Below are 72,089 nucleotides of genomic sequence, written 5' to 3' on the forward strand. Positions count from 1 at the left end.
AATCATATGCAGGATTGTTTAGTTGCAAGGGTGAATCTGATCAACTAAAATGGGCCCAAAGGTAATGTAGAAAATAAGAAAAGCTAAGGCTGATATACTTGCCCTCAATATGGAGCTGACCCTGTAGTTCTTCTTTTTCAGCACAAGATGTCCTTAGTCTTCTGGGTTGACTGATGCCTGAAAGAAGATTCTGCACATCACACGACCAGCCTAAAGACATCTAAAATATCAATGTACTATACAATATAGCATAAAAAACGTTTTGGAGGGCCTGGACGAGTATTGAAAGTTGAGCTCAATTGTAAGTCTATGAGAAAAAGTTTTCCATACTTTACTCCTCTGAACATCAGCAAAACTAATTAGCATGAGCACATCAGATCCCATCCTTCAGTTTTTGTATATTCAAATTTAAACATAGAAAAAGACAACATAGATAATTGTAATTTTTATAAAAGCAACACAGCAGTGCGACCTGAAAACTCTCTTTTGCATTTAATTGCACTGAACAGATTAATTTAAAAGTATTGTAATATAAAAGACATTAGATGATGATTGGTTATTTCTTTTAAACAGTACCTGAACTTTGGAAGTTTTACCCCAGAAGAAGATGAGCAGATGACAAAAGAAGGTGGACAGAAAAGGTGAGCAGGAAACAAACTTGTTATCAGTATTATCTATGGTTTCTCCCCTATGTAAATCTTCCAGTGTACTGTATGGGCACAAATAACACTTCTAGAGGTCTCTTGTAAGGTAGCCAAATTTCACTTTTCCAGTTTAGTCTACTTTAAAGGGGTTGAGTTAGGTTTCTTTAAATCTAACAGAATCCATTATTTCGGACATGTGATTAACTGATGATTCTGATGTAGTAAAGTGTATAGAATTGCCTTGATCCATAGAAAGGCAAAATAAAAAATCCAAAGGATTTAGATCTAGGGAAGGCACTTATTATAAGGATGGATGGATTTTCTCTGCTGGTCACTCCCAGGCAGGGGTGTAGTGGGGCAGGCACAGGTGAGAACGCCCTCAGATTTTTCGGAAATGGGTATGTGTTCCCACTCTTATTTTGCAAAGAATTCTTTGGTGGTCTGCAGCTCTGGCTGGTCCACCCCCCACGAGGTCAGAAGAAGGCACCTGACAGAGCCATGGACCATGTCTCCTGTATGGAATTGCAGGCTCAGGGCAGTATGCGGGTGGTGTCTCTGAACACAACCTGCCCATGATATAGGCTCAGACCTGCGATGGGAGAGTGGGCAAGTTCTAGTATCATGACATCACTCTGGAGGGGGGGGGGGGGGGGGAGTGGGGGAGGTGCCATGGATAGTACCGTGCCCCCTCTTCTTTTTTTATGACTACACTGCTGCTCTCTCTATAGCCAGATATTTGCAGACTCCTGATAAAAGTGAGAATGTTCTACATTATAAACAGTTACCATAAAAATTTCTGCTTAAAGTGTACTTAAACTCAGAATTTTCACTTTACATAAAAGGATAGTAAAAGTTCTGTGTGTTTGTTTTTTATTTGTGCAACACCCTTTTTTTTAAAAAAAAAAAGGGTGCAGCACTGCCCCCTAATTTTCAATTGCCTAGCCTCCCTGGATACCTACGTCACACATCCCGGGAAGCTCTTGGGTGCTCGGGCATGCGCAGAAAGAGCCCTTTCGTCAAAAAAAGGAAAAAAAGACGATCTCACACATGCGCAGTGGGATCAACATGTTTTTTCCCCCAACTACATTACCTGATCTTGCGCCTGGGTCGGGTGACATAGTGAGAAGAACCCTGGAAAAGGAGGCAAAGAGACCTCCGGACAAATCAACTGTGCTGTGGGATTGAAGGTAAGTGTATTTTTTTTGTTTTGGCCATTTTTGAGTTTAGTTCCTTTTTAAGAGCAGACAAGAAAGGTCTTTTATGCCCCCTTAAGATTTAGGTTGACTTTCTTGCTCAGCTCTACCCATAACCTTGTAAAAGCATTCGTATTGGCCACCTAGGCACCTTCAGTGGGCATTTAGAATACCAATGGAGGCTTTTTTTTAGCTAGCAAGGTTCATAAAAGGCATTTTGTGGTGTTTGCTTTTCAATAGAACAACAAAGTTTACAGTAAAGAAGAAGATCACTTTGATAAAATGTTGCTAATGTTTTTGTACTGAATGCCATCACTTCTTACCCCATATTGTCCCATCAAATTACCAACTGGCATCCAGAAAAACTGCTGTGCACATAAAAAATTTGCCCACCTCTGCAGAAAACAGCTGGGATTTCCATGCAAACATTTAACATTTCTATATTTAAAGAGCCTGCAGGAACAAAAAAGAATAAAGCCATTCCATAAAAACTATTTGCTTTAGAATACTTTATTCCCTTTGCCTTTCAGTATAATTTTTTTTTTTCCAAAAGGTAACATTTTCCCATAAGGGTTAAATACTAGAAATTCTTCTCTTCTTATTTCGTGTTTCATTTGTCATTTTCATAAACAGTTGCTTTCCCCCCTCAGGTTACAAAAAGAAAAAAAAAGTTTTATGGGTCATTAAAATGTGATTAGCATCTCTCTGGAGAGAGGCTGAACAGGGCTTATCAGCTCTGTTTTAATAGGGTTGTTAAAAAACTAGGATTGACAGAAGAGCATGCGAGGCCCCTCCTTCTCCCTCAAGTAGCAGCTACAGGAATGAAGGATATATTTGGTGAAATGAACAGCCCTGAAGAACAACTGCCAATTTTCAGTTGGGGAGAGAGACAGTGAAGACAGAGGAGACTGGGACAGAGAATATAAAAATATTTCACGATTTTGCTGAACAATCACTGCAAAAGCCTCATTGATCCTAAAAACAAGAAGAATTTATTATATATATTTCACTGGACTAATTTTGTGCATTTTTGGCTTTTTGATTTTTTTTAACTTTTTTAATTCAACCGACAGCTGTTTTAACAAAGGTGAGATGTATTATCACCGTGCCCATTAATAACCATCAGTGCACAAGGTGTTGTGTTACCTGCACAAGGAGGAACTTAGAAAGTTAGAAAACTTATTCGTTTTGTGATCTGTTTCTGAGACACGTGGAGAAACTTCCAGTCAAGTGTGGATTGTGAAGATTTAGGAAACCTTATCCTGAAAGAAGGCTGAAGAAAGAGGCTCAAGCTACAGGTTGTGGAGGCAACTGCTTATCATCACAGATTAGGATGCCCAGCGGTCAACAAGATGACTTTGTCCTATTGTCCACCTGGGTCTAGACCCTGATCCTTATCATAGCGGAGTGACTACACTGATGGGGATCTATGCTGGTCGATGTGGGCTGAGATGTCATCCTGATCCTTCCAAAAAGCTCCAGACTTCATAGTTCAGTGACTTTTAATTACACACTTTTAAGACTTTCGAAGAAATTGATGGCAGAATTTTGCTTTCAAGCCTCCTCTGTCTTAAGACCTGGTGGCGTTAAGTAGATTTATGTGTTATCTTGACCCTCTTTTGTCTTGGCAAGTGCTTATTTATAGAGGTAGATTCACTTTCAACTTACTTTATCCCATTCAGCATCTTCTTGAAACACTTGGAGCTTCCTACAGTTCAGCTTTGTGAACTTCTGAAGGATCTATATGTTCCAGGACATAATGAGGTGTTGGATATGGCTCTTAGTAGCCACTGTACTGTGCCAGCAGCTTACCATTTTCAAGGTCCTGGCAGCCAAAAAAGAGCGCAAAAAGGGAAAAGACCCACATCAGTTCATTGATCCTTTAAATCTTACGCTGTCCAACAGCGAGGAGTTATATGATCCTGAAAAGGTACGTGAGTGATGCGCAGACACTTCCATCACCCCCTTGATTCCACTGCAAACTTTGCTTATTCTATAACTACTATTTCAGTCCTTTTCCAGCATTTAGATAAACTAGGCATTTGTCCAAGCTAATTCCTCTAAAGAGGACAACATATCATTTCCCAATAATGTTATTTTTATCAATGCATTTTATGCTTCTTGTTCTCTCACTGATATGCCCATGTTCATGATTAATAGGAGGCATCCAGTAGTCCAGTTATCGTACTTCTGTATTTTTATAATATGAAGGTGAATAGTCAGTAACCACCTACATTTTGCCTTTTAAAATATTAGAAAGAATCTATGATTTTTAGAAACCCTCTTATTTTGCACAAATTTGGACCTATTCACACACTGTTGCTCTTCTTTAACCACAAGAATAAATGTGCAATACCATATTGATTGGTCAGACAGTATTGCAATAATGGTAATTATTACCTGGTTGCTGTAAGTTTGTCCACTTTGGTGTACTAAATAAGCCCATCTGTGACTGTTGTGGCATCAATTCAATGTAGGGACCTGTACAGACATGGTTAATAATTAACGCTATATGTATGTCATACTTGTTTTACAACTGTGAATAAATAGGTTGTTGGTACTTGTTTTGTTGGCAGCCGTGCACTGCTTTAAATCAGTCTGCCCTCTTTACCAAACAGGCAATAAGGGGGTTAACGCCTAGGTGATAAAAGACACTCATGGGTGACCCAAGCACTGCCATTGAGATTTTCCAACATGCTGTGAATTGTCTGAGGCCAGTTTAGGATTGCTTCTTTAAGACTCTTGAATTCTATGTTTGTGATTGCTCCCTTGTGCTGCTTTTAGGTGGCACCTAGGTCAAATGAGGGTCACTTCTGCCTTTCTCAAGAAGAGAGAGGTTTATCACCTTTGCTGTGAAAGCGGAAAACCTTCACACTTGCCCTCTCAGTGACTGGCAGGGGTACTTTGCATAGAACCTCTGCTGAACAGCTGTTTTCCTACTGCCACCCAGCAGTCCTGACGTTTCTTGTCTTTGAATTGTCATCTTCTATAGAATCATTACCTTACAATTTCTTAGAAAGGGCTGTGCCAATGCAAAACAAACTGCCATGGAAATAGAAAGGCATGGGTGAACAAAGGTAGCTCTAGTGTGGATTGTGCCCATGTAACATAGACTGCTGGGGAATTAGATGGGCATAGGAGATCAGAAGTCGCTCTAGTGTGGACTGTGCCCATGTGACAAGACTGCCATGGCAATAGATAGGCATGGGTGATCAAAGGTAGCTCTAGTCTGGATTGTGCCCATGTGACACAGACTGCTATGGAATAGGATTGGCATGGGGGACCAGAAGTATCTCTAGTGTGGACTGTGCCCATGTGACACAGACTGCCATGGAATTAGCTGGGCATGGGTGATCAAAGGTAGCTCTAGTGTGGATTGTGCCCATGTGACACAGACTGCCATGAAATAAGATGGGCAAGGGAGATCAGAAGTATCTCTAGTGTGGACTGTGCCCATGTGACACAGACTGCTATGGAATAGGATGGGCATGTGAGATCAGAAGTATTTCTAGTGTGGACTGTGCCAATGTGACACAGACTGCCAAGGAATTTGCTGGGCAGGGGTGATCAAAGTTAGCTCTAGTGTGGATTGTGCCCATATGACACTGACTACCATAGAATAGGCTGGGCATGGGTAAGTAGAAGTAGATTCAGATCTGATTGTGTTTCTGTGACAAAGACTGCCAAGGAACAAGATTGGCAGAGGGAACTTCAGAATATGAGTTTGACAAAGTCTGCTATTAAATAGGAGGAGCTGTGGTTTCTTTAGAGTAGATTGTGCTCATATGACACAGACTGGCATAGCACAAGATGGGCATAAGTGAGCTGTGGTTGCTTTAGAGTGAATTGCGACTTTGCAATACAGATTGCCTTGAAATAGGATGGGCATGGATGGGTGTATTAGCTTCAGAGCTAGTAAATCAACTAATTGATGCAAATTCTAGATGGGATACTCTTCCAGTCATTAGAAGTATGTTACTTTAGGGGTCCTTGATTAAAACGTATTCAGTGTACTCATTCAAGGCAACTAATGATGCAGGTGAATCCAAAGCTGTCTATGGACTTGTGAGGTTGCACGGTCTAGCTGTCCTTGGGTCAAGCCATTGACATTTTTAGAACGAGTCTTTATGTGAATGGAGAGGAGCAGTAAGCTGGGAACAAGAATCTGGTTATCTGTGAGAACATTAGCTATTTCAACAAGACTTCCAAATTGTTGATTACCATTCTCCCCATAGACCAAGGGATTAGGGGCCTCCCACAGACTTTGGCCAAAAAATGATGACTTTCATTTTATGTCTACTTTGTGAATCTGTATTCAATGATCAGATAAGAGCATGATATATGGACAGACAGTCCGACTAGCTACAAATGAATTACCCCAGTATGACATAGCTATCTAACAATAAGATGTTTTACAACTTATACAATTCAGCCAGCTATAACAATTGTTATCTGCCATAATTACTGTTATTTTAAAGCAGCCTTGCACAACCGGAGCTCTTCTCCTGTACTGAAATTGCTTACTCCCATACTCATACTTGGTTTATTGCAATGTCTAGAGATGTCTACTTACAATGTCTGGTGGCTTAAAACCGTGGTGAGATCCAAAGGTGGTTCATGAGTGCCTCTTGGGTGCTAAAAAAGGTACTCAACCGACACTGGGATCTTCTAAGTTGGTTTTGGGTATATTATTATTATTATTATTATTATTAATAAACAGTTATATAATTCCAACATATTAGGCAGCGCTGTACATTAAATAGGGGTTGCACATGGCAGACAGATACAGACAGTAACACAGCAGGAGGAGAGGACTACAATCTAGGAGGTAGGGGAAGCAGCATACACTAAGAAGAGGGAAATAGATTGGTGGGTGAGTAGCAAGGGTTTAAGAGACAGTAGAAGACAGGTACGTGGGTTTGAGTGCTCTTTTAAATGTGCAGAAAGTAGGAGCAAGCCAAATAGGATGAGGAATAGAGTTCCAGGGAGCCGGGGCAGCTCTAGAAAAGTCTTGGAGCCGTGTGTGTGACGAGGTTATAAGTGAGGAAGTCATTAGTAGGTCATTGAAGGAGCAAAAAGAGAAGCTAGGGATGTATTTGGGGAATAAATTATGTCTACTGACAACAATTAAATGTTTTTTTAAAACAAACCTACACAGATAAAATGAAGGAGAAAATTGGAGGAGATCGCTTGTTAACACCAATATATCTATGTTTAGGACTGTTCAAAAAATAAACAACTTACATAATTTAGCAGATAACCTGGTATTGTATGGTCACTTATATATTGCTAATGATATCTCCCATTCCAAAAAACCCCAAGACAGTGATCTGTCCAACCTGGCAGAATGAATGGGAGACACTGTGACAGAGAAGGGCTGTCCAGGAAGAGGTAGTGGGGCTGCGAACAGGGAGAGGTGTGCAATCCAGCGTAAAGAGGATGAGATAATGAGAGTGAACATGTGGAATGAAAGGGATGCATTACAAGAAGCCAGAGCTGTTTACGTTGTGGGGAGAGCAGGAATGCAATGCAGTTATTGGTCTGAGGAACGTCGCTGTGACAGAGATGTTTTAAATAGCTCTGGAACCAGAGAAATGGTCTGCCAGCTTCAAGTGGTGGATTGTGTACATAGGATAGAGGTGCCAGGCCTGAGGAGGGCTGAGAAGCAAATAGAAATTTGTGTAAGGAAGGACTTTTTTCTCTCTCAGGCTACTGTAAAACAGAATTCAATTTTCCTGCTGGCAATCAGGGTTTCGCCAAAATGTGCAAAGCATAATTCTGCACCCAAAAGTGCACCCTTGCAGCTCTGCAATGACATCCTTGCCAATTATCACTACCATCTTCATCCAGTCTTCTAGGTTTAGAATTTTCAGCCGTCTTCCTTGGCCTTGGTGTAACTCCTGCACATTTTCTTCATCTTTCTGGCATAGAATGGTGCCCAGACTGTGCTCTGAGCTGTACATGCTCAAATGTTAATGCATGTATTAAAAAGGTTGTGTTGTTAAACAGACCAAAGCGTCTTGATGCATATAAATGCATAATGGCACAAGCAACATGTACAGTATGATATGCATAATTTCAATAGCTACTAAATTGTAATTCACTTTAAATACATCAAACAACTTACATAAATTCTTGTAGATATGCATTTTGCTGCATTATCATTGATTGCAATGAAAATTGTATTGGGGATGCATAGGTGTCCTTTCATTAACTTTACAAATTTGTTTTAAATAAATTCCTGACATGTTCTGGTGCAGTGGTTGCCAACTGGTGAAAATGTTGGCGGTCCGCGGCTCTGTCCCCTGACAAAACCCACCCATTCTCCTATCGCAGGCTCAGATCTGCTTGCTAAACATCCTGGGGTGACAGTAGCGCAGTGCTGTGAATGCAATAAGCCCTGTGCTACTGTCCCCACACATGCATGGGATTTGAAAATATGAATGTAGTGGTCCGTGACCTCCGAAAAGTTGGCGACCACTGTTCTAGTACACTGCAACAGTAAAATATGTCTTAATAGCTGTACATTTTATCATTTAAAGCCATCGTCGGTGACTTAGTCTAGGCTGGGATAATGTCATCAGTCTGCTGCATGAAGGAAAAACATTTTCTATGTGTTCTTTCTCCTTTCCTTCTCAATGATATGTTGCAATACTGACACAGGATAGGTTTTGATGCTATAAAGTTACCAATATTTATGACCACAGATGTCTATGTCACAATGAGCATCTCAGTCCAGAAAGCCTGAGCAAAAATGGCACCATACTACCAAAACATTTTTTTTCAGGTACTAGGATCTCTGTGATTCCAGTTGCCTGAACACACAAGTTACTTAGCATGTATATCTGCTGGCCCAATATAAGGCAGGTGAGCCCATATGAAAGGTTGGCATGGCCTTTAAGAGTTACCCAGATTAGCAAACTCATTCTTGGAATTTTAGCATCCAGATGTACCAGATTTATGTGGTATTGAGTAGATTTTTTTTTAGATGGGGCAAAAAGCCAATAATCACAATCTTAAATCCCAAAACTGATTGGACTCTCTGGCCCCCACCCAGACTGATTGGGAACAGTCTTTACAATTCTGACTTCCCAAAGAGTTGTGATTTTCTGTTGACTACACAACAGCTTCCAGTAAGATGTGTCAATCATGGAAATCTGTGAACAGGGCGGAGGAGCAGCTGCTGTCATCGCTGATAAGATCCGTGTCTCATTTTGTAGCCAGAAGCCAGTTTTGTCTTTCTGCTCCAAACATGTGTTATCTAACTACAAATCAATACAATGAAAACAGGAAATGAAGAAAACAATGATTACCATAGTAAATTTCAGTTAGGAAAATACGGTATGAAAAATGGAGCCTTGAGTACGGAGTTCCTGTGTTGCTACAGCAAACATTTTTTAGCATTTGTTATAAGGGAGGCGCTTCATTAGCGTAGGAAGCCAAGTCCTATTTTTATGCATGTGGGCCCCAAGGCTTCCAACTATATTTCTGCTTTTCTGTCACTTCAAAAAAATACATTAAACATCTCTAAAGTATTATTCTTTTCTTTTTTATTTTGATAGAGTAGGGGAATAAAACTGCTGTAGTTGGGGTGATTTCCCTTCTCTTCACGGTCTGTAGACCCAACAGAATGTGCTTCTTCTGTCATCTTTTGGGTATGAACACACTGGTACCCACTGATCCTTTTAATTGGGGTAGTCTACCCACTGACCCTAAATAGAAGGGGCAGCTCAACCACTAATCCTAATCCACTTCTCCTAGAGACCACCATTGTAAAAATGTCTCCTGTCCCAGTGACCACCATGTAACGAGGATGATTTCTACCATTTACAGAGGAAAAGGGGAATTTCTGAACTGTCCATCAAAGTTAGGGTGAATTTCTCCATTGACCAATGTAAGGGGGCATTTTTCCACTGTACGTCAGTATAAGAAGGGATTTCTCCGCTGACCACTAATGTGAAGGGGTAATTTCTCCACTGACCATCAATGGAAGGGGTAATTTCTCCACTGACCATCAATGGAAGGGGTAATTTCTCCACTGACCATCAATGTAAGGGGTAATTTCTCCTCTGACCACCAATGTAAGGGGTAATTTCTCCACTAATCACCAATGTAAGGGGGGATCTTTCCACCGACCACCAATGTAAGGGGGATTTCCCCACGGACCACCAATGTTAGCTGAATTTCTCCAATGTCTACAAATACATACCTTCCCCTAACTATCTTAGATTGAAGATGACTTCAACAAGCAAAAGCCTAGATCTGCTGGTTACCAGTATTTTCACAAGGTCCCACTGATTTAGGATGTGAACACCCAGTACAATGGCTTCATCTCTCTCAAGAAGAATGGTGCCATCTATATTTAGCCAACATCCAGGGGCAGTGCCTACTGCTGGCTCAGAGATGATTCAATAATATACATTCTCGTGTATATGGAGTTCCTGGCTATTTTCACAGACTTTTAACATAGATCAGCCCCTGCTGCAACTTCTTACCTAGTGTCTTGATTTGCTATAAAGTTATAATTGCAGTCTGATATCTTGGGGAGAGGAGAAATTGTTTCCTTCTGTCTTCAGGACGTCCTTATTCAGTGGTTCTCAAACTTTTTCAAACAAGCCCCATTTTTAGAAGCAGTTGACTTTTTTCCTTTCCATGCTTTTTGATGCATTGAATGGTCCTATAGAGCCTATTGTTGACAATAGTAGTACAGGTACATGTAAAAACATGGAATTTATCAACCCACCCTAAGGCTCGAACTTTGGTATTGCTTCCACTTAACGTGACACTTGACAACAGAAGCTCTGTAGAAAATGTGTCACCTTATGCACTACTAACCTGATGATCAGAAGGACATTTCCACCAGCAACATATTGCCTACCACAGGTCATCTCTCCTAATGACATATTGCACCCTGTATATATGCCCTTTTTGCAGGGGATACAGCTGATCTCTGAGCTAAGAAATCCTTCAATACCTGGCTCAGTCAGTAGGAAATTGATATTTTATTGGATTTCTAGAGCCTTTGCAGCCAACCAACTGCAACCATGTGCAAGAGGAATTTACACCACACATTTCAGAATGCCTGGCCTAGTCACTCTACTGAAGCCCTAGCATGGATTTTTACTGATGTTTATTTATTAGTATCAGTATATATCGTTATATAATATATACTATCATGTACGGTATATTGGGTTTTATCGGGGTTTATTCATACAGACCTGTAAAAGTAATGAAAGGTCCACTTTAACCAAGGTTTATATTGCAATATATACAAGGGGATGCTGAGAAGTTCCTGGCTTTGCCCCCTTCCAGATGAAATAGAAAAATGAGTGTAGGGGCATAAGACAGCCTATTATCTTAGTATGTAACAGTGCAAATATCAGTGAGAAGCTGTCAGGCAGAGGCACAAGCAAGTTTCACGTCGTTGGAGTTACGGGCCATCATGAAGTTTTTGATTCTCCAGGGAATAAAAACTTCATGACGGCCCGTAACTCCAACGACGAGAAACTTGCTTGTGCCATCACAGCTTCTCACTAAAAGAAAAAACAGTTTTAAGAATTGCAAAGACCTGATATTTGCACAGTTACGTACTAAGATATTAGGCTGTCATATGCTCCCACACCCATTTATTAATTTAATCTGGAAGGGGGCAAAGCCAGGAACTTCTCTGCACCCCCTCGTAATTTTGGACACCAAAATATCTGTCCTTCTTTAGTTCGCTGCACATTTTGGAAGGGAAAGGCATACTTAATGGCTATTATAATTCATCTTGTCATAGTTGAAGTATTGGCTATAAAGATATGTGGAAAGTTTTTTGTTTGAAGTTTGGTAAGTTATGGGTCTTTGAAGTTGGATTGTTGTTTGAATTTAATATCATGCTTAGAGCCTATAAAAACTTGATGTCTATCATGGATGGTTTCATGTCTTGACGTTCATTACATAGTTTATGAACAATGGCCATCCAAGAGAAGTTAAATCTTAATGTTGGTGAGGTCTGTAACTTTGTATGGTCCAGTTTATGCTGGAGAAAAACGACAACATTCATATCCAATGAGGGGATCTTCTGAGGAGGATAAAACTGATACAATAATACAGCAACAAAAAGAAGTAAGACAAACAGATTAAAGCTGAAATAAATATGGAGACCATTTCCAAATTCCTAAAATGCTGTCTGAGAATATTTGTAGCCATTGAACTTGACCAGTCACAGCATGTGTCATAGCAATGGATCTGAAAAGCTTCCTATAAAACCGTACAGAAGCCATGACTATGTGAACTACCGGTAGGTGTTTTTTTTAAATTAATTTTATCCCACCCATGGGCTTATTCAAAGAACTGATTTTATTTATGTGCATTAAAGCTGTATTATTGTATATGAAGCAGAGTGGAGGTAGTAAAAAATGGGTCCTTTGGTTTGGTTTGCACACAACGTTGGTCGCATACAGCCCTAAGGGGAGCCTGAACCAGAAGTTCAGTTCCACCTGATCTAAATATTTATTTCAGATCAATCGTTCAGATGGTGTTGATGTCATTGGTTTAGCATGCAAGCCAGGCAACCTAAATTTTGAGAAGTAGGGATAAGGAATGGTATTTTGTACATTTCCCTGAGGTTTTCTTGAATAGTTTAGTTACCATGTCTACTAAAGAGCTATTTTTTCCAAAATGGATAGACAAAAGAAACATGGTTTAATGGCTGCTTCACATGACAAAGAGCAGTAATGAAAATGTTTTAGGATCTCATATGCTGGTCTCAATCTTTGGCAGAGTCCTAATGCCAGCCAGAGTTCTGTGTAACGTGGCCAGGGGTTTTTATGCATGCTGCTCTCTGCTTCTGGGATTAAATCCCATTTGCTCAGCAGGGTTGTGCCTTTTTCCAAACTTTTGATAACAAACATATGGTCTTGTATGGTTGTGATGAGTTTAAGAGGGTACCTGATTTATATATGTTATTGCATTCAGCTTTAGTTACAGGCAGAGCACTTTTCCTCCTGGCATGAATCATTGCTTTTGAGTAAGTCCAGAAAATTGATCTGAAAAAGTGGACTTGGTTCTTTATGTGAAATAAATTGATTATGAATAGGTTATCACTTGGTATATTTTCTCCAAGGCAACTTGGTTTTAGGACCATAGAAACTTTATATACTTGAATCTGAAAACAGATTTACTACAACTACACACATTCCTTTATGGTAGCAGGATCATTTTATTCTCTCCTCCGATCAGCATACGTCTTTCACTGCAGCACACCTTCTTGTGTCCTTTAAGTCAAAAGTAATTTTACAGCCAAAGTCTCTCTCTCTCTCTAAATATATATATATATATAAGTATATAATATATAAATATAGAAAATATTTGGATATTCAACCTGCACACATACATACATATACGTGTGCATGTTCAATATTCATTTAAAAAGTCATTATTTTTCCTTTAATGCTTTGTGCAACAACTGTCAGGGACAAACGTCTGCACCCCATCCGTAATGGGATGGCAGCTTTGCTCTACTATCCATTAAAACAGGTATACCCCCTCAGTGCAGAAAATTCAACATTAGCTCTGGCAATTGTGAGAAACAAGGCTTAAGATGAATCGGGCTCTGCTGCATGCATGTGTAAGAAACCTAAAATTTCCCATTGCTCAAGACTATGAAGTCATAGAGAGCCTTATATGAGTTCTAAATTTCCTCTATCAATTAAAACTAGAAAAAGAGTCAACTTCCAATTAAGTATTATACGAAACAGAGTGATCATATGTATCAGTATTGCAGTAAGCATTTACTTGGGCCTGAATGAGCTCTCAGATTACTCTTCTAATTGGAACAATTGGTCCTATAATGGTTTAGATTTAGCAGGAATGATGGGACTGGATGTGATTGTTTGGGTGTCTTATCTTTTGTTATTCTCTATCTGATTAGAAATGAGGGATGCATTGGCTATTTTGTGTTAGAAGCATGGGAATAAGGATTAGGGTGAAAAAGCTCCAGTGCCATCTTGAATTGAAAAGTGGGCCTTCAATTACTTTTTTTGGTCATCATCTCTTTGTTAAGGTTAGAAAGGTCAATCCAGTCTATTTGTTAGGTCCTCTTACTATAGGTATTCATTTCACCCGACCTTATGATAAAGAATCAAACAGTCATTATCAAGTTATAAATCATTAACACGTCTTTTGTATATCTCATACATATATAACAAATCACTGTCAATAGTTTAATAAATATAGAAGATAATTGTTAGGGTTTACATTCAATTTAAGTATATATGAGCTGGGATTCACCCAGTCTGTCCTCTTTACTGAATTATCTTGCAAAATTTCTCATATTGGCATGAATTACCACATTTGATTCATACTAAATTTCGACGATTTTAATATGACTTCAGTTCTTTTACTATATTGTGCACGGCATGGATTCGTATCATTAGTTTTTGTTATAAATTTGCTGTAGAACTGCAGAATCTATTGAGTGATAAGTATATATATATATATCAACAAAATCCTTCTGGATTTTATTTGGGAACATTTATTTTTGGTGTGTTTTATTTCTTTTATATAAGAAAGTGTCCTGTATTTGTGCTGAGCTTTGACAATGCATATTTAGTGTTTTTGTAAATTCCTTTTAAGCCACCCAGGTGGGTTCGGTATTGGCTTGGTATTAGTTGTTAAACATTTGGCATGCTTCTCCTCTCCGGGTTTATAGGTACAAATCCTATTGCCAATGTTTACAGAAACTATGGCCAAATATGAGCTATTCATGTCATAAAGAACTCATTGGAGTAAGTTTGGTAAACAGAAACTCTGCATCAGTATGATCCTGAGGACATCAATTCCCATAGGCTGCTGCCATTTTGCCTCTTAAACAGTATAAAGAAGGTTAAACCAGGTGGTCAACCACAGTGTGCAAATTAAAGATGCCTCTGCTCTTCAGATGAAAGTCACTGATTACTTCTTTTTGGCTATATCCATTTTTACAGGACATTTTGTAAAGATGGAAAATAACGATTTGCTAGGGGTTTTGCAAGGAAGTCAAAATTTGCCTCAAAGATTGTTTGGAAGCCGTAGTCTCTCTGCAGTGGTCTGGCAAGTTCTATGAGGTGTAGGAGCTAGGCAGAATTCACATGGAGCAGAAAAGCATTCAGTTGTCCTCTCTTGCTAGGATTAGCAGCTAGTTCTTTCCACCCCAGCTACCTGTAGATTAAAGTTCTTGCCTCCTAATGAATAAACAAGCCAAGGAGAGTTATAGGGGGCAGGACAGTTGCCCAATATCTGTTTGTCCAATTCTGGACATAATCATGGTGTTGGTCTTCAACAGAGAAATCGCTGCTTCCAAACAAAGATCAAGGCTTTTCCTCTGCAGATTTTTTTGTTCAGGATCTCAGGGTATGGGTGGCTGCAACTTAAAGAAAATGTCTTCCACCCCTTTTGTTGTGATGCACCTGGAATATATTTAGCTAACTTAAACTGAAAGTTCGGTGCTTTAAACACCTGTAAAAAGTCTACAATTAGGACACTGATAACCTAGGGTTCTACATGCTAAAAAACCAAATTGACTAGTTTTACAGAGCTCACTCAAAACCTCAGTACTTTGCACTGACGTGTTGTCCTATTCATGGATTAAGATGAGTAGAGCTAGAAAGATGTGACAGAGGAATGTTAGATCATTAGTATGGAATGCTGACGGGAAGGTGTCTTGGTGACCATCAATGTCTCTGATGAAGATGGGAAAGTGATGAATGGTGTGTTCAGAGGTAATCAGAGTTGTATGTTATGGTAGAAGCTTGTGTTGATAGGTATGTTTTGTTGGGGCTGTTGATTGATTTTAACACATTTACACATTACAATGTTCAGTCCCAGATGGATTCCTTGTCTTTTAGCACCTGTGTATGGGTTATCTATACACTAATGTCAACTCCAAGCAACACCTAAAGCCTTGTAGGAAACACTGTCCATTGTTTTGTACAGAACACTAGTTCAATGGTAATGGGCTCTAATCTATGTGCATTTTTGGAATTTTCTTATATTTGAGAATAATATTTTGCCACATCTGTGCAACAGCTTTATTTTTTTTTTATCTTAATGATGTAACACAATGTTGGCCACCACTCATCTCCCACTGATAAGAGTCCAACCTGGCTGGTAAAAATGGGGTAGGTTGCCAATGAAATTATTAGGAAAGAGATCAAAAACCTGTTTTTGTTTTCCTATAAAAAAGCAAATTTACTATAGACTGCTATAGGTCCATACCATATTCCAGTTTGGGTGGGCAAGCTCCTTCACTATCTGGGGATAGATGTCTGGCACTTTGAATGATCTCAATAAACTGGACCTTCCACTGCAATTAAAAGGTTCACAAATAATCTAATTTCCCCTTTCCCAAATCTTAATAAATTACCTGCTCCTAGTACCTGAAAAAATAATAAGTTAGGATTTCACTAGCTTTTCCCCTTCTCCTGCACCACTAGACATCACTGTCCTTTGAGATGATTCCTGTAAAACAGAGAGTGTGTAAAATATTGAAAGAAGAAAATCCAGTCCATTCCAAGAACATCTTTTTATAGGATTTGGGCTGTTCTGTGTTCCATAGGAATTTCTGGGAAGGATAGGCAACCTTGCCTAACTGCTGGGAGTAGGGTTAATTCCAAATATTTTCTTTCCAGGTACAATTCGGAGTAGGTGTTTTAGGGAAAGGGTCCATAGTTTTTAAAGGGACCTTCTATTTTGTAGTAGGTCTTCTTTGAGCAAAAGATTTCATGTGTAACTGCAAAAAAAGATTTTACAAACTGTCAGTATAATATATATTCGACATTTTTGATTTTTCTCCAATTTTCGAGTCCCACCATAACATAGTCTAAAAATCAATATATATAAATAATCATGAGGAGCTGAAAGGTATATACTAGTACCCAAATCTCCCAAGAGGATTAGCCAAAACACAATTGGTGAGGCTGTAACTAATATATCATATTCTGGAGGTCTGACCTTTTAAACCAATTTGCGGTCTGTGTTAAATAGAGTGGCATTAGGAATCATGATAGAATCATTTGGACCAGCACATGTCTAGCACAACCAGCATCAAGTCTTATTTATTTTAATTGGAATCACAGGGTTGTGGGATGTTGAGGTACTGTTAAACCAATATTCTTATTCACCATTCCTAATGCCTCTTACGTCAATTTTCAACTTTGGTCTGCTTAAATAAACTCATATGAATAAATTGGAAGGAAGCAGCCAAAGTCTGTATGTAACAAACCCCATAGAAACAAGACAACATCAGACAAAATATTTAAATCAGCATGATAGTGTTTACGTTTATTAGTAAATGAATTGAACAGTGAGTGGTGAGCCTCAGATAGAGAATAAAAACCATAACAAAAATGAGTGCTAGGTTAATGCATTGTATAAATATTAGTCTTTAGGGACTTGTGGACACGAAAAGTTTGAAAGTTAATCTTTGCTTTTGTTTGGCTAAATGCGCGTTGAGAGGATCGCAACTTGAAACAAAAACTATTTTGTTTTTGGACAGGTGTTACTGATGACCATTCTTATGGAAAGGTTATAAAAAGACAGGGGTTACAATAAAACAGAACTGGTTTATACGTTCTCAGACAGGATTGTGGGAGAGAAGTGTAGAAACAGCACCAAGTGGGATTAAAGATTTAGTCCACAAAGAAACTGACATTTCAGTTTGGTAGGCACTGGAGAGAAATCTCAGTGACTTCAATGGTGAGGTCTCTATGCTCGGGTTACTGCCCACTATAAGGAAGCCCTCTTTCTATGGAATTTGTATTTTATGGTATTCAGAATGTAGCAGAAGTAGTTTGAATGCTCTGGAACTGGAACACCTAAAACTCCCAGGTAGACATGAATAGATGGATTATGGAGTGAATATTTTACTGTTGCAGCATTCAAGACACCAAGAAGCAATATTTTTGGTTGCACTGTCCTTTTAAAGTTTATACATTTTTACGGTTTTATAGATTAGCATTAGAGCAAAAAAAAAAAAACCTTGCATAATATAAGTTTAAAAAAAAACCAAAAACCCTAACTCTTGTTATTATAATAAAATATCTGAATTACTAGTTTTACTATCTGCATTTTCCTTGTAGAGTGTATTCTGGAGTTGCCATAACAAGATAAACTTGGGGATTCACCCACCTCACCCCCACCACAGTCACTTGACTTTCAGATTTTGAGTATTAGTACTTTTCTGTGCACAGGATGTGGAATCCTCTCTGGGCTCCAGAGAGGGCGTCCACATCACTACCTTCTCTGGGCGTCCACATCACTCTCTGGGCGTCCACATCACTACCTTTATGATGTAATGGTATATTTTTTTTCCAGCAGAAACTCCTCTATGGAGTTCTTTATCAAACTCTCCAGGACCTTTCCAACTATGGACGTTAAACTAATCGGTCTGTAGTTACTTGGTAATGACTGCTCTCTTTTTGAAAATAGGGACCACGATGCCAGACCATCGGTACCTTGCCAGTGATTAAAGAGTCTCTAAAAATGAGAAATAATGGCTTTGAAATAACTAAGCTTAGCTCTTTGAGGACACAAGGATGTAATCCATCGGGTCCTGGTGCTTTGTCAACCTTAATTTTGCCCAACTGTTTCTCAATCATATCAATTTTGAGCCATGGTGATTGTGACATTGCTAATATGAAATTGGACTTGAGCTTTGCCTTTTTTCTTTGTGTAGACAGAGCTAAAAAAGTGTTTAGTAAATCCACCTTTACTTTATCCCCAGTTACCAACCCAGAGACATCCTTTAAGGGGCCTACATGCTCAGATCTGATCTTTTTGCTATTAATATATTTAAAAATGTACAATGAAAGTTATCCTTAATTTTTATATGTGCACACTTTCTATTGGCAGTCCAGTGCCGTGGTTCTCCAAGGATCGAGAATAGAATCTGCAGGTTATGATATCAGTGCAAGAAGACCACTGGGAGTGGTTAGTATGGGCACAAATGTAGAACTGGTTTACCACTGCTCTTAAGCTGGAAATGGAGCTGGTGATAGACCTGGGCAATGTGTTGGTAAGGTAAGAGGGTTCCATTATGACCAGATATAGGCATAAAAAGCAAAGAACTCCCTTTCGCACCAATGCAGTGCTGTGCAATGCATGCATTTCGTGTAGAGGCATGTTGCATTGCATTCATTCTGGATGGGCTGGGCAATTGTCAGGAATAGGATGGACAATACACCCCAATGCCTTGAGTCTCAAAGTCTTCTGGTTTCTTTTTACAGGCTGGGAAGGGGGGTGCTAAACCCAAATGCATTCGAAAAACTGCAGCAGTGCTTTGTTGCAAAGCAGTGCAAATCTCAAGGAGAGTTGGATGAGTAATAATAGCGATCCTTTGACAGCTAAACCTTCTCCCCTTTTTGTACCTTTAATCTGTTTGTTTAGCTATTTGCCATGAGTTCAGCTTTTTTCTGCTCCTTAAAACAGCCTAATTGTTACCCTAATGCACTAAGCCTGCTTGGACATTCCCAAAGAGGATTCTGGGAGATGAGTGTGGACAAAGCAACAAGCAGGATTAAGACGTTCCAAGATGAAAGGTTTCAGAGTGAGAAGTCCTTGTATTAAGTAATACAAAATAAGATCTTCATCAAATCTAAATAATCTTTTGAATGGTGTGTGAATCTTAGTAATTACAAGATTGGAGGCAGCATTTTCTTGGTTTGACATGTTAAGTGACCACAAGACTGTGAGGACTTTGATCCTTCACCCTAGAGGAGTAAACCATGATAGACTGGAAGCTTAAAAAGAGTGGAAACTAAGAATTTCCAAGGCCTCCAAAGGAGGACATCTTCTACATGATGCCTGTAGCCTGTTGCACTGTAATTGGTTACAGATGAGAAGACAATGGGCCTGATTATTTAAAGCTCTCCAGGACTGGAGAAGATAAACTATAATGGGAGAACCTGGGTGATCCAACAAACCGGGAATAGATCTAGTCCAGGATAAAAACATTTGCCCCATAATAACCAAATATTTCTAAGAAATCCACTCCAGGTTTGGGGATCACCCAAGTTCTTCCCTGATAGCCTATCTTCTCCAGACCTGGGGAACTTTATTATATCAGGCCCAATATCTGCAGGCAAGTGTCTTGGAATATAATAATTCTAGCAACCTTTTTGTTTCCAGCCAGTCAAGCTATCAAATTTACGATCTGTTTGCCATTGTAAGCCATTGCTGGACTCTTCCTCAAAAAATATAACTTGGTTGGCATGTTGACTTTCAGGTGACAGTAGATTTGTTCCTGTCACTGACTGAAGGTAATGATGCCAGGCCACCAGCTTTTTCCAAAGAACAGCATTGGCAATCTAAATATCACCCAATATTGGTTGGCCTGTCCTGCACATTTCCTCCACTGATTTCTAGTGCAGATGAGATCCATCCTCTCACCACCCATGCCACCAGTCACCATTTGGCATGGTCACAGGGAATGGGGCAGAGGGGTGTTAAAGGACCCCATTCTAGTTTTACATGGCTGGTTGGGATAAATCAGTAGTGTTGCTGGACCATGATGTGTTCCTTCGGAGTTTGGTAAAATGCATCCATGATCTTGTGGGCAGGTAGACCCCCATTTAGAATTATCAGTCAACAGCCAATCTATCGACATTATTGTGCCCAAATCCTCACTATTATAATTAGAACATGCGCTGTTATCAGGCTAATTTCACTCTGACTAAATGTTGCGGTTTTTTAGGAGGGAGCTGAAATTCCAAGGTTTTGATTTCCTCCCACTCCTGAGAAAGTTACAGGCTGCCAGGACTGAGCTTAAAGTGTTGATTTAAAAAAAAAAAATTATAACTGAAACTGTGACATGTCACTACTAGATGATGCTGATATACTCATTTGACGTTTCCTTTCCAGCAGAAATACAAAGTTTTATTTCTTTGAGTGAAGCTAATGTTGGTTGTAGTACAAGCCTAACTCTGGCAATATTTCAGTATTGTTGAACACAGACTAAAATGATTTTAGTTTTTTTTCTGGTTATCAAAAACTTTAAAGAGAATGAATACCTTACCCATAACCTTAAAAATGACAAAGCATGCTGGGATATTTAAAGAAAACATGCATCCATTGGCACTTTTCTAACATGATTGGACTGTGCAGCTCTCTTTCAGCCACTAGATGGTGCTGAACATATAGCATACATATGATCAATACCACCAATAGGGGACCTTGAAACAATGATGCTAGGGATACCAAAGTTTACATAACTTCATTCTGCTGAAGTACTGCAGTGGGTCGTAAAGGAACAACTAATATCATTGTTGGGTTTGCCAGTGGCGTTCAGATGAATATTCTGCAGGTCATGTTAGGGATAAAACACTTTTAGTACATTATTTGCACAAACCCCTGCCGGTTCAGTGACTCATTGTACTATAGTTTAAAACAGTTGTGTTTTTCCTCAAAGGAGGCAATTTGAAGGCTTTGTAGTACAGGTAACACATTAGTACACATTGGTTTCTTTAAGTGCTGGCTAGCATTGCCAAAACTCTGATATATCTACACTGCTAAGACAGCTAAACAAATTCCCCTTCCAAGGTCCGCTTCCTCCACCAGATCCCAGCCACATAGTTTGCTATTGGCACTGTTCTCATTTACTATTGCATCTTAGTGCTACTAATCCTGCACAGTCTCTTTTCATGTCCATGAACTTTAATAGTGGCAACATGGAATTTTTAGGGCTAGTTTCCTAATGGTAATGACAGCCTCTAAGCTTTATGCATGCTGAAACAGTGATTTGTAGTCTCCTATGAAAACTCATGTGATGACACTGATGCATGACAAGGTGACATGGGCAAAGTGTTGTCACCTCATTATAGGAAGTGTTCAAACAAAGACTTTTATGGAAAGGATCACCAGGAATTATTTTGAGAACTGCAGAGAAAAAGACATCTTTCAAATTGACATTACCATGGTAAAAGTTATGAGATTTTACAAGCTGGGTTTACATCAACTTTAAGTTTACAGTGATTTTTTATAGTGTACAGTTCTCCTTTAAATACTTTTCTGTGTCATCGTGCCATAGCAGAAGTCACGGTCACCAGTGCTGCAGAGAAGAATAGAAGCCTCTTAGCTGTGTATTTATAAATCAGCTACAGTGTCACTAGTAATGATGTGACTGTGTGCACACATGGTGCCACCTCGCCTCTTAAGCTGCTGGGTATTATTCAACATGTCCAGTAGGAGAGAGGCCTGGCAGCACCTGAATTGGCAGCTTTGCCTCATTGCCTCAACATGAAGCTGCCAAAACAAAGAAGATCCCAGCCAGCTCGAGCTGGGACGGCTTCTGCATGCCGTAGTAATTAAATAATCACTGCAATGGAGCTCTTTCCAGAAGCCATTCAGACTTTACAGCAGTGTCTGGGTGGAGGGTGAATGACTTCCCTTCTGCCATCAGTACAGGCGCTGCGTTCAGTGGCCTATCTGTGCTGTATATCGTACAACTTGGAAAATTAGGTCTGAGTTGTATCTCTGGTCTATCAAAGGTGCCGGAGAACACAACTAAGCAATTAGGGTAAATTTACATACTTATAAAAAGAAAGTTTGAAACATTTTAAGTTATGTATGATTGCTGTTTCTTTTTTATTCCAAATTTTAACAGTGCTCTCAGCAAAATCAATTGTTGAACAGGGCTGTGTTGGTATTTAGATTGACTTCGTATTACATACATGCCTCCTAATCTGTTGTTTTTTTTTCTTTCTACACTTTCTACATGCCCAAAAGATTTTATGATGGCAAAGGAAAGGGACAGCCCTTGGGGTCAATAAGGTTTCCTGCATTTACATTTGCTCACAACTGATTTATAAAAGGTCTCCAAGACTCGAGATGGTAGACTATAATGGGAGAATTTGGGTGATCCAGCAAACCTGGAATGGGTCTGGTCCAGGAATTGCCAGCTGGCAATCCATTTCAGGTATTGGCTATACATACACAATATATTTCAGCTCCAGTACAAGTACCTTTGCAGCTCATAATTAAAACAATGTGGACATATCCTGATGTGCTGCAAGAATACTTCTCTATTACTATAATTCTCTTTAAATAACAGTACATTTAGCCACTGGACTTATTTTTCAGCAAATATGTACTGACTTGTAGGCACTGTGGCGGACTTAACAGCAAGCATATGTCATACTTTCCACTTTCCTATGCAGACCTCGGTTGCCTACATAAAATATGTATGTATAGGCTAATTATTAGGTTCATATTTGGAGCAGTAGAATCGGTAGCCTTAGGCTGCATTTCTTATGTAATAGGAGCAGATGTTTTTTACACACATGACTTGACCTATGTTTAACATGAAAACATTTTTTTCAAAGCATAATTTAATTTACATCATGACTGATGTCTGCGTCTACTAATACCTAATACATGTACCTTTCCTTATACCACACTGGGCCAGATTTATTAAAGCTCTCCAAGGCTGAAATGTGAAGCTGTGTGATCCAGCAAACCTTAAATGGATCTCATCCAGAAATGAAAACATTTGCTAGCAAATTACTTTTAGGAAATCCATTCCAGGTTTGCTGGATCACCCAGCTTCACTGATGAAAGTGTATCCTCTCCAGCCTTGGAGAGTTTTCATAAATCAGGGCCACTATGTCACTTTTTTGTGCTCATTTGTGCTGCTTTGTAGATATAGCACTGATATAGAAATACTACATATACCACTGTATGATAGATGGCACTCTTAAATCCCAAATAATAATAATTTTAACATATTATTGGGATTTTAAAAGTCATTCTACTATTGAAAATTTGCAGCTGTTGTTGAAGTAATACCTGGTGATCTTGATATGGACACTAGGGATGAGGACGAAAATTTCCTCGAACTTTAAATGGTTTCGCGAAATTTTGGCAAACCATCAGAAGATCTAGAAAATTTTAACTGGGAATCCTCCTGTTTGTGATCCCCGGGGCACTAGAGGTTAATAAACCTCTAGTGCCAGGGATATTTTCTGAATATATATATATATATATATATATATATATATATATATATATATATATATAACTGAATACGGCTGCCTCGGCCGAATTCGCTGCAAGATCAAGTTTTAAAAACTTGCGCGCTCATCCCTAATGGACACTTTTTGGTGACAACCCTGTCCCTGTATCCCAGCTGTGATCCTGTTTGACCATTTGGCTTCCAATAGAGACTTTAAGGGCCTGGAAGTAGTTGCAGCCTCCCCACCCCCAATAATTACAGTCTGGTCTGTCTTGCAACAAATGCCAAGTTCTAAAATTATGGTGGGCTTGTTCCAAGGGCAGAAAGGTAGGTAGGGGAAACTGCAAAACACAGTCTTGTCAGTCTTTTTTTTAATCCTTGCCTGACCATCTATTGAGTGGGCAATATATCAAGTTGGTGGCGGTGGAAGAGTTGAAAAAGGTGCCAAGTTATAAGACTCTCTGTAGCTGAAATAATATTGCTTCCTCCAATACCCTTTGCAGGCTCAACTGTGATTCCAATCTCAAACCATTCTTTGCATGCAGTGCAGCTGTTCATGGTGCACTTTTAGCTGAATGGTTGTTGTTTGAAGGTTTGAACTAAAGCCACAGCCACCTGCAAATCTGGTTACCCACAGTGCGGTTTGCAGCTCCTGGGCACACTGTTTGCTTTGCACCCTGGAGCTGTCAGCCATTTGGTTCCACGTTGTGGGTCTCAATTAGCCCTTAGTGTATATGGTGAACTTTGTAATCCAATGGGGCAGTGGGCAAGGTCCAAAATGACCCAAATGTCACGTAGAGATAAGGAAAATCCACTGGGTGGAATGCCATTTTTGTGTAATTTTTGCAGGAGATATAATTAAAAAGCGTAGAGGTGCAAATTTAAAAGTAATTCCCAAGCATCCAAGGTGTAAGAGAAGCAAGGAACATTTATTACCTTGGTTGCACAAGCTGAATCTTGGCCTAGCTGTCGTCCGTTGTCTCACTAGAAGAAATCACTTTTCACTTCTTTATTATTAGAAATAAAATGGACATTTTTACAAGCGCAGTGGTCTTGCCCGATGGCTATTATTCTCATTGCTGTGTATTATTACATCCTGTTTGAAGTGTGGCTGGCGCATAGCTTACCACACCCTCATTTCGTTAATGGGGAAAGCACACTTTTTGTAATAACGAGCTTGTGCCGAACTCTTTAACCTCTCCCAGGCCAGACTCTGTCGCCAGACCTTGGGACTGATTATCTTGTAGGAGCATAAGAGGGGGTTACTGGAGTGGAAGCAAAACTGGAAGAGGAGGAACAAATACATATTGCAGGATTTAAAGGTGCTTGAGCAGCAGAGATGTAATATATTACTGGTTAAGCTGTACCCATCACCAGCTGATCTAGAGACGTGGCTGAGCGTGATGTCATCGCCAGCGGGTCAGGCATCTCTATTGACTGTTTATACTTAAGCTCCACGCCAGATCGTTAGGGCGTGAATGGCATTCTAGGCATCTTTGGCGCAAAAATGCCATGCCCTTAATGGGTGTTATTTCCAGTAAATGTAATTGTTTAATAACAAAAGCATTAGTAACTGTGTTTCCATTGGCTGCTTGTTTACCCAGTGTGTTAAAACGACGCAGCTTTGCCAGTTTGTCAGAACGGTGCTTTGTTTACCCAATCTGAGAAATAAAATTTAAAAAAAAGAAGTGGTTATAAATTTTAAACTCAATCTTCTAGCATTATATTACCATAATTGGGGCATGTCTTGCTAACTATATAATAGGACCATAAATCTATTGAAGCCTATGCAGACCTTTAAATTTAGTTTTCGATATCTTTGGCACCATGGCCCACTGCATACAATTTTCTAAAATTTTTTGGATATCTTGCCTACAGATCTTCCTGCTGCCTTTAAAATTAGCACCAACAATGTCTGTGTGATGCCAACTAATAAAAGGCAAACAACGAGCTGACAACTCTGGTGGTAAAATGAATCCATGGCTTAGCATTGTCAGCCTGAAACAAGAACTGGTGTTACTGGCAGGAAATACTTTTCATTTTAAATGACTTTTTATTTACCACACACACAAAAATTGAAGAGGTGGACCAGTGTTTTTTTTATCTTTTAAACAATGGTAACCCTTGAAATAGCTTTCAGGTCTTAAGGAGACCCTGCTATAATTACAGGCTCGCAGTTCATTAGTATGGTGGCCAGTATGAAGAATGAAGGAAGAATGAATCTTACACTGATGGTCAGTGGGAAGAATGTCTACTTTACAGATAGCCAAAAAATTCATCGATGCCAGTTAAACTCACCTGAGATGCACAAACTGATTGTTGCTAGCTTGAGGAACATTAGGATTTCATGGAACCCTAGTTGATCTGTGTTCTTGTTGGTGAGATTCAACCTTTCTGTGTACCCTGGTGATCATTACATTTAAAGCCATATGTGATGGGAAATACAAATTTAACAGTTGTCACCAGGTCAAGTGGTAAGAGGAAATCTTCCAATGGGAAAACTGTTCCACAGACAACTGTCCCTTTTACAATGTGTTGTGTCTCTGGGGAAGAAAGTTTAGGAAATCTCCCCAACTGGACATTCCCACAAAAAACAAATAAACAACTTTATGGTTAACCACTTCCTAATTTTTTCAAAATGTTCCAAAAAAAAAAAAGTTGTCACTATAGATACACTTTAAATTGCAGTGTACAACCTTTCTTACGACCCTCTTAGTGTTAGAAATGCTATAACAAGAAACTTCACTGTAGATTGTTTTTTATTATATTGGTAATTTCTTGATATTCTTACCCAACATCATCTTGGTGGACTGTAGAATAGAAAAGTCAATTCTGTCTCTGGTGTCTGGCAAAGTGGAGCACAGTGTGAGTGGGTGGGAAACTGGCCAAAACTTACACTGGGATGATACAAATGCCACCTTTAATTCTGTGTTTCAGTAGCAATACTGGGCTTGTAATTCTTTAAATACAATTACCTTTTTTTTTATTTAAGTAAACCAAAAGTGCCACCGTAAAATGTCAGCCTGGCACATTAGTGCCTAGGGCACTAGGGTTATTGTGCAGAGGATGAAGCGTTTGGAGGTTCTTTGCAATACACAACACCATTCTAAATGTGTAATTTAAGTATTTGTTCAGTTACTTTGTACAGAGAGAATACTGCAAACTTCCTCCAATAGCTCAGTGTTTTTTTTTCCTAAAATATTCAGAATTACTGGTTTATTGAAGTTCTCCAAGACTGGAAACGTTTTACTATAATGGGAGTACCTGGGTGATCTAGCAAACCTGGAACAAATCTGGCCCAGTATTGAAAACATTTGCCAACTAGTAGCAAATGTTTTTTAGGAAGTCCATTTCAGGTTTCCTAGATCACACAGGTTCTCCTATGATAGTCTACCTTCTCCAGTCTTTAATGCTTAAAAAAAACAGGCCCAAAGAGTGGGGATTATACAAAAGTGCATAAAAACCCTATTGTGCCCACACTACTATGATGCCTAGGTATAGCTCTGTGTACCCCTTATTCACTTACCAAATGCACATAAAAAACTGGGCATAAAGTTGAACAAAAATGAACACTGTCAAAGGTGTACCAATAGTAATAGAAAACCAAACATACAGCTGCTATGGGGCCCAGACACAATGGTTTTACTATGGAGCCGTTTAATCCATAACTAAGGGCCTGGATCCTCTACAACTTATTGTAAATATAACTTTGCTGATGAGAGAATGCTAAGTCTAACAAAATCTTTATGTAACTTCTGATTGGATACTGATGCGGGAGATGGTAAGTGGTACTTGGGATACTTCTAAGGTTTTGATGGTGGTACCAAAGAAATTAAAATTTGGCTGGCCGCATTGCATGAGATATACTTACACATGTGCAAACTAGCTACTAAATTTCAATAGCAGTAGAATATAAAGGCCGTCATTGTTTAAATTTTAAGTATAGAATTGAAACCTTTTATTAAACAAGGCCACATATGGAATCCATACAAGCCCATTTTTTAAAGCAACGCTATGTACTTGAATTTAAAAAATGGTTGTCTAGCTGGCATTGCAAGATGTTGATGTATATGAACAAATCACCATAACTCATTGGATTTGTAGATAATATATTCCTTTTTTTTTTCAATGCAGCTGCCTGAATCTCCAGGTCCTGAAAAACCAGATCCGGCAACAACATGGGTCGAGTTCAGAGACCGAGTTGATAATGGAACACCTTTAAAAAAGAAATGTAAATGTAACAAGAATTCTGTAAGTATCCCAATGGTATCATTACATTTCAAATGCAACAAAATGCACATCAGTTTGACCTAAAGCAGATGTCAGAAAGAGATATGCTATTGATGGCCGCAGTAATACGAAGGAGTATGTTATCCAAACAGCAGAAAAGGGGGCCTTACTAAGTAGCACTCCATTTAAAATAGAAAACAAGGTGCATACTCTACCTGAACAGAGCTGTTATGTTTATCATATATTGTACATTTTATCAAAAAACATATTTTATGTATAAAAACAATTGGACAAGCCAATTTTTCAAGTCAATGTTCCAAACCAAACGCATTTCTTGAATCATCAACTTCTGCTTCATCAGGAGTAATCAGGGAATATATCACCATAGTCCAATAAGTAATCTAATATCTCATTGGTCCAATGTTACACCTACATCCAAACAGCAGAACTGACTTAAGCTCACGGATATGTGTGTGTTTGTGGGGGGAAGGTAACAAGACAAGGAATCGATATCCTCAATCACTCATCTCTTTAAATGTTTTCTGACTTTGTGGGAGTATACCATGTCCAAATTTTAAATAGCCGTAAGCAGAAGATCCGACTCTACTTATAAGAATTGCACAGAAGCTCATGAAAAAGCAATGTAAAATAGGGATGAGAGATGCATGGGATGGACTTTCTAATAATTCTCTTTTTCACACTTATTAATTTCGTGATTGATTTTACTTTTGTTAGTCCAATCTATAAGACATAATCCTAAAGCAGACCTAGTATTATTGTGGAAAAAAGGTATAAATGTTGTTCTGTGGAAAAAAAGACTTTCCATTTATTTTAAAAAAGCTTATCCCTTTAACTTACATTTGAATGAAACAACATAGATACAAAAGCTATCAAAGTTATTTTGTATTTTTCTTTCCTGTCTGAACAGTCTTTATAAACACTGTCCAAGATGTTTTTTTAGATTGCCAATTTCTGCATCTGCTGCATTTAATTAACACAGCATTACTTAGCTGACAGTTTGACAGCTGGGAATGACAGCAAATGTATGGGGGTGGACTGATAGCAGGACAAGGTGTACTACAGACACTCCCTTTTTTAGGGGGCTGTATTTTTTGACAATCAATACAGATTTTGTATATTGTGACATATCGGCAATTTAATTATAAATTCTTTTAAAGTTACTGAAAAGTTCAAGTTAAAAATACAGAAAAACTTGACCCAAAAATCTCTGTAATAGATAACATATAGATTTATATATTTCACTGTTGAGGTTTAAATCTGTCTGAGACTGTTCTGTTTTGGCCATGGTGTACCTACATCTGTTTTTTTATTGTGTTTCTTTTCTAGAGACTCTCTGGGCCTCCAGGACCTCCAGGACCACAAGGGCCACCTGGACCACCAGGAATGCCAGGGGCAGAGGTTACCCATGAAGTTTTGTTGCAAGAGTTTAAACAGATGCTCAGAGGTAAATAGGGATATCCTATTGTAGTATGGTTCACAACCCTTGTGCAGATTTTAATTTTTTTTGTTAAGACTCACCTGAACCTTTAGGTCACCTAAATACATTTCAGGTGCATCAAAACAAAAGGTGTAACTAGGAGCTACAGAGAAGACCTGTTTTGTGAAAGAAGTAATCTTTCTACAAAGGTCCAACACATCCCTACAGACTCAGACATATAGCTCTGCAATCAGCAAACCTCATTCTTCTGGCTGATTGGAAAGCTCTAGCTCTGGCAATGAAGGTGGCATATCAAACATCTACAGAGAGACCACTACTTCTGCAAAGCCGACAAGTGCCCCAATTTCCAATATGCTGGCATGAAAAAGGTTTTTTTACTCAGGGTATGGGTGCTTTCTGCAGAAACAAGTGGTTGAGAAAAAAGGCACCCTTCTTTTGTTCCCATTTCTCTTGCATAGGGGTGATGGAAAACGGAAAAAAAAATAGAAAAGAATTCTACCAAGATTAATATTCCCTACTCTGCCCTAAATGTAAAACACATTTGACTTTAGACAGAGATTTGAATTTCCCAGCAGACTTCTTAATGTCCGTTTAACTCTGGGTTAGTGACTGGTCATTAAAAAAAAATAAATTCAGGAAAAACAGGGAAGCAGCAGTTTCAGAAAGAAGTCCTCAGATATCTCTCAGTGTTTCTCCAAGTTCTTCCCACACATGCTATATTACCTAAAACTCACCTATATACCTAAACAACTACAAAAACCCATCCCTGGATTAGCCTGCACCAATCACATTTACCAAACTGCATGAAGAAAGTTATTTCCGAATATAGCGGACAAAGTAGTGGAGTTTGGATGTATCTGTGAGATTGTGTGCTTGTGTGGAAGTTGATAAAACAAATGCAATTATTCGTTTTTGTGTACCTTTAATGAATTGGTATCTTCTTGCTCCCACAAGAGGCCACAGATCGTCGGACAGTATCTGGCGATACCTCCGAACACACCAGTGAGCCCCCACCATTACTGCTCCCAATCAAAGACCTCTACCCATACAGAAGAATAGATGAAGCCTTCCACTGTCGGCTTAAAGGATCTCTCATTGTGGACAAGAGAACACTGGCAGAGCTTCAGAACTTTCAGATGGTGAGTTATAATGTAAAAAACGGAAGTGATATTTGAGGTTCACAATTATTTTACACTACTGAAGACCTTGAGAGTACTTGAAATGTTACTTCAAATGTGATGCAATAACAAACAAAAACAGCACATCCCTTTCATTTGACAACAACACATATAATAGAATATATTATAAAATTTTTGTTCTAAAATATAATATAGTATGTAAAAAAATGGTCCCTAGGGGTTAGGTTATCACACAGGCTGGGCTCCTAGTACTTCAGGAATGAGTGGTGCTCTTACGTCATTACGTTAGTGCTGTTCATTCCTGGAAAAGTGTTCGCTCCCCCTCTGAAGTCACCACGGATAAGAAAGCTGCTGTTAACTCACCGGTCAGGCTTACTAGACGGCAGGTAAAAGGTGAGTATTGCATAGTTTAAAAGAAAAAAAATTTGGGGTGGGGGTCCTTTGGGTGTAGGGTGGCAGGTGGCTGTTTGGGAGTTTTAATAGCTAAAGTTTTGCTTTGTTATCTTAAACGATCTGCTCTCCCAACCAAACATTTTCATGATTGCAGACCCCTTTTATAAAAATATGTACTAATATACCTTTGACCATTTAGCTTTCAGCACCAGGAATTACTGGTATAATTACTCATTTGTTTCTACAGAATGTTCACTTTCATTTCTTGTTATAAAACAGCTCTCACATATGTTATTTTAGCTTGCATTGACTTGGGAACATTGGGCGAATCACTTACTCAATTGACAATCCAAACCTTTGTAATATTTGTATTTTTCTGTTTTATTTGACTTCAGCCAGCAGCTAAAGGCGCCTTTCTTCGGGGTTCAGGAATGAATCTGCCACTGGGTCGTTTTACAGCTACCGTTCCAGGAATTTACCAGTTTTCAGCCCATATTCACATAGGTTGGTGAGCAGATTTTGTTTTTTTGATTCAGGTTTAATAAAACATGTCTTGTTCAAATCTCTGCTATGTGTCATGGCCAGAACAGAGGAATGGGCTACACAAAGTCCCAAAAGCACACCATTTGAGTGGGAAATGGTTGGAACCTCAGACACATTTTAATAAACCTGTGTCCTCTTTGGAGAGATTGTCCTTACATTTTTTGTAGGTGTGCCAAAGAGAAGAAAGGGGTGCAACCAAAATTTTGCTCCAAAAGTTATGGTTTCCATTAGCTTAATATTCCTGATTAACTTATTACGGCCTGCTAATGTATGTGTGATTAGCTTTTAGTCACTTTAAAAGTTCCTCCAAATAGAATACTAGGATACTTGGGTCTATTACAATGGTATGCCTAGCCAGCTTAGATATTAAAGTATAAGGGCCCAAACAAATTGCTCTGCTAAACTGTGTTCTTAAAAAAGTGCACATTATCGCAATATGTTAGCATGTTGCCATTTTTTTCTGTAATAGCAATCAGGTGCACATACATTGCAGAGCACCCCAAAACATAGTAATGCATTGCTGCTGGGCCACCATTCACCACAGTGGGAAGGTGTGAATGGGCCGTTAGGGATAACTTATTTTTAGATTTAAAAAAATTAGGGTAATACATCCAATGAGGCAAATGTTCCCACAACATTGAATTCCTTTAATATTTCTTTGTTATTTGCTATTATTTCTTCTAGGAAGCAAAGGCAAATCCCTCTATTGGCACAGACAGTATAGAATAACTGATAGGGTTTAAAATCTTCTGCTCTCACCTGAAGCTAAAAAAAATAACTAAATACAAAGTTAAAGTTTATACATGCATTTTAAAATTCTGATTACACAAATAAAAAGAAAAAATGCAGTCATTTTGGCTTTCTTGCAGAACAACACATGGTTGGTTTATATGCTAAAAACAGTAATCCTTTCTCAACTGTTTGCTTTGTTTTATAGATCACACTGAAGTGAAGAGTAAGGGACAACTGCGCCCACGTGACAGCGTCCGGGTCCTGATATGCATTGATTCTTTGTGTCATGGATATACGTGAGTATTTTATTGGTATACCATTATGTAAAAGCAATCAGTAAGGATACCTGATGTGTTTTTTACTGCCAAATATGGATAACACATTGGTTTATGTAAAAGAAGAACGGTCAGATAGTTCCAAATAGAATTGATTCTGACTTGGATCAGAGCTATTCTGACTTTGGATCATTGCAGGTCACCAGGCGATGATAGCTGTCTTTGTCTGATGGCCGGGTTGGCTAAGCTATACTATACCTGTCATTGGCTGGATAATCTACTGCATTTGGTCTAAGTCAGAATTTTATTTCTATTCTGACCACCTCTGGGTATAAGTGGTAACTTTGTGTAGTGATCTCACCAGTAGATTCCCTTGAGTGATATAAGATTCTATGAAATGCATGCCTATTTAGGCCTGTAAGAACATATAGTGGTAATATTGTCCTAATATATATGACTTCAAGTTAGCATGGAAAGGACTCAAAACGTTTCTATGTTGTTAAAGATATAATAAACTCTGAGAAAATTCCTTGTAACACTAGAAAGCCGAACATGATCGGCACTAGATGGACGTGGTACTGGTACTGGTACTAAGTAATGACCAAATTCTCCTCCATCAGCAAATTTCATGTCTTAACTAACAGACCAGGAAATTAAAATACTAGGGCATGGAGCAAAGTTTTGCTTTGTAACAGTAATGTCCTAGAGTGACAAAACCACTTTGTAGACTCTCAAGTGGTAAGATGTGATGCATTAAATATTGGAGTACTTGGGTTAATATAAGCTTTACCTTACTAGTATGATTTTGGTGTTTAAACAAAAAGTATGCACAATCCCTACAGGTAAAACCAGAACCTGAAACACCAGCATAGGAGGGCACATAATTCACATAATAAACATCTACAAGTTTCTACAGATATGTTTTACCACAAAAAGTTCTGTGTGGAGATTTCATAAAGATATGTTACTGATATGTGAATAACTAGCAATTATGGTTTATTTATCTTTCATAAGCATAATGTTTTCGCTAATAAATTCCAAGCTGATGATAGAATTATAGGCAATGAAATCATAATATGCTAATTCCAAGGTTTGAGACTCCATGCATAGGTATATAATACAGAAAAGCTTTTGGAGCCTCAGAAAATACCTATATCGTTAGACTGTATTTGGTGAGTCACATGCGCAATGACAGAAGAATTTGACACGTGTTATAATGAGGTGATGGGTGTCTTAAAATACTTTAGAAATTACATTTGCAACATTTTCCAAATGAAATTGTAAGTTCTGCAGTTTAAAAATGATTTCAATATTGTAGTTAGATTTTATTTTGAACTTGTTGGGCTCGGAAGATCAGGACCCTCACATCACTTTTATAGGAGTAAAAGCATTTACTGCATTCTCTAGGATATCAAAAGAACTTGTCACATAGTGGGGTTGATTTATGTATAGAGTAGACACTGTTTATTTTTTAAGGTTACCCTGTAAAGGGGTCAACAAAGTTTTACGGCAAGAATCCGAAAAGAAGAAGCATTATACATTAACCATCCACTGACCCATAAAACTATGCTCTGTATCAGATTTTTTGGCACTGATTCCTCACTTCTGGTTTTGTGGAGGAGCATGTTCCCCAGAGGACACTATGGTTCCACCTGAGACCTCTGATTATTGTGTCCTGGACTAACTAGGGGTCAGAAGGAGGAACCAAACTGGGGATCTTCTTTAAACCAGCTCAAGGAGTCAAATTGGACGGGCTCTGGAAGCTCTGTTATAGGGGGAGATTTTAGGGCCAACTGACAGGTATCTATAATGCTGCTTTCTTCAAAGCGTAATATTTTGTATTTGTTAACCTCCTGACTGCATCACCTTGAAATGTGTGGACCTGCACACAATGAGTGAATATGTACTTTCTTATACCTAAACAGTACCCTGAACATGTAATTTTAGTTCTGAATTACTCATCCTAGAATGTTAAGATGCCTAGAGATTCCTGTATAAGGGGGTGCTGAAGAGTTCCTGGCTTTGCCCCCTTCCAGATGAAATAGAAAAATGAGTGTGGGGGCATAGGACAGCCTAATATCTTAGTATGTAACTGTGCAAATATCAGGCCATCACAGCTTCTCACTAAAAGAAAAAACAATTTTAAGAATGGCAAAGACCTGATATTTGCACAGTTACGTAATAAGATATTGGGCTGTCATATGCCCCCACACTCATGTTTCTATTTCATCTGGAAGGGGGCAAAGCAAGGAACTTCCAAGCACCCCCTCGTACCTACAGAATTATCCCTGTATATCCAACCATCCCTGTGTGATATCAAGTCACCAATCTCTGTCCCGGGAGATTTGCTGATGCCACTACTGTACTACTCACTACATGCTGGAGGTTATAATATGAGGAAGCAAAGCCCTGCTTCTGTCTGCCAAGAAGGCTGCCTCCATACAAACAGTACAGAGAAAGATATGATAAGTCAGTAATAGCGTGAGATGAGCCATAAACTATATATTCAACAATAATGCATAGACCGGGCCGGTGACTAATCTTCTGGCTGCTTTTTTTGGAGAACTTCCACAACTCAGTTCCTATATCAAGTCAATATTCAGTTATCTTAGTGATTAAGATTAAAATATGCTCACATCAAATGTTTTTTGCAAAATCTGGCAAAAATTTAGTTTATCCTCCCCCCCTCCATGACCTTGTGGGAAACTATAAATAAGTGAATAGTCTCTACTCTTTTATTTAGGAAATCCCATTGACCCACCCACCCATTGACCCACCCACAAAATCATCTAGGAAACAATTATTTAAAATGTGTTAATCTGGATATAGGTGATGCCAGGTAAGGCAAGTCAACCACTACTCTAATACCTTTATCTAATATAGGCGTATATGAAATTTGGGCATACATATACATATGTGCTTACATGTACTATATTAGGCTAAATTCTTTTCCAACCTACATTTGTTAAAGATAGCAAAATAGAACAGAAATTAATAAATATGGATTTATTTTTGCCAAATTTGAACATATGTGAATGTAGCATGTCAAGTGTAGTTCGAGGTAGAGGAGTAAGGATTTATTTTAATTTTTTTTTTTTTATAATTCTCAAATTTTGTAAACAAGCTGTGTCCTGAGTCTGACCCTTTCACTTTACTGTGCAAAAACTATTTGATTGCATTTCATCATTATTTAGAAACTGCCATATGGTCTCCAGTGTGCAGGAAATGTCAGCCTACAATAATCCAAAGAGTGTGACTTGGAAATTTCTGAGGTTTTGGAACTTTGCTTTTGTTACTTTTTATTACAAAAGTGCTTTTACAGAAATTTTGGAACATCGATTATTTTGGTTTTCAGCCTTGTACTACATCAGCATTGACATCTGCTCAAGCCCTTTAGGTTCAACTAGCACTGAACGTGTTAATGCGCCTTGCAGCAAGAAAATGCTTCTCTTTGGATTTACGCAATCATAACGTATCATAAAAGTTCAGAACAATTAAAGAAAAATGAAGTTACAGGAAGGAGTAAAAACACACAAAAAAAAGAGTAAATGCCAAATGTCTTTTCAACGTATCACTGTATTTACCTTGCCCAAATCACCCCCTCAGGTCCTGCCCCTCCTCCTGTTCCTTGGCAGGTGATGGCAAGACAGAATCAGGTTTTGCACTTGTAGCTCTTACAGACCTGCTGTCGTCAGTCTGATCTCATACCCAAGCAATGTTCCATTCACGTCTTTCATTCTGCCCACCAAGCCTGGCACTCATTATTTCCCAGCAGAATTCGTTCCCCTGCATCATTCTTCCAGTAAGCTGTCTTTTTATTGTTTTGAAGGGCCTAAGTGATATTGTGCCTCAAGAGGGAACGGAATTGTCAAGGAACTGGAATGGTGCCTTACACCTTTACAAAACATCCCTCGCTAGGTGCCAGCAGCTTCTCAAGCTATGTAACGAACGCACCAAAAAGTGATGATTTGGACGGGTCTACTAAGAAATAGTAAAATCAATATGATGTAGCCTGTTCAGAAGAAAGATGATGAACTTCTTTTCATGGGTGTATAAAAGGAGTTTAATAGAAATGACATTATAGCCAAACCTTAGCCCAAAATTTTTTTAAGTTTTGAATAGTGTGGAGAAATGTTGGAGCCACTTTAAATTCTGTTGGGGATCCTACTTTGCAAAAGTGTCCCTTTAACACCAGGATAAGAAATTAGGGGTGGAGGTGTATTTAGGACAAGAAGGCGAATGTATCCGTAAAAATATTAAAACAGTTCTAACACTTCCCCACTACACAATAAAGCGTGTTTTGGTTGCTGACCCATTGCGGCAAAGCAGAAAATATAAAATAAATATGTAGATTTTTTTAAGTCTTGTCCCCTCATGATCCTTTTAATGTTGTCTTAATGTTTATACTGATCATCTTTCCCCAATCTAATTAAAAATTCAACTCAACAACAAAGAGAATACCGATATTTTATTGGAGACAAGTTTTTAGCCAGTACAGAAAGAGTAGGGCATAAGTAAATACATTCAAGTTACTCAAATAATGAGAATCTTTTGACTGCTTTTGGCCTATAAAGAAAGAAGTTATATGGACACTCTTCGAAATTGCTAGTCATAGCTCACTCTTGATAAATGATATTGCTAGGCATAAGCCTTCCTTGACATTGGACCCTGCTAGGCCTAGGTCATCCTTGGTACCCTAAAAATTTCTTGCATTGACATGAGATGACATTTAGCCATAGTTACCACCGGACACGCCTAGCTGACCAGTCTTGGAGTAAAGCTTGATGGGTCTGATCTGAAAATCTTTAGTGGTTTTGCTGTTCTCTTCTCTAAAATTAGATGGCACCAAAAAGGTCTGGCTAGCTCTCCATTCTTGTAAATGCAAGGCCAAGAAAATTCAAGAAGTTAGACTGGTTAGATCATGATTACATGTTGCTCCTTTAACAGCAATGAACTGTTCTCTTTCTAGTAAAAAAACAAAATTAGGACTGGAAGATTTTTTTTCATTTGTTATTTCTAACTACAAATTGTCTTTAAGTGAAAGATCATATAAATCTTTATGCATAAGGACAGTCTTAGCCTTAGCAAGAAGCAATCATCATGAGTTTATTGCATCTGATACCTCTGAAAAGTTTTTCACATTTCACATCAAATAGGAGAAAATAAGTGGTTCTTCCAAACTCTTTTTTTTAATAGTTATATTCTTGATCTAAAAGACAAATATTAGAAAAATTGAGCAAATAGACATATTGTATATGATTGTTGAGAGTTAATTGGATTGGAAAAAGCAAAATAAGTGTTAAATGGAATGAATAGGAAACAGTATGGGTATGCAACAAGTGATAATGTATTAATTAGGCAAAGCTGGTGTTAGGGTTGAAGTGACAGTGTGGGTTACAGAAAGGGGTAATGCTAGGGTTAAAGGGAGGGTTAGTGTTAGGGTTATGGGGGGGTGGGGTAGTATTTGTATTAGACTTACAGGTAAGTGTTATGGAGTTAGGGTTAAAGTTACAAGGTTAGGATTATAGGGAGTATTGGAGTTATATGTTTGGGGTTACTGATTTTGTTATAGGGATATTTAGCATAATGCATTTTATGTAGACTGTAGGAATGCATGGTGCACAGGTTAGTGTTAGGGTTACAGTATCAGGGGCTTAGGGTACAATGGGATTTCTGCACAAAAAACTTTCAGATCCGACCTCCTGGAGCTAAAAGCTAATGTAGTGTAAATTTCAGTAACAGCTTGGACATCGCAACCAGTAAAAAGGCTAAATTTCATAAAGAAACAAAACAATACCAGACACTCCAGTTTTACTCGTCTATGGCATCCCATGTGTTGGAATAATAAAATGTGGTCATGCAGCTGGAATGTGCCACTGTGACTATAACACATAGCCGATAGTGTAACCACTGAAACTCTGCGACATCTGATACGTGTCTGCCTCATGGGGGGGCAGGATCTTGGTATGAGTTTATACTTATGTAGCATTAAAGATAAAAGCTTAAGTAGGTGATATTGACACCCAGTGAAGAACAAGAGAAGCATCCAGCCAAGACCAGATGCAGCAATGATTTTTCCAGAACTTCACACAAACAACAATACTGATTTCTGAGCTCAGCAGTATTGTATAATAAAATAGTACTAATGTTTCATAACTATGGCAAGGAGCATGATCTGTGAAAAATGGAGGAATATTGGAAATTATGGCTGTCACTGCCACCAGTCTTCTATAATTTATTTTTAGTGTTTAGACCTGATCAGCCCTCTCTCCTATATAGTTTCCTATATTTTGCAAGCCAATCCTAATGTTAATATGTGTAAACTACAGTAAATATATATGTCTCAGTTCTGGCTATTATTACTAACTTATTGACAACACATATCTATGGATATTGCAGAGTACCAGTGGCAGAACAACCACCATAGCAGCCCACCTATGGGCTATGGGCACTATGGAGGAGTAATACGGGCCAATAAATGCCTCCCCTGATGCAAAGCATCTACAAACCTCTCACCTGCAGTAATTGAGTAAAATGTGAACAAAGAGAAGAAGGCCAAGTAACACTTTCACTTGATACTGATAGCAAAGCTGAACAGTAAAAAAGGAAGGGGGAGCAATCTCTAAATCATACCTTTTCCTGCTTTATAGTCCTCTACAGTACTGTGTCACCCTCCATCCCCAGTGCCTGCCCTCTCCCTACCGTGCCGTCTTTCCAACAACAGAGGCCCCATCCTACCAATATCCTACCAGGGAAATTCCAACATTATATGTGCAGTGGGGCATCGTCCATACTACCCATCCTACCAATATTTTCCACGTGCCCCACAATTCTCTGCTAGATTTTGACCAAAAAACCCAATGCCCCCGAGTTTCGTTCCCTATGACCCATTGCAGAGTTTTCAACCCCCAGACTGTCCAAAAGCAACCACCAACACTCTACAGAGGCCATTGACCATGTCAGGACAAATCCCCATTTTCCTGCCCACTGCCACTTGTCCTTCCTTCCACTAACCACCAAATCTGGGTTGTTCTTCCCACCCACTAGCATTTCATGCTAATACTGATTCATGGCTCCACCACTACTGATCCTTTTCTCCGTGACTTTTTTCTCTCTTCCAGCTCTCAAAATACCCATATTTAAATCTGCAGTCATAGGGCATGATGAGACAATGCTTTGTCTAGCATTTGGCAGCTCAATGAGAAGAGTTGGGCTTTGGGGCTTTGGAGAAAGGAATTGTAGGGAAATATCCCAAGGAGATATAAAAAATAATCACAATACAAATCTGAAATGTCAGCTTTGGGCAGAGTTGACCTTGACATGATTTCTTTATGATTCTGGAACAGAATTTTCTAACATTTAGAATTATCACTTTGCAATGCTCCAGCAATTAGATTATCAGTTCTCAGTGACTCTTCATTTTGGCGTGGTTGTAATATTCACAGTTGATATTGAGTGGGGGTGAGTGGACACAGTGTCATCATTCTGGAAGAATCTCAGGCAGAGACATGCATGTTAGGGCCGGCTCCCGCCTGGCATTAAGCACCGTGCACTGTGAATGCGCTGGCTATGTCAGGCTTATTTGTGTACTCCAGTCACTCAATTCTCACCAAGCCTCAGGGAACTAAGAGGCAGTGATTGAAATATGGTTATATTTAACTCTCTCCTTCCTGGAAATACAAATATTTGACTGCTTTAAACTTAGGATCTTGTTTTTTTAATGTATTCTTTCTGTATGCAATGTTCAAAGGTGATCATCATTTTATAATTTAGATAATTTTCATTACGAGCCATAGCATCTGTCCAGAGCTCCGTTTGGAGCAAATGGGGCACTAGGAAAGTGTATATCACACATATATTTTGAATGCTGTATACCTACATCTATATATGTAAATATATACAATCTTCCATGTGATACTTACCATACTTTATAGAATTTCAAATGAACATATGTATATATATTTTCACTTGAATTTAGGTATTGACCTGATTTGACTTACTGATTTTCTTTACATATTTAGACCGTAAAGTACGTACAAAAGATATCCCTGAGTAAGCCTAATGGTGGCGAAACGCGTCAGATTTTTGCACAAACTCTATATGGTTGGGACTTTTGCGGTTCTTCACACATTTATTTGTTTGATGACATGAAAGTACTGTGTCTAGTATATATTACCTAGGTCCTGTGAAGTGTTAACAGGACCAAGGTAAAATACCTGATTGCGTTATGTAAATGTTTTTCTTTGATACCATGTAACAAAAACACGTATATATTATTTCATACAATCCCTGAGCTGTGAACCTCATTCTTTTTCTTCTTTTATACATTATATATGATTGCTTAATGAGTTGGCTCAACATTGAAAGTTATTAGTGAGGAGAGGAGAACACCCCTAATGAACTTGGCTCCATCTAATATAAAATAACTTTTGGTCTGTTAAATATACATCAGAAACATTTTGTCACTGCAAATTTAAAGCTGGGGAAGCAGCAATGAAGGCACTAAATAGCATTGGTGGGCAAGATGAAAAGCTGGAACCTTCAATTATTAATTAGAAGGCGTCACTTACTGCCACATGATTGGTTTTGTACCTGGAAGCCTTGCTGCCTAAGTAATCTGACCATGGGTGTATGGAATAGCACTGCTAACCCTAGGATGGGAATTTGGGAATTGTCTAACCCAATGTTTCTCAACTTGTTGTCTAATGTTGTGGAACCCTTACAATAACTTTAAGGTTTTCTGGGAACCTCTGGTATAATCACTAATATAATTATATAGGACAGTGGGAAGAATATCACCCTTAAAGATAGACAAAAAAAGATCAATGGTGTCACTTAAACTGACCTGGGAGTCACAAACTGCTCATTTTTCAAGGAATCCCTAGTAACGTTTGGGGGGACCCTGGTTGGTAAAAAAGTGGCCTAACCAATTTTACCTATTTATTTTTACCTGGTGATCTTTCCAGTAACTCACTTAGAGTGACAACAACCACTAAATGTACTGCACTGATGGAGTACCTGAAGTTGCACCTTAAGACAAGAGTTTGTACCACCTACACCTATACTCTTGTCCATAGCTTGGAGGGGGGAGTAGTCCATAGAAAGACCTGGGGACGATGTTAACTGATCACAATCAGCACACATGATTTCATTTTTGATAAAATAAAGCCAGTTCATCATTCCATCAAGATGAAAGCCTTTATTTTATTAAGCTTTTTTTAAGCTATGATGTCCATATTCCTGCTGAAACTTTTATACCTGTAGCTGGGAGCATTTTCAATCCCTGCACAATGAGACTTTACTGCATGAGCTATGGCTGTATAGTAATAGTGCCATCACAGTATCATAGATTATATAAAATACAAACATTTATCTTAAAAGAAATTCCAGGCAAAAACTAACATTATTTGTGCAGTGGGGCATCATCCATACTACAAGGGTTAAATACTTAGTTATTGTCTAGGGGGAACACAAAAAACAAAACAACATAGAATATTGCTCCTTGCTACATGACTGGTTTCCCCACATCTGCTTTCCTTTGCCGTTTCATTAGCTGCAAGCAATCTGACATTATCATGTACAACGCAGGACCAGCAGTCCAGCATCAAGTGCAGATACCAAGGGCTCATCCATGTCCCGAAGCATTGAGGAGGTGAGCTCCTGCTGTTGGGTGAAGTGAGGGATAAAGTAGGTAACTTTTGCTCCTGGACAAAAATGGAGCATTTACCCCTACAAGGGTAATATTGGATTTTACCTGGAGTTTAGCTTTTAAAAGCACTGTCATTTGTAAGATAATTTCCTCAAATAGGAATGGATTGGTTTTTCTGGTTATATTTCCATCTTTGTCTCTGTTGGAGGGGATTTTCTGTGATACCTGAACCACAGGTCAGTCTTCATGTGACAGCAATAAATACACATTAGTAACATGGGGGTTTATGGAGGTTTTTATTGCTGTCTGGAACTCCAACGGGGAGCTTTTCTCTCCTCTCTATCATAATAACTCCAGTGAATATATCTACAAGTCAGATAGAACATAAAGTGAGTACGAATCACTCTGGTACACAGTTAGTGATAAAAGCTTAGCACGGTTTCTTCAGGTCAGTGATTTACCAAGTAGTGAAGGAAGGATAAGAATGTCAGCCATGGAGGCTACATTGTCAATATTAATGGCAACTCCAGTATTTCTATTTTAACTGATCTTATGTGGTCTAGACAAGGCAAGCACATCATTTCTGAATAACCTATGGATTGTTGAGATGGCTACTGAATATACACACAGTTTTACTTGAATTTTATGCACTGTAGTATCATTACTGTCATGGCCATCCCTTGTATTTATAATTGTTTTCTAAAATTGTGTTTTTCAGGTCCTTGGAAGTCATTGCTGGATTGGAAAGTAACAGTAAAATATTTACTGTACATATCCAGGGATTGCTACAGTTACAGGTTAGTCACCTATAATTCTAGCAGTGCAAAGGACAGGTGGACATCACTACTGGTAATCTTGTGCACATAGTCACACATTTTGCAAAAATGTGTGTTTTTCCCTGCATTTCCAGCAGCACATAGAATCTTTTCCTTAGCATTGTCACCGGTAGTCAGTCTCTTCTAAGTATGGAAGACCATATGACTCATTCCATACAATGGCTCTGTTGCTTGGTGGTTGGTCCAGCATTGTTACATTAATCAGGAAAAAGTCTCAACCCTGCATACCCTTCAACTGGGAAGGTTTTATAGCTTATATGGCACCATTTTCCCATGCACACATGTAGCCTTCATGGTTTAATTCCTTTATTTTATGCGGTACCACATGCTTGGTTCAAAGACATGCGATTGCTGAATTCATAACCTAAAATGTACACTCGGTACTGACAGTTCTGACTATTGAACAGCAAGGGGTTTGGCTATCATTCACACCCAAGCTATCCGCCATACCCAGGCCAAAATGACATGAAGTGGAAATGTGAAGGATTGCTAAAAGTTTGGGACAATATGTCTTCTCTAGGCTAAATAATATCAGGCTTCCTAATTAGGTCATAGAAGGTAAAGACTGGTCAAGGTCAAGTGACCTTGCCATTGGTCAAGAGTGGTCTTCATAATCAGAAGAATAAAAAACAGTAACTGTTTCCTATAGAATCCGTTCAGATTCTCCCTTATAGAATCCTATTCCCCCAGTTATATAATGATTAATCTGACTAGTTGTTACAAGAAGAACATGTTCTATTGGAGACTTTGATCATAATGTTCATACCTCTGGCTGTAAGCTCAGTAGTCCCCTACTGAGGGCCAGAGACAGACTGTTTATCTTTACAGAGGAGAAGAAAGTTCTCAGTCCACAGTTTAAGTTTTTCTTTTCTTTATTCACAATGTCAAACTGCCGTACATTAAACTGAATTATTGTTAAATCAGCCGTAGCTTTGGTTGATTCTCCAATGAAAATCTAACCACAACAGACACCAAAACAGGTCATGAAACTTGATGAATTGCCCATTTATGATCTCTAACTGTCCATTCAATTACAGCTGCTTCGGGATAGCAAAATATCTCCCTTTCTGTTTACATTTTATTTCAAATGCACTTCAAGGAGATGTGTTATTTTTCCCAGGATGCCGTTCATTATGGTATTTTGTTTTTGCAAGTGGCCCTCAAGGCTAATCTATAAAGAGGAATCCTCCAGCCTTTGTTTATTTGAACCTTTTTTCGTTTCATTGAAAGTCTTGGAATCATAAAATACCGTAAAGCAGTCCTTTCTTCAGTTATTTTTCTGGAACATTAGCAGTTGTCTGCATGAGACAGCTAGAAATTACTATTATTGTTTTTGGAAACCCCAGACATCATCTAGAGAGTCTTTAGATATCCATGGCTGCATTTGTTTTTCTTGTGGATGAACATCTTTAAAATAGTTTGATTTGCTGCTCTGCTTCGCTTCCAAGAACTTTGCTCTAAAAACTGTTTTCCTAGCAAGAGTTTATAAAAGCAATGAACCGTTTGTTTGTGCCGTATGCAAATACCTTCTCGAACGTGTTCACTCAACAGTCTGAGGTGTGTAAGCAAAGAGAGGTTTGACTAAACAAGCTTATATGTATCTATACCAGCCAGGGTGCAAAAGACTCTCTCACAAGGCAAATGTTTACTTAGAGAGTTGACATTTTGGTCTCCAAACAAACTTAGCTTATGAAGTTCTGGGATCTTTAAATAAACATTGGAAGGAAATCTTGTGATTGAGTTATCTACTAGTTTTTGTGTTCTGTGGTTTCAGACTATGCCACCCAAGTTTACTGGACTAAGGAGATTGTGAGGGCACTGAAAGGGGGTCAGTTGCACAGGCATACACCAAATAAAGCAAGAAAATCAAATTTTAAAGGGTACAAACCTTTTATTTTAGTTTTGGTAGAGTAGACAAAACTCTGTAATTTTAATTTTTACAGTCTGTGATCCTTTGAGAACAATTTCATTTCCTTCCTGTCCCAGAGACTCAACGGGAAGAGAGAGGAAAACTTTACAAAGTGATCCCTACACTAAGCACACACAGATAATGGTTGCTCAAGACAAACAGTGGTGCTTGTCTCAGGTGAAAATCTAACTTGTGTACAGCGCCCCCCACCGATTTCACTCATCAACCCACCATGGTGGATCGATGAATCAGGGACAACCACTGTGCTTTACTATGCATGAGAACACAGCGAAGTACCCACTCTCTTGCCCTCTCCCTCCCCAACCTTTTCTGACCTACGGACCACTAAATGCATGGACTCCAGACCACGCATGCGCGGGGAGCCGTGTGTCACTGAAAAGAGAAGAAACTTTACCTGATACCAGTGAGGAGAATTGATGGGTTTGAGGGAATGTCAGATTCCTTGTTTTATAAATAGAACCCAATGAGTTGTATGAGAAGTGCTCGAAAGTGGACATCCTAGTCCAGTCTTTTGTCAAATATTTCAAAGGTAGCATTTAAAATTTGAATTTCTGGAAAAAGAAAGAAGTGCAACAGAAAATGATAAAACATTCAATATTCAATAAACAAAACTGAAATAATTGATGTCACTCATCAACCCACTATGATGGATCGATGAATGATCAGGAACAACCACTGTGCTTCACCATGCATGAGAACACAGCGGAGTTCCCACTTTCTTGTCCTCCCCCTCCAATTCTCCATAGAACTGAATGGCATGAGTACAGATCTCAGTCATTCATTGGTCACTGGAAATGATCGATCCTCTGACACCCATCGGGCACCTCTACGAGGCTTTAGTCTGATCACTGGAACAGTTGTTGCTTGTGAAGATTTGCCCTCATCTTTGTTGTGGTGACAGCTGTAAAATTTAGGGTTAGCCATCACTTTTTTGTTGTCAATGCTCATAAAGACATTAAATCTATCAGCGACTCAGACAACAATTAAAACTTGGGCTCTAATACATCTCTTCTCTATAAAAAAAAAAAAGGAGTTTTGGCTGTACATGCACTTTAACTTCTTTGAACAATTTTGTTGGGAAGCTTGACAAGCCCGAACAGTCTAAGACCTTGTTTATCTCAAACCCTAAATTAGGTCGTAGACATAGGTGGGTGGCCTCATATCTCGTGGCCGGCTTTCACAAATATGAATTTTCCAGTTCGCCAATGTTTATTTGTATACCCAGGGAGAAAGGAGCAGAAAGGCATTGGCACACAGCACTCAGAACCAAATAAAAAAAACTGAACAAGACTTTCAGAAAAGTTTGATTTTCTTTTCCTTGAGAACAATGGCCAAGAGAAGGTCTAACACAGGATCACCACCCATCTGGCCACTTTCAGCCGGATCAAGTGTTTTTTTATTCATTTTAGTTAAGTGGCATGTCCATTATTATTAAACTTACACTCCAGAAAAACCTTGAAAGTCAATCTTGAAATGCAAACAGGAGATCTTCGCAGTGCGTCAGGTTTTGCTTTAGACAACCATTCCCCTCCATACCCCTATATAGTAATATAGTAATCCAGGGATATATCTGTTGATAATGCTGGAATACTTTCTGTGGCTTTATTGCTGTTTTAGTATCAAATTTTTCAGGTCCCCAAAAGCTTTTTCCATTTTTTATATTTAAGGCTTAGTTCCACTTTAGGAATAAAGCTAAACTTATTAGGATAAAAGCACAACTTCCATGTTTTTGATCTGCCATGATATGTTTTTATCTTGTGCGCCAGTATTTGTGTGTATTTTGTATCTTATGTAATCCCCCTTTTTTTTGTTTTTCAGAGTGGTCAGTACACATCAATATTTGTCGACAATGGTGCAGGAGCACCTATTACGGTCCAAAATGGGTCTGATTTTATGGGCATCTTCATGGGACTGTAGATAAAACCATGGGAAGAACCTAGACCAAAGCAATATCAAGCTTACACATTCACTTACCTGCAATGGAAGAAGCTTTCACCATATCCGTTACCTAGGACCTTCCCCTGCGTAAATGCTTGGCACTCGCAGGACGAGGAGGAAATTCATGTAGGCCCAATGCCTGTTGCTGCTGCTTTTGAGTCTTCCAATGCCATATAAGTCTGCGATGGCTTTCAGTGGCTCTCTTATGCATACCATTGCAGGCCCCCATTAACAGTGAATGGGTCAGTATTTACATGTCAGACTCTATAAATAAAATTGTAATATTTAGAGGATCCTGTCCCGCTCGTTGTATGTTGTACAATGTTGTGTCATTAAAATGGCAAATTGTGGAAACAGAACTTCAGAAAGGTCGACAATTGTTTCTCCAACAGCACTTCATGAGTGCCATTACATGGACTTTGCAAAGAACTTTGAGAACACTTTGATCACCAAATATAAATGGAGCAAGAGAAAAAAAACAGTTCTGTGACATCATGGCGCCTTTAATGTCACAAGGTCTCCATTAAATGTTCACTTTTGATTTTTTAAGCATTGATCTTTGTATTGATTTTTATCTTATAAAGTATTGCATAAAATGGCTGTAATTTAATAAACGTTTCACTTTCATTTCATACCAAATGAACTTGATGTTTTGAATAATGAGGATTGCATCATTTTTTTGACTTTTAAAAATGATGAAAAGGAAGTAATGTTTTTGAAATCTATTATTATTATTATTATATAATAATAATTATTCTATAACATGTCAGTGCACTCATGCACTCGTGCATCATGGTCCTTTATAACAAACAAGCAGTCTCCTTGATATTATAATTCCACTATAATTTTACTTCTGTACCAATTGATGATTTTGGCACATGATTTTTAATGCAAGTAAGGGATAATTATGTGTTTTGTTATCATACATATGTGCAGTTTGAATAGCCTAGACCAGTGGTCGCCAACCTTTTCTGACCTACGGACCACTAAATGCATGGACTCCAGACCACGCATGCGCAAAATAGAACCCAATGAGTTGTATGAGAAGTGCTCGAAAGTGGACATCATAGTCCAGTCTTTTGTCAAATATTTCAAAGGTAGCATTTTAAATTTGAATTTCTGGAAAAAGAAAGAAGTGCAACAGAAAATGATAAAATATTCAATAAACAAACTGAAATAATTGACGTCACTCATCAACCCACTATGACGGATCGATGAATGATCAGGAACAACCACTGTGCTTTACCATGCATGAGAACACAGCGGAGTTCCCACTTTCTTGTCCTTCCCCTCCAATTCTCCATAGAATTGAATGGCAGTGAGTACAGATCTCAGTCATTCATTGGTCACGGGAAATGATTGATCCTCTGACATCCATCAAGCACCTTTACGAGACTTTAGTCTGATCACTGGAACAGTTGTTTCTTTTGAAGATTTGCCCTCATCTTTTGTGGTGGTGGCAGCTAAAAAAATTTAGGTTAGCCATCACATTAAAATTGTCATTTCTGGAAAAAGAAAAAGTGCAACAGAAAACATTCAGTAACATAGCAGTTGACTTTAAATATACTATACTGCAGGAGAATTTTATTATTTTTATTTCACAGTATTTATATAGCACCATCATATTACACAGCACTGTACAAACTCCTTAGTCATGTGACTAACTGTCCCTTAAAGGGGCTCACAACCTAATATCCCTACAATGGTCATATGTCATCAATACAGTTTATGGTCAATTTTTTGGAGGAAAGCCAGTTAACATAACTGCATGTTTTTAGGATGTGGGAGGAAACTCACACAGACACGAGGAGAACCTCGTAAACTCCATGCAGACAGTGTCCTGGCCTAGATTCAAACCTGGGACTTAGCGCTGCAAAGGCCAGAATGCTAACCACTGAGCCACCATGCTGCCCACAGTGATCAGGATAATAATGAGTAACTAGAAGAATTCTCTTTTTGTATTCTATCTGGTCCAATGTTCCAAGCTGTGCTGTGCACCAACAGAAATATAAACACTTTGGATCACATTAGCGTCCTGGAAAAATCTGCAATATCTATGGGCTGCATATATAAACCATGAAGTTTGACATTCACTGGCGAAGAATCAGTTACTGCCATTGAAATACATAGACCTAGATGATTCTTGGGGGAATGTTTGGGGGAGTTCTGATTCTTTGCCTATAGAACCCTATGAGTTGTTTGGTGACTTTGATACTGGGAATTTAAAATAAGCATGCTCAGATGTGGAGGACAAGTGCCTTGAATGGCTAAAAATAATGACACCAAGAAAGTTCTACTAGGTGAGCTTAGAGGACACTGCCACAAAGAAAGACACAAACTGCAATGGGAGTAATCAGAGGACACCACAAGGCTAGGATGTAAAAACTCAGGACACTTTTGAAAGAGGCTAATTCCATCTTAGATTGTAGTGCCATTTTATACTGCCAGTTAAAAGTTTAGGGAGCCCTAGGTAATACAATCTTTACATGCAATACTTTTATGTATGACTACAGACTTCTAATTGTCAGTCCTTACCTGAGTGGATTTACATTTTTACTTCTCCTCTTGGTAAACTATTTACAAGTCATTGTTATTAATATTTGTATATAGGTAAATAAGGGTTGCAAATGACAGACAGTGACACAGGAGGAAGAGAGGACCCTGCCCTGAAGAGCTTATAATCCAAGAGGTCATCTAAAATGTATAAATCCAGGGTCTCCTTGGATAAACAGAATCTGATACAAAACCGGAGCAATGAAATGCACCCATGCAGTACATGTGAATGTGTTATGAGCCTTGACATCGATTTACTAAAAGAACAAAGGCTATTCACATAGCAATGTGAATTATTTATCTTCACTTATTGAATATAGGGAAAAATCACTTTGCAAAAAATACCCAATTCATTTATGAGTGAACCAAGAAGACTAAATGTCTAAAAGAATAAATTGAAACATTGTCATAAACACATACCATTGTCAACCACCAAATCTTTGATATGCATTGATGACCAGTGGGAAATGGAGAAGATTAAACAAAAGCTGCATTTATCTCCAACTAGTGTTTGTAAATTCATAGCAAATTAAAATGATCCATGCTGTCCTCCACATGTAAATACAGCTTGGAGTTGCATATATATACATTGTTGAGTGAATTTACAAACACTCACTAGGCTTGTGAATATCATACTCACATGTTGTTATTTGGATAGAATGGAAAATGCACAAATCAAAGTGACGTCTTGCTTATGAAGCACCTTATCATAGCTATAGAAGGAAGAACCATATTGTAAAGATTTGCAAGGCCATAACTGATATAGTATTAATAAAATAAAGAAAATGGTATTAAAAAAAACACAAACAGCACTCTCCGTTGGGTGTCTGGTCCACCAAAGGATCTGATGAAACATTCACCTTGATTCAAAGATTTATGTGAAATATTTGCAGAAACCTCCCTAGAAGGTGAGAGAATATCTACATAACTAGGATTAGTTAATCACATTCATTTGGACGTATTATGTAACACTGAAGACATTACAGAACACTCATCCAAGTGGCATTTTAAGTTCCAATGAGTGCCAGGGACATGTAATCATAAAGCGTCATCAAATGTGTTATAGAAGATGTTTAATGACATGATGGGAGGGCATTGCATGGTGTAAATTAGAATGTGGTGGTTTCGTGGATAATCTGCCTTTTTTAGTAGAAAAGAATGAAAGATTCCCTGAACTAATGGCACATTTGTATTAGTTCTACACTAAACATATTATAATTTACAAATACAGTGCTTGGCTATTGTTGATGGGCAGAGATGGGTTTATGCAAAATTTAGTGTTGAGATATGTACTAATCTGAAGATAAATTGAACTAAACTGAATAAAAAACAAAAAACACACATCTTTAATCCTGCAGATCCTTCGATGGCGCTGGTCCTTACTTCGATCCGGTCCCACGTTATCCTAAAATTCCTCTACATCCTGGCACAGATTAAGTACGAACACACATCGAGCAAAGATCACATCATGAAAACACAAAACTACAAAAGCAATGCTTTTGAACAATTTATTGACCTCTTTTTATTTCTAATGCAGAAATTTGAGGTGAAACTAAACCAAAAATAAAATCATACTTACCTTTACTCCCGCAGAGAACCGTCCTGTGCCGTCCTGTAGTTCAACTTCCACCAAGCATTGAGGAAGCTCTGGATGCCACAATCTTCTTCGGTCTTCTTCCTTTTTCTGGTTACATTACCTGATCTCTCACTGCACATGTACTGCGGGGTTGTCTACCCTTTTATGTAAAGTAAACATTTTGGTGATAGATCTGCTTCAAAAGTCACTTTATCAAGAGTTTCTGCTTACTAAAACATGTTTATATATGATATATTGTGTTTTCTTGGTTCCATTGTTTCAAGAAAAAAATATTGCCTAGCATTGCCATCTACTCCTGAAAATGTGTGCAGTTTTTTACTTTAAAAAAAAGGGTGAAGGAAGGGTGAACTGTAATGTTCTGAGGGTTTAAAGCCAAAATTAAAAATAAAAAACCACAACAGATTGATGAACGGCATTGAGGGACTTCTGTACACATATTAGATTTTAACCCCAGATGGGCTCAACCCTTCGTCTTGGGCAACAATCATCTGATGTCTGTACGAGGGGGTGCTGAGAAGTTCCTGGCTTTGCCCCTTTCCAGATGAAATAGAAAAATGAGTGTGGGGGCATATGACAGCCTAATATCTTAGTATGTAACCGCAAATATCAGGTCTTTGCAATTCTTAAAACTGTTTTTTCTTTTAGTGAGAAGCTGTGATGGCCGAGGCACAAGCAAGTTTCACGTCGTTGGAGTTACAGGCCATCATGAAGTTTTTGTTTCTCCAGGGAAAGTCAGCAAAGGACATTCACACTGAGATGTCACAAACACTTGGGGAGAGGTGTCCTCCCTACAGCTCTGTCAAAACCTGGATATCTTGTTTCAAGACTGGGCATTTCACCGTTGAAGTGGGCGCCCCCCAACCTCAACTGTCCCGGCAACCTGCCATGTCTATGAGCTGATTATTGAGGACCAGCGAATATCAGCAAAAAAGATAGCCCAGATACTTGACATCTCACAGGAGTGTGTTGGGTATCCCAGACATGCGTAAGCTTTCAGCAAAGTGGGAGCCGAATTGTTTGAACAGTGATCAGAAGAAGGAACGAGTTGAAACATCAAAAGCTGTTTTGGCCCATTTTAAAACTGCACAGGACTTTTTGGCTAGGTTAGTGACTGAGGATGAAACCTGGCTCCACATCTATGATCCTGAAACCAAGGAACAGTCAAAGGAATGGCACCACAGCGGCTGTAGAAGTACTGAACCCAGAAATCAGCCAAAAAGTCATGGTGTCCATTTTCTAGGACAAAGACGGTATTCTGTTGGTGGACTACCTACCTCAGGGCTCTAGTATCACTGGTCAGTATTATGCTAACCTCCGTGGAAAGATAACCAAAAGCATCCTGTTTTTGCAGGACAATGTACCTGCGCACACGTCCAAGGTTGTGGCTGCCAAATGGAAAACACTGGGTTTCCAATTGGTCGACCATCCCTCCTACTCACCTGACCTGGCCCCTTCAGACTATTATCTGTTCCCGAATTTGAAGAAACACCTGAAGGCAACATTTTAAGGATATTTTTGAAGTCAAAGATGCTGCTGAGAGCTGGTTTGCGGCCCAACCAAAGGACTTTTATTTGAACGGTCTAGAAAAGCTGCAACTACGCTGCACCAAATGCATCAGTCTCAGGGGGGCATATGTTGAATAAATGTGTTATTTCATAACTCTGTCTCTCTTCTTTCTGGGCAAATCTAGGAACTTCTCAGCACCCCCGCGTACATTTTACAATAACATGAAAGAAACCAAAAAGTTCACTGGGGAGTGAGCAGGGGCGTAGTGAGGCAGGCACGTGCAGTGCCCTCACTTTTTTCAGGACCCCCATATAGGCTCTCCCTGCACGCTCTCCATGGATAGCCTTCACTATTACCGTGCCCCCTCTTCTTTTTTTACGACTACACCCCTGGGAGTGAGACCATCCAGTAGCGGCTGCAATATGTCGAAGGAGCTGTAAGCTAAGATGAAGAAATTTCACTGCCAGATGCAGAAGAGATATCAGAATCCCATAAACCTTTAACTTGCCAGATAATATCAGTTAGTGTACTGACCCATATAGCTGAGCCAAGATTCAGACTCATGCAGTTTTCTGAGCACCACTGATATCATGGCTGTGCAGGTCCAAGGCTTATACTGCCTGCAATGCACTTCAAATGCATTTTGTGTGTTTGCATATACAAAATGACAAGAGTTTAGACGGTGCGTCAGCGGGAGACTTTGACGGACAAGCTAAAGTAACTTGGCTTTTATTTTATTTTCAGCTTGCAAAGCTTTCAAAATATGTTTGACATTGAGAGTAGCACACTATAAATCAACGTGATCTTTCTCCCCCCACATAGCCAGACTGTGGTTTAGGCTTTCTACTATTTCATTATTGTTACTTTATAAGTGAAGGGGAATGTTAGTGTCTGGATGGGAGCCAGTGCTTTTCTGCCAAAATACAGATAAGTGCTGTGTGTCCTGCATCACCTGCAGGGTGTATGGGGATCTAATGAAGTGGACACTCATAGAAGCATCCCATAACATTGAATGGATAGTAATGGATATAATAATAATGGTAATTGGGTCACAAGTAAACAGTTTTTTAGCTTCATTGGACTCTCGTACAACCTGTAAGTTCACTTATCCAGAAAACGTGCAATTTATATATAAACTGCTTGCCTAACTACCTGCCCCAAAATTCATAATTTTGTCCATCCGGACAGTTCCGACAGCTAGATCATAATGAGGGACCTCTTTACTTCAATTGAGCAATACAGCCTGATCCAAATTCATCTCAAGCTTGTGATTGGACTAAAATGGAGTAGTGGCACACTGATAAAGTCAATACTTTTCTCCTACAAATCCCCAAAAATTCCCAAAAAGTATCAACCTTGTGCAATGCTTCATGGCTTAACTAGCTCATAATGCCTTCCCCTTTCACAGCCAGCTAACCAGGGTCACAACTGATGCATACCCTATCACTAAAACTCAATATAATCTATAACAGGTTAATAGAATTGTAAAATGAGTTCTCAATATTTTTATATCTGCAGTTTTAATTAAAATAATACTTGGTTCTTGGTCAAGCCCAAATTCTTGTGAGGCGACAACCAGAGTCCATTTCTCCCAGCGGTGTTCATGCATTGTTGTTTTGTCAAAGGGGCTTTTAATGAAGATTAAACAGGCTGTTTCAATACTTGTTACATGGGCTACTGTGGTCACCATCAGTGGCCGCAAAGAGGTTGCACAAAATCTAACATAAAAAATAACACTATCTTGCAAAAAAGGATAAAAAAAAGGATTTTAAAAAAATTAATGGGAATGGCCTGGCTCTTTACCTGAGTTTTCTAGAAGCGTCAATTTTGCTGTGAGATTGAAATGAAGATATTTCTACTGATTACTAGTATCATATCACTTAAAGCAGCCATGTTTTCTGTAAGTACCGCTGCAATGCAATATATGAACTTAGACTTTTCTACTGTATCTGAAACTGAATTTTCTTTTAGATTTACATTAACCTTATGGGACCAATATGGATCATAAGGTTACAATACAATAACCACTAAAAAAAAGGACTGTATTTGCAGGCGGACGTTTTCAATTAAAATCCCAGTTTCAATTCTATCTCAGTTGCTCTGGCCACCTTCCTTCTAAGGATGAACTCTGGTCTTTGCCTGAGAGGTTTTGAAGTGATCTATATGTCAGGCACAAGAGTACATTAGGGCTTATCATCTGTTGCAGAGTAGATTGGTTGGATCCATACCTGTGCAAGAAGAATACATTAGATCAGTTTGATTTGTATTTGTTCAGGAAGAGTAGATTGGTTGGATTTGTATCTGTGCAAGAAGAGTAGATTGGTTGGATCTATACTTGTGGAAGAAGAGTAGATTGGTTAGATTTGTATCTGTGCAAGAAGAGTAGATTGCTTGGATCTATACTTGTGGATGAAGAGTAGATTAGTTGGATCTATACTTGTGGATGAAGAGTAGATTGGTTGGATTTGTATCTGTGCAAGAAGAGTAAGTTGGTTGGATCTATGCTTGGGAAGAAGAATAGATTGGTTGGATCATTATTTGTGAAATATTATTAGATTGGTTTGATTTGTTCAAAAAGAGTAGATAGTTGGATCAATACTTGTTGAAGAAGAATAGATTGGTTGGATCAGTACCTGTGAAAGAGGAATAGAATGGTTGGATCTGTACCAGTGCATGAGGGGTAGATTGGCTCAATGTGTACTAGTGCAAGAAGAGTAGATTGGCAGTATCTGTGCCTGTACAAAAAGAAAAGATTGGTTAGATCTGTACCTGTGTAAGAATAATAGATTGGTTGGATTTGTACCTGTGCTGCTGCTTTTCCATAGTACAGTCAGCAGTCTCAGAGAGAGGGCACCAACACATTTCTTAACTAATAGTTGTAATCCCCCAGCTTTACCATCTGGCAGGACTGTGTAAATCTTTGACTACACCAACAAAAGACAAAAAACAAGAAAAACAAAACCCTATCAAGATTAAACAGTATATGTGCTTCATTTGTATATTAGCTGTTTGCCTTGAGCTCATTGTTATATGTTCTAATAGCTTCCCATTTAAAAACAATACCATGTTTTTTGTCAGACCAGAGTTCTTCTTTAAGTCTGCTGTCCTCACTAGGCCTGTCCCTTCATTCGGAGGACCACCCTAAGAGCTGGCACCACGCACAGCTTGCCTCCTCTGACCCTGGGCTCGAGTTTCAGGTTCAGTAAGTGACTGTGACGCCTGTGCAGACAGCTTGTGTAGGTATTTGTATCAGACGACTTGCCTGTTGCCTCGGATCTTTTCTGGCACCCTCAGCTCTCTGTCTGTCCTCTACTAAGCTTCTTTTATAAATAGGAAAGTCCATTAATCAAAAGACTGAAGCTTGAGGTCAAAGGGCAACTTAGAAACTAATGACAGAAGTTTAAACATCACTAACGCATTTGCCAGCTTATGTTTGGAGTCCACGGATTTAAAAATCAGCTCTGGGAGATTTAAAACAAAGAAAGGTGTTGACCGCTGATGAGATCATGGACAAGGTATGAATGGGTGATGAATGTTTTTTTTTTTCTTGATTTTTTTGAACATAAAACCAATAACTCACACCGGTGAATGTGCTACATTACAGAAAAAAGGGAGACTGCATTGTATAGAAAATACAAAGGTTATATTCAGACCTAAAGTCCCTACAAACATCACAAAAAGTTTGCCTGATCTAGACAAGTTTGTATACACAACCATGGTCAATACTTCCTGTCAAAGGCTTTTTATAAGACATTCGGTGCCCACAGCACACCCTTGTTCATAGGCTAAAGCAACCGTTCCCAGCCAGGCTTCCACGGATCCCTTGGGTTCCTCCAGTTGAGGATTCCTTGAGCCTTGGCCGATTGACCTCCCATCTGATGATGCCAGAATAGTTTCAGGTTCCTCACCATTTGGCAGAGTCAGTAGGATGACACCAGTGATTTTCATAACTGTCTAGATAATTGGCATTTTGACTAACACTGTAAAGGGTATTCTTTTGATTATCATGAGTAATGGCAGCATTCTTGGTTTTAATAGGATTTACCTGAGACCTGAAATCTATTTAAGGGTTTCCCTGGGATAAAAGAGTTGAGAAAGTTGTGCTAAACCATTGACAATTGCCTAATATTGAAAAAAAAAACACAAGCAAGAGGACTATAATCCATAGATATGTAGACTCTGCCTTGTCCCTACCATGGAGTCTGCCCTTCAGCATTGTCCAACATAGAGCATTGTCTTCAACATAGAGTTCCAAATATGGTCAGCATCCTGTTAAATTTGAGAATGAATTGCTCCATACCATAGGTAAGCAAGGGATTATTTAAGACCTTATTTACATACGAATATACAAGAATTTACCTCTATACACACTGGCCACAATTCTAGGTACAGAAGGTACAGAAATGCAATGCAGAACATGTGCAGCTTGGTGTTGTCCAGTTTGTGAAGATCTATATTTGCTGTTCCTTACTATTCTTTGGCACTGTTATTGAATACATGGGTCCACCACACACACCCAATGAACTACTTTATAGGATCTTCCCTATATCAGATCTTCTTCATTAAATTACCTTATCTAAGGGTCTTTATGAATTATTATAGACGTATACTTGGAATGCTGTGATATTCTCCAGTTCCTGCAATTGTCTCATTGACTAATAGGAAGTTGTAACAAGAGAGTTTTTTTAATGTGTTCTTGGTGAAAATACACCTTCTTCCCCTCTTCAAACACCTTCAAGCTAAACTTATCTCACCATATGACTGATAGGTTGGTCTGGAATCTTTAAAGTTGGGCCACTGTCTGTTTTTTTTTAATGGAATCATCAAATGTAAAGTCCCCAATCCTTGGCTATAACATATCATTTGCCATACACAATATTGCAAATCACAGAAAAGGACACATGGGGACACAAGAGATCTTTATCTAAAGAAAATGTTAAAAAAAGTTAAATCCCATAATCCCGGGATTAGTCATATGGCCCCCATACTGTATATATCCTAATGTACACTCATCCCGTAGCAACAAATATCATTTCATATGTACTGTTCAACTTCTATTCCCACACCTTTATGCCCTTGTTCATTTAGTAATAGTACCAGCCTATATAATAAATGACAACAGGGAAAAAAATAGGCCTGGTAATGAAATGGAATCATGATGGTTTCTGGAGGTTAAAATGTTAGGTTTGTGGAATGCACGGCCAAATAAGACTCAATATTTATTATTATTAAACAGTATTTATATAGCACCATCATATTACACAGTGCTGTACAAAGTCCATAGTCATGTCACTAATTGTGCCTCAAAGGAGCTCACAATCTAATGTCCCTACCATAGTCATATGTCATTAATGTAGTGTAGGGTCAATTTTGGGGAGAATCCAATTAACCTAACTGCATGGTTTTGGGAGGAAACCGGAGTACCCAGAGGACAACCCACGCAGACACAGGGAGAATCTGCAAACTCCATGCAGATAGTGTCCTGGCCAAGGTTCGAACTGGGACCTAGTGCTGCAAAGGCCAGAGTGCTAACCACTGAGCCACCATGCTGCCCTACAACAAATTAAAACATATTACAACAAATGTAATTTTAAGAAATAGGAAAATTATAAAAGGCTGGAGTGCTGCTTTAAAACTGCACAAAAGGAAAAAAAAAAGGAATAATGAACAATGTTATTTATTCAGTGTCAAGTTATCTCCATGACTTTTGAATTCTCAGAAATTCCAGAATACAGAATGGACAGATTGAGGTGGGGGGCTTCTGCTCGTTGTGTACACCAATCTAGGAGGCCAAATGCCATGCACTTTTCTATCTTTCCAAGGGCTAGGTATAGTTCATTACTCCTGACAACAACAATAAACAATAATAAAGAATGACTACATCACCGGATAATTGCCTGCTTGCTAACCAGTGATGTGGTGACCCTTCGTCATTGTTCCGTTCCGCATGCTGTGTGCAGACTTGGTTCTGCTGTGGATACAGTGAGGCATTCTCTGACCCATCAAAGCCTGTTATAATCCAGCATCAGCCTGCTTTCCTCACTGAGATTTAACTGGGATTAGGCTTCTTAGTAGAGAAATGTATTTAACTTATCCTCTGCCAGGGGATTGCAGAGCATAGTGACTCCCTAAGCTGGCCAGGTAGTGAAGTCATGCAAGCAGCAAGTGTACTTAGGGGCTCTGCCAACTACTACCAGATGTGTAACTAAGGATAGGCCATACCCAAGAGTCTGCCGTCACGGTGAACCTGCTACCAATGATTGAGGCAGCCATTTTGTAAACTGATAATAATAATTCTGACCGTAATATGAGCATTGTATCACAGTAAATAAGTATTTATTTCAATAAAAAGCATATCCATTTTGTAGGTTTCAGAATGAAAAATTTTACATTTTGCTGCAAAAAATTTCAATCCTTCTTCATGATAAAAAATTAGGGCAAACTTTTGTGCGAAGCCATCAGTCTGTATAGTACCCAAGGGGTGGCAATGCTTTTACCAACTCAGACATTCCTTGCATACATTAGAACTAGTGTCAAGCTGAATATGCGGTGTGGCTTTAGAGAAATATGAGGCTGGATAATGCAAGTCACTATTCCCTTTGGCCAGAAATCATAAAGTAAATGTATATCCTAAAAATTAATCCTTTTTTTCCCTTGGTCTTGTGAATTTACCATTTTCCTATATTGTTGATGGTTCCTAGCTGTCTCTACAGAAACATATTTCATGGTTAATAGGAGAGAGGCTGGATTTTGTTGTCCTGATAAAGAATGTTTAGTTCTTGTTGTCATTCCAAACTTAGGAATCATAGTATTGGCAGAATTAAGAACACGGGTTGTTTTTATTAGGGCACAATTCTTAAAGAGAGCACAGTGAGAATTTAACATGCACTAGAGAAGCGTATTTTGGGTTTGTTTTTACAGCCTGTTTAAACAGGTGAGGTATCCGTATATGTGGAATATCCTGAGCCCACCATATTGCTATGTCTACATCTTACATCTTGTAAACCTATAGCTATCATTTACACTAGTGGTCCCAACCTTTTGGAGCTTGGGGACCACTAAATACATGGACTCCTGACTGCACATGTGCGAGGAGCCGTGTGTCACGCAAAGAGAAAGAAACTTCCCCTAGAGTGAAGTCATGATGCCAGAACCCGCCCAGTGACACAACCCGCCCTGAGCCAGCGATGCATAACAGAGACATGGTCCGTGGTTCTGGCTGGTGCGCCCCCCCAAGCAGGGTCCTTCTCCTGACCCCACTGGGGGGTGCACCGGCCAGAGCCGCAGCCCACCGGTCAGATGGTTGGGGACCCCTGATTTACACTGAAAATGCTAGAAATTAAATGATAAAGAATTCGTTCCATTGCCTACAAGTATCAGTCCAATATCTCTGCAGGAAGAACAACATTCTAGGATCATAGACTTGTCACAGATCCTGACGTCTCTATCAGACCCTGAAAAACCTGAGATTTGTGGTAGGCTGGCCCAAAATAACAAGACTATAGATAGATTTATAACTATAAGTCTTTCCCATCATTTCCCAGGATGCAGACCAGCTGGCAGCAGATACGCAGCAAATGTTTCTGCTAGATCACTTAGGCCATGGCGCTCATCACAGATAAAGGTGCAAAATTCATCAAAACAGAGTGAATCATACAAAGTAGATGTTTCTAGTTATGTATCACGTATGAGAGCTGACTTAACTGATCTTGTCTACATTTGTGCCATAAAAGCACCGGCTTACTAAGATGAGAGCCAAAGCAGTAGGTGGGGCTGACTATGTTTTCCAGTAACCTAATTAGTCAGTAGGATAACAATACTGAAGGACTGAGGGTAAAAATATTATATGGTCTCATTACTAGATGAATAAAACCAGATCTGTGCAAGAGTTTTTGTAGACATACATTAGTTGTCCATAGGACTAAACCTAAAAAATTACCTAAATAAAATAAAAATGTATTAAAATAATATAATATAATATAAAAAATATGTAACGCTCATGAATTTTAGAACAGGCTGTTTTAAAGGTCTTTGGTAAAAGAAACTGGTAGGTAGGAAATCAATGGATTTCAATTGATGTTGTAATAATTATCCTTCCTTCACTGCATGGAAAGTATCCAACTGGAAAGTGCATGTGTTGAAGTATTAGGACCTATGATGTGGGAGGCAGCAAAACAGCAACCCCACCGGTAACCAATACAATTATTATTATCCCAAAAGAAGTCGCCAGCTTATTTACATGGACAGCTACATCAAAAATTGAAATGATGGTATTACTATTAAATGTCAACAAGCCTTAAATGTTAACGTGAACTTGGTCTGTGGCCACAAAGGGCAAAGCAACAGGTTAGATTAATTGCCACTCCTGGAACTCCTTGCCATTGCACATTTTTTTTTCAATGTGCTTCCTTGCAGCTCTGTTGGGTTGCCAGGAGTTATAAAATACATAGTCATACCAGGTACGAAGAATCAAGTGGCCCCCTCTTTCCCTCTTGTGATTATCTATTCAGCCACCCAGCTCTGTAATAGATTGGAAGGAAGAAAGTCTTGGTCTTGAGCAAGGTGAGCATGGCATCCTTTCCAGGCTCTTAATAGCTAACTGGTGAGCTGACGCCTGGTAGTCGGCCATTCAACACTTTCCACACAACTTTTTAACAAGGTGGAATCCTTGAAATAATGTACAGGTCATCAGGTAATCAATAATATAATTACTATATCCACAGCTCACAAGACATTAGCATGGTGGTTATTAGAAAGAATGCCTCTTACATTGCTGACCATTGGAAAGAATGTCACCCTCACTTTAAAGATTATTGGTGTCACTTGAACTGACCCAAGTGGCACAAATTGCTCAAGGAACCCCTAGCAATTCTTGATGAAATCGAAGGTTCTATGGAACCCTGGTTGAGGAACCTTGATTTAAACCTTCATATGAATATGAAGAAAAGGGCACCATAACTTGTAATCTTTTTTCCTTAAAAACTTGTCAGTTGGAGTAAATGTTTATAAGACCATATGGTACTTATTGCACTTATCTTCATGTTTAATCTAGAAGCATATAAACTGTAAAAAGATACCGGAAAAAGTCAAACAGAGAAGTAACATAATTCACAATATTATGTACACAATTAGAAATGTAATAATAACACATGGAAATGTTTTTTTTATCTTCATGTTAGTAATACATATATATTTATAACCATATATCCTCAGGTTTATATATTAAACCTGAGGTTGGTTAAACCAAAAAAAGATTTTTCATTATATATTAGCAGTGGTTGACCCCTTGCTCCTAGTAGGTCATAGCTTATAAAAAAGGATTATAATGTCCCTAAGTTCTCCAGGACTCTATTTAGCAACATATTAGTAAATATACCTTTGAAGATCTATCAAATTTTTACTTTCTAGGTATTTCTTTCTAGTAAGGAAACCTACAGAACGTTCACCCAATTGATCTGTTCCCAGTAGGGCTTTGTATGGTTTTACCAGTGCTTTATCTTTTTTATGTCTTGCCCATCACCATTTATAGCTGTAGACATGCATATTCTGCCTAATGCAAGCTTTTATATTTGTTCTGCAATCCTTGGAACTATCAATTGGCATATTGGTAATGCATGCAACATTATTATTATTATTATTATTATTATTAAACAGGATTTATATAGCGCCAACATATTACGCAGCGCTGTACATTAAATAGGGATTGCAAATGATAGTTCGGTTAGGGCAGGGGCCAGGGTGGAGGAATGGGCACGGAGTAGATCAGAAGGGATTGGGTCAAGTGGACATGTAGTAGACGGAGATGATGTGGTAACTGATTTAGGCAATTTACATTGAGTACATATGCAGAAAATCCTTCCATCAATAATTAACAAGGTTGTGTGTGAAAACACGTTGCAAATGCACTGAATGAATCAATCTTTAAAACTTCCAATGAGTAAAATAAATAAAATATCCACAATTAATGGAGGAGGGAGGAGAGAAACAATTATTAATATTTCATTATTCAACACCAGCAAATAAAATGCATGCCACACCTCACACCTCCTTTTTTAAGTAAACATATAAACTGACTCAAATGTAAATATACCAATATAATAAAATCCTTGCAGTTAATTAATTCCCAAAAAATAAGCCACAAGGTCTTAATAAATAAATAAATATTCTCCAGGTAATTAAAGTGCCACAATGATTTAGTGAACACATTATTGCAATTGTCTTAAAGCCAATAACAAGACCTTTTATAGTCACTGCTTGAGCAGCCTGTCCATCGCTCCACAATGGTTTCAGTGCTGCAGACTCTATAAGCTTCATTGGTATTCCAAATTTCTGGGAATATTGGACGCTTGCATCCCTATTGCACTCCTATATATATTGTTTGTTCCCTATGTTGGTAAAGGACTTGGCAGGGAAATAGGGGACAGAAATTTGAACCACAGCAGGGACACAGCTATCCAATGCCCCCCAAAATATGGAATTCTAAAGAGTCTTATGGAGTCTACAGCACTGGAACCATTGGAAGGCAGGGGATATGGGTTGCTGGAGAGGTGAATATAAATACTCTTCTATTTCAGGGATTTTTTTTTCTTTTTTTTATTACCCTGACAAGGTTGCTTCAATACTATAACAAAGGGTATTCATCTAAAAAAACACCTTGTTACATAAATTCATAAAATTCTATTCATCTACAAAGCTGTAGATAATTATATTAAAATTGCTCCTTAAAGCTTACCTTCGGGCAAAAAGCTAAATGCACTGTTGAAATACACATACAGTGTGTGAGCTGTCTTATCTGCCAAAAACTTGTAGTATTGTCTGATTGGCTCTTAGTCCTGCCCCTCACTCTCCAAATCTGAGCGCTGCTTTATAGGGAACATATATTGTCAATATCAAATTGGATTTATGTGCCTATGCTGGTTTTTCATAATACAGATACATTTTTAGGAAATACAGCAGCTGTGTGTTTGCTCTTAAAGTCTGATTGGGGTTCAGATTCACAAAAAGAATTTCGCCTTCTCGAATCCCATATTTTGTCTTTTTTGTAATTATGGACAAGCTTACAGAAAGAGCTTACAACATATATAGCTATGTACATCTTATGATTGGCAGGCAGGAGGAAGGGGCCCATCTGCATAGGAAGAAACATCTGAAAATTCCTGGGGCTGGGCTTGCATTGACCTGCAAACATAAATTCAACCCGAGGATATGGTCGTATTATCCAATAATGCTGTCATTGTACTCTGAGACCCCTGTTAATAAGGCATTGAGATGTTATGTTTTTTCTCATTCTATAATGACATGATGAGGAAGAAATTATAAGACAGCTAAGTTAAAAACTCAAAAAAGTGCAACCTGGCTTACCTACAGGACCTCAGCAACCTGAGCACCTGAATGTCGTAGTCTGAATGGGCCCCTAAAATGTAATTCTTTCCCCATCCTTTTTTTCATGCCTATGAGTACTGAATTAATAATGATCAAAAACATTCTCCTATCTTGTTCAACTTGTGTGTTTTTCCAGATGAAGATAAAAGAAATTACCAATGCATCAGATGCCAATTTAAGCATGGGTGGTGGAATCCTTTCTAATTCCTCACCCCAAGAATACTCAAATTAAATCCCTTAAAAAAACATTCCTATATTAATGATATTATTATTAAAAGTAGGTACAGTAGGCTGCACGGGGGTAATGGGGGATATTAAAAAATATATATAATTGCTTTAAATAATAATACATTTCAAATATTTAAAACAAAGGAAAATTGGCAATGGCAACCATTTATTCTACAATGCAAGATAAATCTGCCTGATGGTCGTCATAATGTATATGTATGGTACCCCACCTAACAAAATGGCCACGGGCTTGTGCTGTACCTCTCCTTACCAGAGTTGAGGGCGTTTATAGGGCTTTTAGTATAATACTGCTGGAAAGAGATTAGCTTATAATAATTGGCCAGGTTCCCTTGTTTCATTTTAATAACCAAAACTGGAAAGTGACCATTGGAATGTGACCGGTTGAAATGGGCAACACTGACCGTCCTGAAGGTTTCACAGCCTTGTTGATCCATTGCTAAGCTTTGCCCATCCCTGCTTCCTCTCCTGCCTGTGTAATGACTTGACAATGTATTACACCCATACTCTCCTGGATTCTAGGAGGTGGCTGGTTCAGGCTTGCCATGTTCTTGTATGGTTTTTAGCCTAATTAAAACAAAGAAAACAAAAGCTGAGACTAATGGGATTAGTTAATGAATGGGGAATTTTATCACATTGCAACACCCAAGGCAAATCCAGTGAGATTGCATTCCTGTACCAGAAATGTAAAAAAAATAAATATTATCAGCCATAACAGGAAACGTAAAGGAATGTTTAACCCTTGCAGCAAAATACATCACTGAATTGTTGAGATCCATAATAAAATGTGCATGGGATCCATTAGGCTTTCATTTTAAATGGCCAGATGACATTTTTAAAACTGATTTCTATGACAGAAATATTAGATTTATAGATAAATATAGTCATAGGAAAATTACGTACTCCCAAAATCATTAACCTTTTAAATATTTAAATAGGCCTTTTCAAACATTTATTTAACATACGTTTTCATAATTATAATGGTTTACTGGGAAAACGTAAGTGCACTTTTGGTCATTTAGATTTAGTAGGTAATTTAGATTGTCCAATTTAGCAGAAATTACTTCTCATATGCATAATTTACCACCAGTGTGAAACTACAATCAGATTGCTCACATTCTCATCAGACTTCTTTTTACTCAATGGGCTTGATTTATTAAAGCTCTCCAAGGCTTGAGAAGATACACTTTCATCAGTGAAGTTGGGTGATCCAGCAAACCTGTGATGGATTTCCTAAAATTAATTTTAATTTTAAATACTTTCCTAAAATTAATTTGTTAGCAAATGTTTTCAATCCTGGAACAGATCCAACCCAGGTTTGCTGGATCACCCAGGTTCAACTAGGAAAATACATTCTCTCTAGCCTTGGAGAGCTTTATTTAATCAGGCCCATGAGTCAGTAATATTGAAAGAAAGTCACTTGCAGAGAGACCCACATACCGTACTGTTGGCTTGTAGTTTCCCCTCTGCCTGGGCTTTATTTTGGAAGGGGTACAGTTCCTCTAAAAATATTGCAGCACCTTCCATACTTAATGCCAGTAATAATTGTTGATCATACAAATTGATGTCTTGCAAGTGTGTTTCTGATGTTAGAGTGACAACACTAAAAAATGTTCCTGCGTTGTCTCCTTTTCCTTCAAGTTGTCACCCAGTTACAGTGCTGCATGGCTATGTCAGTGTCACCTAAAGCAGTTCAAGGTGCTTCAATGGGAAGTTCTATGGCCACTTCTGTCCACCCACAGTCCTTGCTGAGCACATAGGAAGCCATGGAAAAAAGTGAAGGTCATATGATCACGTATACAGGCATGCAAAAAAGACAATTGGCAAGAGGTTTTAGAAAGTGACAGTGTCATGAGATATATGGTGCCTGCACTGCACAATAATACTACTAGTGTATCTTATCCAGTCTTGGAGAGCTTTAATAAATCAGGCCCAATGACTGCAAAATGGCTAAATTCTAAAGCAGCAAAACATACAATGTGCATCGCCATGCTTTATTGTTGGTATGGGGTGGTTCTCTTGAAAGGTCATCTTCAGTTTGCACTAAATATGTATCAACAATATCTATGAATGATAATTAATATGTCTACTGTTACTGTGGACAAACAGGTCTATTTTTCATTGATTGATTTATTCCATGTAAGATTGTATTCTTGCTTTAATGTTCTTTTTGGGCATCACGGGATTTGTTTTAACATACCTTCCTTGCGGTTTTAATTGATGCAATATCATATGTATGCACATTGACACCAAATGTTGCGGACTTAAATTTTGGGATTTCCCATAATTTCATTCCCAGTATATACCCCAGAAGGTGCACACACAACAATAAAACCCAACAGGGGTTCTTACCCTTCCCTCTACCAAATCTAAACCTAAATTGTAATATACTTTGCCCTTGTAGAGTAACAGTTTCAGTACTATGGAGAGCTCCAAGTGGCTGGTGTAAAAGGTACTCATGCAGTTGTAAACCGCAAACCGCTGCTGGTTTTTATAATAAAACTTTATTGTACAAGAGGCACACAATCATAACATCACCACCTGGCCAGGTAGCCCTACCTCTAATGTGGCTAACCTAATCACAAGCCTATCTGCAGAGAACAGGGGGAAGTGAAGGCACACATTTATACACATCACATTATAGGACATTGCGTTTGGGTCAAGCTTCTTAAATTGCTATTGCCATGATACAGTCAATATTTTACCTTTGTATTTGAACATTTTTAATATTTATCTTTTTATAATCCCCATTGCCTACATCCACAATGGGCAAAATAATCCTGCTTTATAATATACCAGTACAATACCCACACTGAAAACTAATGCAAGAGTCAAATGCTGGAGAAGAAACCCAACATTCCAAACAATTGAGAAAATAGAAGAAAGACAAAATAACAGGGCAACAACACTTTCAATGACATTTGTCAAGTTAGTTTATAATATTAAAAATATGGTGTATGTGTAGGAAATGCTGACAAAAAGTCAATGGATGGGTTATAAAACATTTACCAGCTCTGCTAATGCATTGGTATGGGTCAAGTATGACGTTAGTGAAAACATGACTCTCTCTAAACATAGCTATTGATTTTAAATACTGTAAAAAAGATATATCCACAAACATGATTTATTGGTGCAGCCCAATAAGAATGTTTAGGTATGTAGAGAATAGATCGTGGTGTTAGATAATGCTGGAAGCCGAAAACGAAAATGTAAGAGAAAACAAATAGCCATCAGTAAAGAAAATCTAACCTTCAAACAAAATATTTTTCCAAGATGGCCCAAAAATTGGACGTTTGTCACAATCAATGAATGCTTACAAAAATATACTGGTTGATTGACACCACTGTAAGGCAACCAGAAAGAGTAGACATAATAAAAAACGGAAGAAAGGAGATAGAGAAAGCTTAGGGTTTTGGAGGCAAGATCAGGATTGTATTAGGCTTTAGGCAATTCATACAATTTATAGATACAATTCACGTACATATAAGTACATATGACAATTGGTTTTCACACCCAACTAAGTTAGTCATGGGGGTGGTTCCTGTCAGCTATACAGATTGGTAGCTATATATGCTTATTAAACAAAAAGTTTGTCTCAATGTTACTCTCTTGCCTTATATAATTTGACTTAATTAGACTTTATTGTATATATACAATTATCCTTGACTAATAGCTTGCATGTATAAATATTTGATACTGTTCTTTTTTTATAGCTATGTTATGTTCTCAGCATACCCTGATGAAGTTTGGTCGGTGAAATGTGTCGGGATTGAGACAGTGCCTAAAGCACCATTGACACACTTAGACCTATTCCATGGAAGCTGGGTTGGAAAATTCTTTGGAGAACATTAGGTGTTAGTCTGTGTATTCACTTTTTACACTATCACAACTAAATATGACCAAGTATTAATTTTTTTCTTCATTATGAAACAGTATGTTGCTTTGAAATGAGGCCAGAGCTCCTCTTTATGGCTGTCCAAATGTTAAGACTCTACATACTTGTCTGGGAGATCTCAAAAATGACTTACTGGCTCTCAGCATCCATTGCTCCTCTGTGTTGATCTGTTTCCAAAAGTCTGTTGAGTCTTTGTATATAATTGGAATGAAAGTTAAAAGTGTGGCTAAAAATGTTTCAGGTATCCTTTTTAGGTTATATACTTTACACTCAGTGATGGCAAACTTAGGTACTCATATTTATTGAGAGGTGTCATGCACTACAAATTCTTTTACCTTCTTCCAGGATCAATTAAAATAATCACTTAGTCACAGTAGTACTTCCTACATAGAAATGTAAAACTTCTGTCCTCAGCAATGACCTCTAGAGGTGGAGATAATGGGGCTGATTTGTTAAAGCTCTCCAAGGCTGGAGAGGATGCACTATCATCAGTGAAGCTGGGTGATCCAGCAAACCTGGAATGGATTTCTTCAAAGTTAATTTCTACTTTCTAGCAAATGTTTTGAATCATGGACCAGATCCTTTCCAGGTTTGCTGGATCATCCAGCTTCACTGAAGAAAGTGTATTCTCTCCAACTTTGGAGAGCTTTATTAAATCAGGCCCAATGTAGGGCTTACTTGCTTTGTCTTATCAGCACTTTCCTGGACACGGGGAGAATGGTACAGAAACACGACACTTGGAGAAAGAGGCAAAAGAAGACCTCCTCTTTCATGGAAACAGTTTGCTGCCCTCCACAGAGAAACCCTTTGAAATTTCTGACCTGTTTGGAAATAAAAAAAAATTGCGTGTGTATTAGTTGTCTTCCTTCCCATGCTAAGCAAGTTCTCTTCAGGCAATCCACCAATAACATGCCCTGTACACAAGGTCTAGTCTAGAACAAGCACATTTAGTAACATGCAGAAGGCATGGAAGGTAGCTGGAACAAAATACTAACCTGAGGGCGTTATCCATTACCGTAGATGTTTATTAGGGACAATAAAATAGCACCCACATGTGCCAACAAGAAATTAAAGTGTAGCCCTGGAGCAGGAAAGTCCAATGAGCAGCACCATGGCCAATGAAGAGGCTCCAGATCAGTCAGTAAAAACTTTCCTGAAGTCAAATGCAAACAGGTGGTGGAATAATGGTGTCTGTCCAACAAATTTGCACTGTGTCTAGACTGGCGTGCACCAGCCTAATTTCTGTTAGATGTTAATTCAACAGAAGAGAACAAAGCCATGTTTACTGGGGTTAGCAAAGAATACTAGAAGTTTTTCCTTCTCATTAGTTTTAAAACCTTGATGTGATCACGACCGGCATCACTTGGATAATGGCAGGATACGCACAGCCTGAGACACCGCTCTATGACACAATGCCATGGGTCGCCAAGAAGCCCCTGTAACTCCAAAAGCCTCCTGGCACCTCTTATCTGTAGTTGGGGAGAAGTGCCGGAAATGCCAGATGCGGCCAATGCGGGGCTAAATCTTATGAGTGGCCCGCCACTGGAAACTCCCTCTTCATTGAAAAAGCGCCGCCACTACAATTCCCAGCATTACTTGCGTCTAAAAAAACAGTCTAATGTGGGGCCACGCATTGGCTGAGAACCTGCTGGTCTATAGACGTGAGTGATCCTGGGAATTGTAGTAGCGGCGCTATTTCAATGCAGCGGCGGGCCAGCTGCAGTTCATATTTAGGATTCCTTTGGGGGCCAAAAAAATGGATGTTGGGGGCCAGGTTAGGCCCACGGGCCAGAGTTTGACACCCCTGGCTTAACCAATGTCGATTGCAGGTCAGTCTAGACTAAACTACTAATTCTATCACGTAAGCATTAATCAAAATCCCAAAAGAACAATTCCAGCACTTTTGTTACAGCCATGGCAAGAAAACTAGAAGAAAGTCTAACCTGTGGAGAGATTTACCGAAGTAGATAGTGCAGACGCATCAACAAGCTGACGAGGTCCTCTCTCTGTTCCATCTTCCTGTTAGCACGATCCTTTTCAGTTTTTGGTCATGCAGAACACTTTATTGACCCCAACTGTTGCCAAATCTTTTGCCAGTCTAACAGCTGCTGTCCATGAGGATGGAATCCACTTAGTTTACAATATGTATATAAGTTGCATTTAGAACACCCATTTAATATATGTTTTCATAAACACAGCAATACATTAGTCCGTATTGCCCACCTGGGCCGTCTGATAGGTGGGCTGCGAGAGCACAGAGACCAGCAGTGGTCTGTGGCTCTGGCCAGTGCACCCCCAGCAGGGTAAGGAGAAGGACTCCACTTGGCGGGGGGCGCACCAGCCAGAGCCGCGGACCGTGTTTCCTGTCTGGATTGCAGGCTCAGGTCGGTAGGCGGATTGTGTCTCTGGAAAAAACCCACCAGGTCTGAGCCTGCGATGGGAGAGTGGGCAGGTTCTAGCATTATGAAGTCACTCAGGGGGAAGTTTCTTCCCCTTTGAGTGACACGCATGAGCAGTCCGGAGTCGGTAGATTCAGTGGTCCGCGAATCTACGGACTCCAACCATTAATGCAATGGTTGGGGACCATTGCATTAAAAGATGTCTTATTAATATCAGCCTGAAGTTTTGATTTTTTAAGCAACCGGACACCTATATAATTTGATATGCCATCTGTTTTTATAACATCTTTTTTTTTTTACAAATAAATATTACAGCTAACAGAAGTAGGGAGTAGTAAAAAGAGTGAGAGTAGTTACTACTCATGCCTTTTTTGTGTGTTCAAATTCAAGTTGAGTTAGTGAGTATTGTCAACAGGCAATTTTGCAATATTTCCTATTACCTGATTAAAAAAGGAAAAAATACATTAAGAAGTATATTTCTATACCTGGCTATAATAGGTAACTTAGGGCATATTTTTATTTTTTTTATAATATTATGAAAAGAATATGACTGTATTGCCCAATTTCTTCTGATGTTTACCTGAGTGGAAAGCACATGTAAATCCTTGGGTGTGGTTTCTGCAAGTCACTGAGCTGATGTGGTATATCATTCTTGCGCTGAAGGTGAAAGGTTCCAGCTAAAGAACATTGGGATCCTTTGTTATTTTTTCACTACAGATAAAGATAGCAGTGACAAGTTAAGGCAGACAAAGTTTTGTAAGATACTCAGCTTTAAACTACATGACACATGGGACCCTTTAACCTTTTCTACTCTTTGAGTTTTATTTGACATGTTTATGTTTTATATTTTTTAAAGCATTTTAGACAGCTAGAAAAATATACCAATGTGAAGAACGGAGGTAAAATTAGGGCAATATACAATTTTATCTTTGATTGTTTTAATTGCTGGTACTGTAAATATGTTATGAAGCTTATTTATAAAGAAGACGTGATCTGACACTTCTGATTTGGCTTTATTTTTTTATTACTATTTTTTAACACCATATTAAGAAAGGGTGATCAGATTGTTTATGGTTGGAATGAGTAAAATAAGTGATATGCCCTTGATGAAGCTATTAGGAGGCAGTCATGATGGTTTGGGTATCTTGCACCAATACCCATAAAATACTTTATTTGTAGAAATTTGAGTATTGCCCAAATTAATGGAGTACAGGCAGGAAAACTGAACATCTCACAAGGGTTATAAATTCAACTTGGTCTTAAAATTATTTAGACTCTATTAAAATGGCCTGTGTCTCTGACTATAAAATAAGAAGTCTAAACTAATTTTTGTAGGCTTCCATTTACTCAAGCTTAAAAAAATAAATCATGAGAATAATGAGATGGACCATATAGAACAGCATATTTCAAACCTTTTAACATGAGGGAACACCTAAAATAACTTTCAGGGGCCCATTATATAATTACGATACCCATAGCTCACAGTACATTAGCCTGGTGGTCAGTAGGACAAATGCCTCCTACATTGACAGCTATTGAAAAGAATGTCACCCTTACAGATAGACAAAAATATAACTGGTGTT

The 72,089-nt window shown here is 38.6% G+C and overlaps 1 protein-coding gene across 2 annotated transcripts; it reads left to right on the forward strand.

Moving 5' to 3' along the window:
- Positions 1-2,684: 2,684 nt before the first annotated feature.
- On the forward strand, positions 2,685-47,558 carry C1QTNF12 (C1q and TNF related 12). 2 transcript variants are annotated; one of them, XM_072426464.1, is made up of 9 exons: positions 2,685-3,767; positions 27,939-28,055; positions 29,382-29,499; positions 30,448-30,632; positions 31,421-31,529; positions 32,506-32,596; positions 42,129-42,227; positions 42,943-43,021; positions 46,809-47,558. In XM_072426464.1, exons 1-9 carry the CDS (start codon positions 3,582-3,584, stop codon positions 46,905-46,907), a joined length of 1,083 nt encoding a protein of 360 aa, XP_072282565.1. In that variant the 5' UTR covers positions 2,685-3,581; the 3' UTR covers positions 46,908-47,558. The 2 variants fall into 2 exon arrangements, with proteins under 2 accessions (XP_072282565.1, XP_072282566.1); XM_072426465.1 differs by lacking the exon at positions 42,129-42,227.
- Positions 47,559-72,089: the final 24,531 nt, after the last annotated feature.

The sequence above is a fragment of the Pyxicephalus adspersus genome, chromosome 11 (genome assembly GCF_032062135.1).
Source record: "Pyxicephalus adspersus chromosome 11, UCB_Pads_2.0, whole genome shotgun sequence".
Taxonomy (NCBI): Eukaryota; Metazoa; Chordata; class Amphibia; order Anura; family Pyxicephalidae; genus Pyxicephalus; species Pyxicephalus adspersus.

Bases quoted from the DNA above. Each gene is read 5' to 3' on its own strand.
- C1QTNF12 (XM_072426464.1), top strand. From the start codon at position 3,582: ATGTTCCAGGACATAATGAGGTGTTGGATATGGCTCTTAGTAGCCACT. The intron at 3,768-27,938 runs GTACGTGAGTGA...TTTTCAATGCAG, and splicing joins AGTTATATGATCCTGAAAAG to CTGCCTGAATCTCCAGGTCC. The intron at 29,500-30,447 runs GTAAATAGGGAT...TGCTCCCACAAG, and splicing joins GTTTAAACAGATGCTCAGAG to AGGCCACAGATCGTCGGACA.